A 66216-nucleotide genomic window follows, 5' to 3' on the forward strand; every position below is an offset into this window, starting at 1 on the left:
CGCGGTGAAGGAAGTACCTGTTTTCTCTTAGTTCCAAGCATTGAAATGAAAATGGAATGTATGGAATGTATGGAATGTGAAAAGGTGAGTTGTTGCTAGGAGACTAAAGCTCGTTCTGTCTGTTTCTGTCAGCCGTTGGTTCATTCCGTCTGTTTCTGTCAGCCGTTGATTCATTCCGTCTGTTTCTGTCAGCCGTTGGTTCATTCCGTCTGTTTCTGTCAGCCGTTGATTCATTCCGTCTGTTTCTGTCAGCCGTTGGTTCATTCCGTCTGTTTCTGTCAGCCGTTGATTCATTCCGTCTGTTTCTGTCAGCCGTTGGTTCATTCCGTCTGTTTCTGTCAGCCGTTGATTCATTCCGTCTGCTTCTGTCAGCCGTTGGTTCATTCCGTCTGTTTCTGTCAGCCGTTGATTCATTCCGTCTGTTTCTGTCAGCCGTTGGTTCATTCCGTCTGTTTCTGTCAGCCGTTGATTAATTCCGTCTGTTTCTGTCAGCCGTTGGTTCATTCCGTCTGTTTCTGTCAGCCGTTGGTTCATTCCGTCTGCTTCTGTCAGCCGTTGGTTCATTCCGTCTGTTTCTGTCAGCCGTTGGTTCATTCCGTCTGCTTCTGTCAGCCGTTGGTTCATTCCGTTTATTTCTGTCAGCCGTTGGTTCATTCCGTTCGTTTCTGTCAGCCGTTGGTTCATTCCGTTTGTCTCTGTCAGCCGTTCGTTCATTCCGTTTGTTTCTGTCAGCCGTTGGTTCATTCCGTCTGTTTCTGTCAGCCGTTGGTTCATTCCGTCTGTTTCTGCCAGCCGTTGGTTCATTCCGTCTGTTTCTGTCAGCCGTTGGTTCATTCCGTTTGTTTCTGTCATCCGTTGGTTCATTCCGTTTGTTTCTGTCAGCCCTTGTTTCATTCCGTCTGTTTCTGTCAGCCGTTGTTTCATTCCGTCTGTTTCTGTCAGAGGTTGGTTCATCCCGTTTGTTCCTTCTAGCTGTTGGTAACTCTCTATGGCTGGAACATTGTCGTTCCGTCTGTTCCTATCAGCTGTTGATAACTCCCTAGGAGACCTTCATTGCTCCTGTTCTTATCAGCTGTAAGTAATTCGCTGTAGCTGGGAGATCGGCATTTCACTTGCTTCTGTTGGTTGGCAACAGTCGTTATTCGCCTGTTTCAAAGAGAGCGTCATTGCGTCTGTTCCTTCGAGAAAATCAGTGGTAATCAATTGACAGAAGGCCTCTAATGCAGTAGCATAATTTCGTTATTGTATAAAACCTGCCCCACAACTACGGTCAATCTTTCATGGCCATGTAATTGAACATTTATTTAACCAATCTCGGGAAACCACTCGGTGACGACCATGGGGTTGGGGATTGAACTTAATACAATAATGAAGGAATGAACAAGAGCGTTGCAAGCTTTTAACACTGACACTGACACTACCGGTCATAAACACGAGCCACATTTCATCATTGCATTCATCTACCCACATCAGTGTATTTCAAAAGGTTGTTACATTACTAGTATGCCATCACTGATCGGTTGGTTTTTTATGTGTTGGAATGGAATTTCCATAGTAACCATCAAGTGTTCTTGGCAACGTTACACTTCGTTCGTGAGCGTCCTATGGGGTGTGTGGCCATGAGAGACCTGCAAAATTATTCTCCGTGTAACCTGATAACCAGAGTGAGAGGTAATAATTGCAAAAGTATACTTTTGTTATCTAAACATGGTATTATACAGCCGAGGTATAATATTATATTGTGTAGGCTCCAGTGGAGGAAGACCTATTCAGGGGCAGAATAACTACCCATTGCCTCATGTTGCATCCCCTTGGGAATATCAGGGCGAAATATCGCTGTTATGATTTTGTTGTCATATTGCGTCACCGACCATATGCCAGTACATCGTCTCTGTTTGCGTTCACCGAAATACACTGACTCAATTTTTTGGGAGATAAATGAAACATGTTTATTTGCCGAAGTCAGATATGTTAATACGAGTATGAGACATAACAGCGAGTGAGTGAGTGAGTTGGGTTTAACGCCGCTTTTAACAGTATTCCAGTTATATCACGGCGTGTCAGCTTAATGTGGGAGGAAAGCCCGAAGTGATGCAGGTCTCAGACGTTTACTACTTCGGTGAAACCCACGAGCACGGGTATGGTGCTGACAAACCTAGAAACATAATCGGGGCGAACAGGGAGACATAACAACTACTATGGAATAGTGATACAATAGCTACGCGTTCGTGCGTTATGATTGATATCACAACATAATATAAATTCAATTATGATAAAGGATCGCGATCTCGTTTTTAATGGAACAATTTCAAGTCGTGTTGTGGCTTTGTGATATTCACTTTGAATATTCGACATACGCCTAATCAGAAAACATCCAAGGTGCTTTATATTCAGAATGGCTATAAGACGTGTGTGTGTGTGTGTGGGGGGGGGGGGGGGGGGGGGGGGGGGTGTCGGTGGGAGGTATTTGGTGAATTAACGTCCACCCCGTAATATATACATTCAGTTATATATGCTTGTACATGAAGACATGTTAAAAGTTATACAAGGAAAGTAAACAGTTCTCACGGCTAGATGGACAATATTTTCTCTTTTCAAAGGGTTTTGGCAGTAAGAAGGCAACTATCTGGGTTGGATAATATATAACTTAACTTTTACAGGTCATTTATATTTTTGAAGGACCACGGACAAACAACTGGATTGACCATGATGCTAGATGTCCACTCTCACTATGGAACCATCTTGAAACTGAAGGAACACAAACAAACAAACAACTGGATTGACCATGATGCTAGATGTCCACTCTCACTATGGAACCATCTTGAAACTGAAGGAACACAAACAAACAAACAACTGGATTGACCATGATGCTAGATGTCCGCTCTCACTATGGAACCATCTTGAAACTGAAGGAACACAAACAAACAAACAACTGGATTGACCATGATGCTAGATGTCCGCTCTCACTATGGAACCATCTTGAAACTGAAGGAACACAAACAAACAAACAACTGGATTGACCATGATGCTAGATGTCCACTGTCACTATGGAACCATCTTGAAACTGAAGGAACACAAACAAACAAACAACTGGATTGACCATGATGCTAGATGTCCACTCTCACTATGGAACCATCTTGAAACTGAAGGACCACAAACAAACAAACAACTGGATTGACCATGATGCTAGATGTCCACTGTCACTATGGAACCATCTTGAAACTGAAGGAACACAAACAAACAAACAACTGGATTGACCATGATGCTAGATGTCCACTCTCACTATGGAACCATCTTGAAACTGAAGGACCACAAACAAACAAACAACTGGATTGACCATGATGCTAGATGTCCACTCTCACTATGGAACCATCTTGAAACTGAAGGACCACAAACAAACAAACAACTGGATTGACCATGATGCTAGATGTCCGCTCTCACTATGGAACCATCTCGAAACTGAAGGACCACAAACAAACAAACAACTGGATTGACCATGATGCTAGATGTCCGCTCTCACTATGGAACCATCTTGAAACTGAAGGACCACAAACAAACAACTGGATTGACCATGATGCTAGATGTCCGCTCTCACTATGGAACCATCGTGAAACTGAAGGACCACAAACAAACAAACAACTGGATTGACCATGATGCTAGATGTCCACTGTCACTATGGAACCATCTTGAAACTGAAGGAACACAAACAAACAAACAACTGGATTGACCATGATGCTAGATGTCCGCTCTCACTATGGAACCATCTTGAAACTGAAGGAACACAAACAAACAAACAACTGGATTGACCATGATGCTAGATGTCCACTGTCACTATGGAACCATCTTGAAACTGAAGGAACACAAACAAACAAACAACTGGATTGACCATGATGCTAGATGTCCACTCTCACTATGGAACCATCTTGAAACTGAAGGAACACAAACAAACAAACAACTGGATTGACCATGATGCTAGATGTCCACTCTCACTATGGAACCATCTTGAAACTGAAGGACCACAAACAAACAAACAACTGGATTGACCATGATGCTAGATGTCCGCTCTCACTATGGAACCATCTTGAAAACTGAAGGACCACAAACAAACAACTGGATTGACCATGATGCTAGATATCCACTCTCACTATGGAACCATATTGAAACTGAAGGACCACGGACAAACAACTGGATTGACCATGATGCTAGATGTCCACTCTCACTATGGAACCACCATGAAACTGTAGGACCACAAACAAACAACTGGATTGACCATGATGCTAAAAGAACTGCGTTAAGACAAAAACTGGGAAGGCTTCCCCATTAGCATCCAAACATTTACGGGGGCACGAGGGGCACGGGGGCACGGGGGCAGAATTGTGTCCCTTGGACACGCCAGAAACCTATGATTGTGGGTTCGAATCCCGCTTCAACCCAATTATGTTTCTAGGTTTGTCAACACCATACCCGTGCTCGTGGGTATCACCGAAGTGGTAAACGTCTGAGACCTGCATCACTCCGGGCTTTCCTCCCACATTGCGCCGACACGCCGTGATATAACTGGAATACTGTTTAAAGCGGCGTTAAACCCAATTCACCTACTCACACGCTCCAAACATTTACCGCTGAGGAAGTAATAAGAAAGATCGAAGGTGCTGAGCGTGCAAAACTTCTACAACACCTGGCTGGAAGAGGCTCCACAGGGAAACCGGGAAGGGACTAGTGGGACTCCAACCCCAGAGCAAGGAGGCAAGAAATCACCTCTGCTGTACCATGATGCTGTAGTTTGCTGAAGTTGGGTTGTGACAAGAAGGACATGAAAACTTGTGAAATGACCAATGAAATGTACATTCTATATTAATGAAATATTATCAAGTATGTGTATATTACATGTGCCAAATCACATTGTTATACCCCTAAATAGAATCTTGCAATTCCATTGGTTAATCCGTAGCACATGACGAAACAATACATTTCAATGTGCATTCGTGACCAACTCGTGTTATTCCGGGACAAGCCGAATAGCGACTCGTGCCCCTCTCGTGGCCATTTTTGCAACCGGGTTCCGTCTTAGCGCAAACGGCATACCTAAAACAATTGTCAACTCGATGCGTAATAGTTCACATATATTTCCCCATATATTTTATATATTTCAGATGCAATTTAAAGCACATCGGGACATGCGGAATTAAATAGTCAGTATGATTGGACACATTTAACTTTGTCTTGGGTATATGTTTAGATGCAAGACATATATAAAATCAAAAATTATTTCTGAGGGTTCTTTGACGAAGAACTTGAAATCCTACGCGCATTCTGATTGGTTTGTCGTATATTTGCACATAACATTCATCGATAGGGGGAAGAGTCTTCTTGCAGGTTACGGAAAGGGGCGAGTGGTGACGAATGTTCTTGAAGGTTACGGAAAGGGGCGAGTGTTGACGAATGTTCAATGTGAAGCCCGAAATGCTGAGGCTGACACTGACCTCAAATATTGACTCGTCACATTATCAGTATTGACCTGTCACGTGATGAATATTGACTCGTCTCTAGAAAACAAGATGGCGTCTGGTACGAACACTTCACGGTTCCCAGCTGAGTTTTGGTAATGAAACAGAGGGCAGTTTAAAGACTTCACACTTTAAAGTGAATTTCGGTATAACAAAACGCGTGAAATACTCTTGACGAGGTCAATATGCGAAAACAAGGTCCATCGGACCCGACCCCTGATGTGGTCTGCCTGGATCACCTCACGGGACGGGTCCCCGGGTCCGTGTTTTCGCATATTGGCCTCGTGAAGAGTAATTATTTGTATATTGTTTAATGTAGATATAAATGTGGAGGAATCAACCTCTTTCTGTTTTCCTGTCACCACCTGCTGAACCAAACCATTTTAATATAGGTAAAGGTTTGTGGATTAGCTGTGCAATCAGCCAGATAACTTGTCGATCAAAGCTGTCTGACTGATGGGGGACACCCTATCAACGTGAAGTCTTCGTCGTTGCAATGTAGGGGAGATAACACAGTACGCATGACGGTAGAGCTCACGCATGCAGCTGTTTCCCATTTCTGAGTGAGTGAGTGAGTATGGTTTTACGCCGCTTTTAGCAATATTCCAGCAATATCACGGCGGGGGACACCAGAAATGGGCTTCACATATTGTACCCATGTCGGGAATCGAACCCGGGTCTTCGGCGTGACGAGCGAACGCTTTGACCACTAGGCTACCCGACCGCCCCTTCCCATTTCTGAAGCAAAACTAAAGCCTGTTGTCCAAACATATCAACAGACTTATAGTATATCTGATACGCTATCTGTAAGCTATACTAACTTTAAAGGAACATTGGGTGCACTCGTACCACTGTGACACTATTCACTAATAAAAGAGTTAGAACAGCACCACTAACCGGCCATTATGATAATAGCGATAATATCATTCCTGATGATAATGATCATAGTGATACTATTGATGATACTCTAAAAAAAAAGAAACGCAATATGGATATTTTTGGACATAAAAGCAAAATTAGCGGCCCCAGAGGTGCAAAATGAAGAAGTTTAATGTGTTATAGTGTCAGTGACAAATTACCCGGATCAAAATGATCACAAGGAAATGCAAACCATTAGTCGGGAAACACATACGAGTCGGAAAAACGCACCCAGTGCATTAACAAAAGGGCCATAGAGCTGCACGCACTGCACGTGCAGCAGCAATATGAACGGTATTAAAATGCAGGCTTTTGCCTGGCATCTGCGTCAGTGGCAGTTAAACAACATGACAAGATTAACAGAAGTGCAAAGAAACAACGTCATAGTCCGCTTGCAGGTAGGGAATCCCGATCAGCTGAAGCCAGGGTTTTCAATTTAGCGCCCACAAGGCTATGGGATCGCTTTCAACAGCATGGGATGAGTAACCACCCCCGCCCAAGATCTCTACATCCGACCACAGCCACCTCAGCCGCATCCCAAATACTCGGACCGCGCAGAATCTCCGAGTCGACAACATCGTCAACAACGACTGCATTGGTGTCGTCAACACAGGGTATGGCCTCAACTGCGATGGGGAGATGGCTGGTTCAGGGAACAATCAAGATTTCTCCTCCGTCGAGGGGATGGAAGAGCACGGGTCTACAGACGTCGGGGAGAACGTTACGAAGGAAACTGCGTACAGTAAGTGGACAGGTTTGGTGGGGGTAGCGTTATGGTGTGGGCGGCTAACTCTCATCATGGCAGGACCGGTTTGGTCCATATCCAGGGCAATCTTACGGCTCAACGATACATCAACGAAATTCTCCTACCACACGTCCTCCCAGCTGCAGCTCGGCCGCATACAGCACGGATCACAAGAGCCTGTCTACACAACAACAACGGTAATGTTCTGCCCTGGCCCTCCAGATCCCCGGATTTGAACCCAATAGAGCATGAAATAGAAATGAATTGGATAAACGGCTACACCGACGACAACCACAATCCAAGACGTTGCAGCGTTGGCTTTTGCGTTGCAGACCGAGTGGACTACCATTCCCCAGGATGTGATTCGTATACTCGTCTCTTCCATGGGCAGGAGATGTCAGGCCGCTATCGATCCAAACGGGGGACATACACGTGATTGATGGTAGCTGACCTTCACCTTGGTCTTTTCCTATGTACCGATAACTGAGACGACTACAACCACCAAGTGTTCTCTCCACAACATTTTGGCTCATTACCTTCTAAGGTTCCTTGTATAACTGTATTTTCCTACCTCACACAAATCTGGCTTTGCGTTTCTTTTCTTTTTTGGAGTGTATAATTACAGATAAAAATTGCATCGGACACAAAAGGAATTTGGCACAAATAATAGATTTGGATACATATCCAGTAACATATAAAGGAAAACTTACCACGTTGTTTCAGAACTCTTAACCTTTCTCTAAATTCTTTTATAAAAGTGAGTGAGTGAGTTGGGGTTAACCCCGCTGTGAGTAGTCATATCCCGGCGTGTCAGCTGGATTTGGAAGGAAAGCCCGGAGTGATGCAGGATTTCTTGAAAGCCAAATCAGGGCGAACCGGATTCGAACCCATGGTTTTAAACTGACGGCCAAAAGAAACGTTACCACTTTAAAAATGAAATTGCAAAAATTTAAAAACATATATATAATTACTGCAAAAACACTTCGTCTAAACACAACAATGCTCGATGCATAAAGTTATGTGCACCCTTCAAAAAAAGAAACGCACAGGTGGATGTTTAGTAAATGGATTGTACCTAATAAAGTCGATATATTTTATTTAATATCATAGATACAAATATGAAATTTTGGAACTCGATAGTCACATGCTGTCGTTGAACCACAACCAAGTCAGATCTCGTGGTGTAGGATATGGCCACCACACAATGACACTACCGCCATCGAAATTGTCGATTTCACGTGCACAATGTGGGGCTTCAATCTTCCATCTCGCCGGTGAAGAAAAATTCGTGATTCATCGCTAAACCACACTCGTGTCCAGTTTCTCAAATTCCAAGGCTGTAAGGTATGGCACCAACGCAAGCGTCGCTTTCGATGGATCTGTTGCAAAACAGGGAAGATAACTGGTCTTCTGGGTCGGATTCCAGCCTCGCGAAGATGGTTCCTGACAGTCTGGTACGATATCCTCCTCAAACCAGGGATGAGTCCTGCAGTCTCCGTAGCTGTGGCATTGCGATGGCGTAGATGGAACAGTCGAATGTAGCGATCCTGTGCAGGGGTGGTAACTCTTGATCGGACGGTTATCGGACGGTCTTCAGTGGAATTGAACTGTGTGTATCGGTATGGTGCTGTGGTGGACGTTGTAGTGGCGTGCAGCAGAAGACTGCGATTCCCCTCTTTGGATAGTCCTATGGCGATGTTCCAATAGGCATTGAGTCTCGGCATTTTCGATCTTGAAAATGTTGACAATTGAATGACAAATTATTGGTTTATGCTTGCCTTTTTATAGCCACTACCACCAATTACGAATGCCATAACTTGCACGTGCATTTTGCTTTACTGTTTTCCTCCATGACATTTTTTAACAAGTGTGAAAACAATGCCGTTTAAGACATTGCAAATCGACAATGTCTGCGTTTTGACACACCGTTTGTCGAATATCAGGCCACCAACATTTCAAAAAACATATATCCAATTTATAAACCTGATTTTTTTTTTGTAGGCAGGTTCAATGAACTACATACTTCCTGTGCGTTTCCCTTTTTGAAGAGTTGTACGTCCACGGCACGCGGTTTTGGGTTTTTTGCTTTAGAAAATGCGAAAAAGTTAAAAACACGAGCTGCTTGGGCAGTCCAAACTACGAGTGAAATAAGGTCGTACAAAGTATACGGACGGCACTTCAGACACTCTCATTGATAAAAAACACCACAGAAATGCCACGACTTACACTTCTGTGTATGGTACAGATGGGAGCCACCCCTGACCACATTGCTGGAGCTTTTGGTTGCTCCCATGTTGCAAAACTGACGTTAAAGACAGGCCGGGCAGAGTAGACCAAGAACAGGCAGACAGAGGGTAACCACGCCCAATGAAGACCCTCCAAGATGAATAGCGACGTATCCCATGTGACGTCATCAGACGTCTGACTTTTCCTGTGCGCCGGAATGTTTTTGCGTGTTTGTAACAGGGATTGGTCATACATGCTATTAATGTGACGTGTCATTGAACTTGAGCGATTTTAGATGTGTGGGCCCATTGTCCATTACGTTGAAAGCTTCTTTTTGGTCGTCAGTGTAGGTTTGTGGCACGCGCGTACGGGGTGCAGCTGTGCCAAACGTGCACATAAACAGACTGTTGTAACACCTGGTGTCAGTGACGCACTGTGATGCCACACATCTGTCATCCGCATCACCGTCCATGCTAACTACTACCACATGTACACAGATAGTTAATGTTACTGGTGAAAGTTACCATGTGTTTGCATTCAAATAAAATAGGTCGATAAATTATATCAATCGCCATGTTATTATTTTGATATAAAAAAAATCACGAACACACAGTACCATTTAGAAAGTGGTCAAATGTAACAAATGTTATATTTGGGATAACGCTTTCTGAGTATAGTACAGATTCTCGTACTTTTTTTGGTTGAGTCCCGTCCGGGAGTCGAACTCACACTGCCAGAGTGAGGCACCTTATCGCCAGCACACAAATGTAGAATAAATCAGATTGGAAATTTAACATAGAATGCATGACCATGCGTGCTCAAAAGCTGCATAATTTCTTTGCAGGAGGGGGCACGGGTGGCCCAGTCGTATAAGGCGCCGCGATTCGCTATGCAGAGTTGCGTCCCTTGGTCACGCCAGAAACTTATGAATGTTGGTTCGAATCCCGGTTCGCCCCGATTATGTTTCTAGGCTTGTCAGCACCATACCCGTGCTCGTGGGTTATACCGAAGTGGTAAACATCTGAGACCTGCATCTCTTCGGGCTTTTCGTCCCACATTAAGCTGACACGCCGTGATATAACTGGAATACTGTTAAAAGCGGCGTTAAACCCAACTCACTCACTCACTCGTGAAGCCACGGGCACTCGTATGTGGCTTACACACCTTGGATTGGGATGTCAGACCAACCCTGACAACTACGGGACGAAACTCTGCACAGCGCTCTGCAGCGCGTCACTGTGAAGAGCGACCACGGCCCAACAATATTGACCTGTCGACAATATTGAGAAGTCGCTCCTTTTGACTCCACCTTACAGACACCTCAACAGCTGACCTAGATATCAAAGTCCGTTCTTAATGTCATCAGTATGTCAATGACATCAAGAAAAGAGCCTTGACCTACCAGGCCAGTAAACAGGTGATACAGTGTGAAGCCCCTCTCGTGCCCGGTTCTTGTGTATAGGCGCTCCGCGACCACCACTTGTCTTGTGTGTTCACTGCTGTGGCAGGTAGGGAGGGGCTTTGATTAAAGATGTATTTCAAAGTATTTATTGATGTGTTGTACCTGGTATGCGGTTAGTAGGGTCGATCGTTGGACGCAGACCTCTTGTACGGTGCATCGACACCAAAAGCCATTGTAACACAGAAAAACCACTGCAGCTTGAGTTCCGCCATATATTCCCACATATATTTCTACAGCAACGTTCTATTTGGTTTTTTTCAACAGCATTCCACAGCCGATCTATGTATGTATGCGGTTAGTAGGGCCGATCGTGGGACGCAGGTCTCTTGTACGGTGCATCAACACCAAAAGCCATTGTGACACAGAAACTCCAGTGTAGCTTGAGTTCCGCCATATGTTCCCACATATACTTCTACATCAACGTTTTATTATTTTTTTCAACCGCATTCAACAGCCGATCCATGTATGCATAGCCTGGTAAAAGCTGCTATAAAATCAAAAATTGGCTAGCTGCATCAGCTCAATTTCCCAGTACACGCATCTAAACACACTGACCTCTGCACTGATTTCTGCACGAACTTGAAAATATCTAAGTAAGGATAAGATTTATGGATTTAATTTAAGATTTAATACCTTTTGAAATAAAATATTATCACAGACTGAGTAAAGTATGGTTACAACGAACTCAAAAGGACCACTTTTTTTAGTTCGTAAAAACCGTAGTTCGTTATATTCAGCATATATATAGCAAATGGCCGGGACAAAAACAGTTCGTTATAACCGTCTATTCGTTATAAGCGTGTTCGTTATAAACGTTGTTTACTGTATTTGATATCAGGAATTCGAATTCGCGATATTTCTAATGATTTAAAACGCGTGCGAGCTTTAGTTATGCTGATATCATGTTTCAAGACATCAGGAAGTTTGTATAATCATCATTTGATGTCGCTGTCAATGAAAGGACAGCTCCTTCCAACTGCTTCTCACTTCATAATTTTCACTGAACCAAACTTTAGGGATCATGATATATATTTATACACCGTACACATTAAAAAAACACATTTTTCACTACAAGAAACTATCCCCAACAATATTCATGATATTTTCTTGTTCAGTGTACAGTAAGGATTTGAAGAAATCATCAGCAATATCCCGTCTAAAAGCACGCCGAATTTGAATACAGTGGCGTCTTGTTTTGATGTGTAATCGATTATTGAAGAGTGAAATATCAGTAATAGCGGCACTGTCTTTTTTATATCTTAAATAAATCATAATTGTTTATGATATCAAGAAATGAATTTGTGATTAGCATTATCATCTAAAAGACTAATCTGCAATATAAATTAATATCAGTGATCAATAACTTTTGGGGAATCAGATCCGATGTAAAAATCGATTTAGCCATAGGATAGTATATTTTAGAACACATTTATTAATCATTACGTATGCTATCACATTTAAATATTTTGGTATCAATCATTCATTTATCGATTAACCTGGGTTTTTAACTTTATATTACCTGGGTCATTTAGCATACTGTTTCAAATGCTTTATGTTCAAATACATGATTTCTAAAATCTCGAATAACTGTCTTCAAGAGAAACAAGAAAAAAAGGCTGTACACCCTCCAAATCCAAAATGGCTGAGGGAGTTTATGACGTCATAGTGATAGGTTCGGGAGTGATGGGGTCTTCCACAGCTTACAGTCTCGCTAAGAAGGGCAAGAAGACTCTCATCCTCGAGCAGGTACGTCTGTACAGCCCTTGACCCCTGTACTACCCTTGACCCCTGTACGGCTCTTGACCCCTGTACGGCTCTTGACCCTGGTACGACCCTTGACCCCTATACTACCCTTGATCCCTGTACTACCCTTGACCCCTGTACGGCTCTTGACCCTGGTACGACCCTTGACCCCTGCACTACCCTTGACCCCTGTACTACCCTTGACCCCTGTACTACCCTTGACCCCTGCACTACCCTTGACCCCTGTACTACCCTTGACCCCTGTACGGCGTAACACCAACTGTACTCTCTCCTCACGTCTGCACTACCCTTGACCCCTGTACTACCCTTGACCCCTGTACGGCCTAATACCAACTGTACACTCTCCTCACGCATGTAAACTCTCATCACATCCATACACTCTCGTCACATCCGTACACTCTCAACACATCGTACACTCTCATCACACCCGTACACTCTCATCACGTCCGTACATTCTCATCACATCCGTAAACTCTCGTCACATCCGTACACTCTCATCACATCAGTTCGTAAACTCTCATCACATCCGTACATTCTCATCACATCCGTACACTCTCGTCAAATCTGTACACTCTCATCACATCCGTAGTCTCATCACTTCCGTACACTCCCATCACATCCGTTCACCCATCACATCCATACACTCTCATCGCATCCGTACACTCTCATCACATCCGTACACTATCATCACATCCGTACACTCTCATCACATCCGTACACTATCATCACATCCGTACACTCTCATCACATCTGTACACTCTCATCACATCCGTATGCTCTCATCACATCCGTACACTCTCATCACATCCGTACACTCTCATCACATCCGTACACTCTCATCACATCCGTACACTCTCATAACATCCGTACACTCTCATCACATCCGTATTCTCTCATCACGTCCGTACACTCTCATAACATCCGTACACTCTCATCACATCCGTACACTCTCATCACATCCGTACACTCTCATCACATCCGTATTCTCTCATCACGTCCGTACACTCTCATAACATCCGTACACTCTCATCACATCCGTACACTCTCACCACATCCGTACACTCTCATCGCATCCGTACACTCTCATCGCATCCGTACACTCTCATCACATCTGTACACTCTCATCACATCCGTACACTCTCATCACATCCGTACACTCTCATCACATCCGTATTCTCTCATCACGTCCGTACACTCTCATAACATCCGTACACTCTCATCACATCCGTACACTCTCATCACATCCGTACACTCTCATCGCATCCGTACACTCTCATCACATCCGTACACTCTCATCACATCTGTACACTCTCATCACATCCGTACACTCTCATCACATCCGTACACTCTCACCACATCCGTACACTCTCACCACATCCGTACACTCTCATCACATCCGTACACTCTCACCACATCCGTACACTCTCATCGCATCCGTACACATTCATCACATCCGTACACTCTCATCGCATCCATACACTCTCATCACATCGTACACTCTAATCACATCGTACACTGTCATCACATCCTTACACTCTCATCACATCCGTACACTACCATCACATCCGTTCACTCATCGCGCCTCTACTCTCATCGTGAGCAAATATTCTCATCACGTGTGTTCTCTCTCATCACATTCGTTCACTTTCATCAGGCCGGTACACCTGCATAACACCCGTACACCTTCTTCACTTTCTAAACTCTCATCGCGCCTATTAGCTATTAGAATAGATATTCGTTAAACATGTGCTCTGCATACACGTCCATGGAGAGCCTGCAGCGTGTTGTATCTCTGTTGAGCAGTTTCCTGTCCTACACTCTCGGGGCAGCTCCCATGGCCTCAGTCGTATCACCAGACTCGCCTACGGGGTGCAGCACTACACCGACAAGATGGTGGACGCCTTCAAGATGTTAGCCGAACTGGAGAGAGAGACGGGGACAGAACTGTTGATGTAAGTGAGAGATGGGGTGAGAGTGAGAGAGAGAGAGAGAGACGGGGACAGAACTGTTGATGTAGGTGAGAGATGGGGTGAGAGTGAGAGAGAGAGAGAGAGAGAGAGAGAGACGGGGACAGAACTGTTGATGTAAGTGAGAGATGGGGTCAGAGTGAGAGAGAGAGAGAGAGACGGGGACAGAGCTGTTGATGTAAGTGAGAGATGGGGTCAGAGTGAGAGAGAGAGAGACGGGGACAGAACTGTTGATGTAAGTGAGAGATGGGGTCAGAGTGAGAGAGAGAGAGAGACGGGAACAGAACAGTTGATGTAAGTGAGAGATGGGGTCAGAGTGAGAGAGAGATACGGGGATAGAACAGTTGATGTAAGTGAGAGATGGGGTCAGAGTGAGAGAGAGAGACGGGGACAGAACTGTTGATGTAAGTGAGAGATGGGGTCAGAGTGAGAGAGAGAGAGAGAGACGGGGACAGAACTGTTGATGTAAGTGAGAGATGGGGTGAGAGTGAGAGAGAGAGAGAGAGACGGGGACAGAACAGTTAATGTAAGTGAGAGACGGGGTCAGAGTGAGAGAGAGAGAGACGGGGACAGAACTGTTGATGTAAGTGAGAGATGGGGTCACAGAGAGAGAGAGAGAGAGAGAGAGAGAGACGGGGACAGAACTGTTGATGTAAGTGAGAGATGGGGTGAGAGAGGCACGGGGAGACAGACAGACAGACAGACAGACAGACAGATAGACAGACAGACAGACAGACAATGAGAAGGAGTGAGCAACATTGGGTGAGAGAGGGTGAGTGAGTGAGTAAGAGAGAGAGTGAGAGGCAGTGAGAGATGGGGTCAGAGTGAGAGAGAGAGAGAGAGACGGGGACAGAGCTGTTGATGTAAGTGAGAGATGGGGTCAGAGTGAGAGAGAGAGAGACGGGGACAGAACTGTTGATGTAAGTGAGAGATGGGGTCAGAGTGAGAGAGAGAGAGAGACGGGGACAGAACAGTTGATGTAAGTGAGAGATGGGGTCAGAGTGAGAGAGAGATACGGGGATAGAACAGTTGATGTAAGTGAGAGATGGGGTCAGAGTGAGAGAGAGAGACGGGGACAGGACTGTTGATGTAAGTGAGAGATGGGGTCAGAGTGAGAGAGAGAGAGAGACGGGGACAGAACTGTTGATGTAAGTGAGAGATGGGGTGAGAGTGAGAGAGAGAGAGAGAGACGGGGACAGAACAGTTAATGTAAGTGAGAGACGGGGTCAGAGTGAGAGAGAGAGAGACGGGGACAGAACTGTTGATGTAAGTGAGAGATGGGGTCACAGAGAGAGAGAGAGAGAGAGAGAGAGAGAGAGAGAGAGACGGGGACAGAACTGTTGATGTAAGTGAGAGATGGGGTGAGAGAGGCACGGGGAGACAGACAGACAGACAGACAGACAGACAGATAGACAGACAGACAGACAGACAATGAGAAGGAGTGAGCAACATTGGGTGAGAGAGGGTGAGTGAGTGAGTAAGAGAGAGAGTGAGAGGCAGAGAGAGTGAGAGGCAGAGAGAGTCAGAGAGAGAGCAAAGAGAGAGATAAAGGGAGAGACAAAGAGAGACAAAGTGAGAGATGGGGTGAGAGAGAAAGAAGGGGGCACACACGGAGAGACAGACAGACAGACAGACTGAGAGACGCACAGACAGACAGTGAGGAGTGAGCAGCATAGAGTGAGATAGGGTGAGTGAGTGAGTTAGAGAGACAGTGAGAGTGAGAGGCAGAGAGAGTGAGTGAGAGAGAGAGAGAGGCAGAGAGTGAGAGAGAAAGAGCAAAGAGAGAGATAAAGGGAGAGACAAAGAGAGAGAGAGCAGTATACATGTACCTAGTATCATCACAAATTATTACTGATCTATTAACACATGATTATGCTATGGTCTGCTCTGTACAGCGAACTCTAGATCTTGTGATTATATTTTAATATTATTACATATTTGTGATTCAACGTCAACTAATATGAGTAAATGAGAATGGTCATAGTATACCTTGGCACTGACGATTCTTCAGAAACTGTGGTACTCTAAGTATTGGTCCTGAAAACGATGAATTCTTACGTGACGTTGAGAAGGCTCTGACCAATGTGGGTGCTGCCGTCGATGTCCTCACCCACGAACAGCTGAGGAGAAGGTACCCCATGTTGTCCTACCCACACAACTATGTCGGACTGCTAGACCACAAGGGGGGACTCCTGAAGGCTGACTGCATTCTGAGGGCTTTGCAGGTGAGTCTCTTTGTCAGGACATTGCTAGTGAGACGCTTTGTCTGCGTTGCTGGTGAGTCGCTTTGTCTGCATTGCGGGTGAGTCGCTTTGTCTGCGTTGCTAGTGAGACGCTTTGTCTGTATTGCTGGTGAGTCACTTTGTTTTTATTGCTGGTGAGTCGCTTTGTCTGCGTTGCTGGTGAGTCACTTTGTCTGTTTTGCTGGTGAGTCACTTAGTCTGCATTGCGGGTGAGTCGCTTTTGGTTCAACAGCCTGGTTAAGAATAATTACCAAAACATTAGATCTAAGGATACCATTATTAACCAGATACTGATTTCATTAGTCATGATGGTGTACGACAGGGTGAAAAAACCCTCTCCATCTTTCCTTATTCTTAAACGATCTTGAACAATATCTGCTGAACAAAGAACATATACGTGTTAACCTCACCCAAGTACCTCAAGCTTGTCTCCCTGCAAATATCCCCGGACAGAATAGATCCCCCGAACCTCATGCTTGTCTCCCTGCAGATATCCCCGGACAGAATAGATCCCCAGTACCTCATGCTTGTCTCCCTGTTGTGATCCCCGGACAGAATAGATCCCCAGTACCTTATGCTTGTCTCCCCGCAGATATCTCCGGACAGAATAGATCCCCAGTACCTCATGCTTGTCTCCCTGCAGATATCCCCGGGCAGAATAGATCCCAAAGTACCTCATGCTTGTCTCCCTGTAGATATTCCCGGACTGAATAGATCCTCAGTACCTCATGCTTGTCTCCCTGTTGTGATCCCCGGACAGAATAGATCCCCAGTACCTTATGCTTGTCTCCCCGCAGATATCCCCGGACAGAATAGATCCCCAGTACCTCATGCTTGTCTCCATGTAGATATTCCCGGACAGAATAGATCCCCAGTACCTCATGCTTGACTCCCTGCAGATATCGCCGGGCAGAATAGATCCCCAGTACCTCATGCTTGTCTCCCTGTAGATATCCCCGGGCGGAATAGATCCCCAGTACCTCAGGCTTGTCTCCCTGTTGTGATCCCCGGACGGAATAGATCCCCAGTACCTCATGCTTGTCTCCATGTAGATATCCCCGGACAGAATAGATCCCCAGTACCTCAGGCTTGTCTCCCTGTTGTGATCCCCGGGCGGAATAGATCCCCAGTACCTCAGGCTTGTCTCCCTGTTGTGATCCCCGGACGGAATAGATCCCCAGTACCTCATGCTTGTCTCCCTGTAGATATCCCCGGGCGGAATAGATCCCCAGTACCTCAGGCTTGTCTCCCTGTTGTGATCCCCGGACGGAATAGATCCCCAGTACCTCATGCTTGTCTCCATGTAGATATCCCCGGACAGAATAGATCCCCAGTACCTCAGGCTTGTCTCCCTGTTGTGATCCCCGGACGGAATAGATCCCATGTACCTCATGCTTGTCTCCATGTAGATATCCCCGGACGGAATAGATCCCCAGTACCTCATGCTTGTCTCCCTGCAGATATCCCCGGACAGAATAGATCCCCAGTACCCCATGCTTGTCTTCTTGTGGGGATTCCTCAGGCTTGTCTTCCTGTAGGGATTCCCGGTCAGAAAAGATCCAAGGATTATGAACACCTTCCATTTTGTTTGCATTCAGACGGTGTTCAGACAGCGAGGCGGTGAAATACGTGACTGTGAGCCTGTCACGGCCATCCACCCGGGATCAACAGTGACGGTGACGACGTCCAAGGGGACGTACCGGGCTGCTAGTGTCGTAGTTGCTGTCGGTTCCTGGGCAGACAAGATGCTCCGCCCACTTGGGCTCAGTCTGCCCGTCAAGGTATAATCTGTGGGACGTAATATGGTTAATGTATTGGTGCGTGCGTGCCGGTTGGGTGTCGGTCGGGTGTGCGGTAGGCGTGGATCGGATGCAGGTAAGGTGTGGGTTGGGTTTAATATGAGTTGGTGTTGGTCAACTGAAGGTCAGTTGTGGGTCAGGTGTAGGTCGGATGTGGTTCAGGTGTAGGTCGGATGTGGGTCTGGTGAAGGTCGGATCTGGGTCAGGTGTAGGTCGGATGTGGGTCAGGTGTAGGTCGGATGTGGGTCAGGTGTAGGTCGGATGTGGGTCTGTTGTAGGTCGAATGTGGGTCTGGTGTAGGTCGGATGTGGGTCAGGTGTAGGTCGGATGTGGGTCTGGTGTAGTTCGGATGTGGGTCTGGTGTAGGTCGGATGTGGGTCTGGTGTAGTTCGGATGTGGGTCTGGTGTAGGTCGGATGTGGGTCAGGTTTAGGGCAGATGTGGGTCAGGTGTAGGTCGGATGTGGGTCAGGTGCAGTTTGGGTGTGGGTCAGGTGTAGGGTGGGTGATAGCGAAAGAAAGCCTCAACAAGTAAAAGCTCTGATTGTCGTTAAGGGTCGACAGGCGTCCAGGAGAATGTTTTAGCGACATTTACATCACTTTATATGAAGCCTTGTTACTTTTGGCGTTAGTATAATTACTCAAACAAAGACAGCAAAGCGAGCCGAGCACTGTCGAACATTGTTATTTAATTGCGCGGCTACTTTTAGCGGCGTGTCATTCGAACTCGTCTCAAATCAAAGCTGTGATGTGGATTAGGCCTGTGGTAATAATCAGAACTGTATGGAGGTACACATGGACCCGACCTGTGATGTGGATTAGGCCTAGGGTAATAATCAGAACTGTATGGAGGTACACATGGACCCGACCTGTGATGTGGATTAGGCCTAGGGTAATAATCAGAACTGTATGGAGGTACACATGGACCTGACCTGTGATGTGGATTAGGCCTAGGGTATTAATCAGAACAGCATGGAGGTACACATGGACCTGACCTGTGATGTGGATTAGGCCTAGGGTATTAATCAGAACAGCATGGAGGTACACATGGACCTGACCTGTGATGTGGATTAGGCCTAGGGTATTAATCAGCACAGCATGGAGGTACACATGGACCTGACCTGGGATGTGGATTAGGCCTAGGGTATTAATCAGAACAGCATGGATGTACACATGGACCTGACCTGTGATGTGGATTAGGCCTAGGGTATTAATCAGAACAGCATGGAGGTACACATGGACCTGACCTGGGATGTGGATTAGGCCTAGGGTAATAATCAGAACTGTATGGAGGTACACATGGACCTGACCTGTGCTGTGGATTAGGCCTAGGGTATTAATCAGAACAGCATGGAGGTACACATGGACCTGACCTGTGATGTGGATTAGGCCTAGGGTATTAATCAGAACAGCATGGAGGTACACATGGACCCGACCTGTGATGTGGATTAGGCCTAGGGTATTAATCAGAACAGCATGGAGGTACACATGGACCTGACCTGTGATGTGGATTAGGCCTAGGGTATTAATCAGAACAGCATGGAGGTACACATGGACCTGACCTGTGATGTGGATTAGGCCTAGGGTATTAATCAGAACAGCATGGAGGTACACATGGACCTGACCTGTGATGTGGATTAGGCCTAGGGTATTAATCAGAACAGCATGGAGGTACACATGGACCTGACCTGTGATGTGGATTAGGCCTAGGGTATTAATCAGAACAGCATGGAGGTACACATGGACCTGACCTGTGATGTGGATTAGGCCTAGGGTATTAATCAGAACAGCATGGAGGTACACATGGACCTGACCTGTGATGTGGATTAGGCCTAGGGTATTAATCAGAACAGCATGGAGGTACACATGGACCTGACCTGTGATGTGGATTAGGCCTAGGGTATTAATCAGAACAGCATGGAGGTACACATGGACCTGACCTGTGATGTGGATTAGGCCTAGGGTATTAATCAGAACAGCATGGAGGTACACATGGACCTGACCTGTGATGTGGATTAGGCCTAGGGTATTAATCAGAACAGCATGGAGGTACACATGGACCTGACCTGTGATGTGGATTAGGCCTAGGGTATTAATCAGAACAGCATGGAGGTACACATGGACCTGACCTGTGATGTGGATTAGGCCTAGGGTATTAATCAGAACAGCATGGAGGTACACATGGACCTGACCTGTGATGTGGATTAGGCCTAGGGTATTAATCAGAACAGCATGGAGGTACACATGGACCTGACCTGTGATGTTTCAGATACAGAGAGTGACCGTGTGTTACTGCAAGGAACTACATCCGGGTAGCCACTCCGCCCAACAGCTTCCCTGCTTCATTGAACACAGTGGCAGTCCGCCTTATGACATTTGGGGGCTGCCTAGCTACGAGTATCCTGGTTACGCCAAGGTAGACTACCCTTCTTCAATTTAACAAGTTCATTTATCACATATAAATGTATATTTAAATGCCAAGAACCTATTTCTGACATGTTTCCTTCGGATTCAGACAGGTAGTATGATACATAACTGCTTAGATATCGACCTTTTAATATTCTATTGCCTTGTGAGCGACTCACTCACTCACTCACTCACCCTCCAAACCACTCACTCACTCACTCACTAATTTATTTTTCCTAGACCCCTCGCCCCAACTCACAATATTAAATGGTCGGCTCCTTAGTAAATCGCACGCATATTCAATATTAAGATAATATTTATGCAACAATAACTAGGTATCCAAATAATACCTTCACTGCGCGGTCCAGATTGCTCTGCACACGGGCCCCGAGATCTCGCCTGATACACGAGACCAGCCAGACGGGAAGTGGGTGACAGATCGAGTGACGGCGTATGTGAAGGAACATTTCCCTGGCTTGGAGTCGACACCATCTATCACAGAACAGTGTATTTACACGGTAAGAAAACCACAGTAATATCCTGGTTACAATATGTCCTGTCCGGACGATGATTTCTAATATTTCTTTGTCTGAAATACTTTGTTTGAACAGAGCCTGGACCAGACAATCCAGTGATCGAATTTTTAACCTTAGTCCTAAGATCCACGCCGGGGTACGCTGACACGCAATCAAGTCACCGAGCCTAACAGCCCCTATCCATTTGGTCACCTCATACAACCAGTATAATAACATGGGGACCTATTCTAACCCGAAAACCCAAGGGGGTCCCATTCTTGTGTTCCCCGTGTGATACCGCTCACTCACCCAAGCGAGCCTCCATTTGCTTGGGAACATCCCATTGGACACAGGGCACCGGTGATCGATAGTGTTAACAACTACCTACGCCGTCGGCGTACGATGATACACAATTAACCAAGTCACCACGTGACCGCCTGATCCGTTTGGCCGCCTCTTTAAGACCAGCATGGATTGCTGGGGACAGACAGACTTTAAACTTATTGACCTCAGTCCTGACCTCGCTTTGTGGAACGGGGTACTGGACATACTGATTCATAGGATTAAATCCAGTCGATCAATCTCACTGTAACATGTCTAATGAAAGTCTAGATTGATTCCATAACTCCATCGGAGTTCTTCTTGAGCGTCATGTCTACCATTTCTCTGGCAGATGACACCTGATGAAGACTTCATCATCGACTACCACCCGCAGCACCACAACATCATCGTCGCAGCTGGGTTCTCAGGTAGTCATGGGAATGGTTCTCATTATAAAGCATTCGTGACCAACTCGTGTTATTCCGGGACAAGCCGAATAGCGACTCGTGCCCCTCTCGTGGCCATTTTTGCAACCGGGTTCCGTCTTAGCGCAAACGGGCATACATAAAACAATTGTCAACTCGTTGCGCAATGGTTCACATATATTTCCCCACATATCATTTATATTTCAGTTGTAATTAAAAGCACATCAGGACATCCAAAATTTTACAGTATGATTGAACACATTTAACTGTGTCTTGGGTATAATTTTAGATGCAAGACATATGTAAAAGCAGAAATTATTTCTGAGGGATTCTTTGACGAAGAACTTGAAATCATACGCGCATTCTGATTGGTTTGTCGTATTTTCGCACATAACATTCATCGATAGGGGGACGAGTCTTCTTGCAGGTTACGGAAAGGGGCGAGTGGTGACGAATGATTATAAAGATATTATTAACCGAGTGTGTTTCCGTATTATATATGTGTGTTAGAAATAAACACTCTCAAATGCGGGCCATTGGTGATAAGAAATTTCCCATACGGAAACAAATTAGATTAATCATCTCTTGATCATATGTCATTCTGAAAATAATCGATGTTTAAGATGTATTTACAATCAAAGAAGTAACTTTAGAAAGCGCGTATGAATACAATGTTTGAGTTTTCCCATTTTCCATATAGTGCCACATGATCTGCAGCCGTGGTTGTCCGCAGAAACACAGTTTAACTAGAAACCCCAACCTGGACGTATTTGGAACGTTGGTCAATAATTTATCGATTAAGCAGACATTGTGTCGGTGTATGGGGCTTAAAGTAGTTCCTGGTCGGTGACCTCATTTGCATATTTATCGGATTGGTTTATCGCGTCGATAACACTATCCATTGCATCGGTAGAAACTAACAGTTTAGTCCACTGGTTCTTATAATGATAACATATAACAAAACCCTTACAAAGGCAAATGTATACCAATACTTATGATACCTTACCTGTTGGGCAGTTTGGCAAGGACTATTCTACAAGTACCAATTTCTAACGCTGCTTTATATGAAGAAAAGAGTCATCAATGGCTCCATTGAGGGCACCCTGGCCAACTTCGAGATTTCAAATTCCCTGTCGGTTTCGAGAATTGAGGACGTCAAATCATTCTTCAACTTCATCATTTTTTCTAATCTTAGTTTCATATTCTAACAGATTCTAGTTCCAGTTGAAGGGTGCCGTTGCCACGAAATACTAAGGTAGCGCTGTCGGCTTGATTGACTGCAAAACAATGCGGAAACGTCGATGAATATACTAATATTTAGACACAAATATGAAAATAAACGGTCACTTAATATTGTCTAACTTCTCGGTTACTGAAGTTTTGTATTTAATTGCATATTTACCGTTTTATAACCTCTTCGGTCCCCCGCTCACAGCACAGTCTCTTGCACATAGCGATACCAACAACAACAAATAAGTTACTTCCCTTTACAACTTAAATGAAGACCGCTTAAATATAAAATTAATTCAAACGATTAATCAGAATCCAACATACCCAAATATCCATAATAGACCCTAACTTGTGCGACTGTATTGTGCACGTGGAACTGACAACTCTTAGTGTGAGTGCATCAGTCCTGTTAAAACGCATCACTTTCAAACATTCACCATAACTTCTTTAGCAGGTGAACACTGACTGACATTGACGACACTACTTTCCCTCCATTTAGTCATCAAGTTATTTCTCCTATGTTATACTGAAGCAAAGCAAAGTCTCTTTGAAACCGAAACTGGTTTACCTCTTTTTTTTGTGAAACAATAATTGTAAAAGATTATCATATTCTTTGTATTAGTCAACATATGTTTAAAATGTCCAGCATTAAACAGGATTGGCTACTTTCATATTTATTGTTGATATGAATGATTAATTGGTTGGTTGGTTGGTTTCTTGGTTGGTTGGTTGGTTAAGTATGGTTTTACGCCGCTGTAAACATTATTCCAGTTAAAGGGGCGGTCGGGTAGCCTAGTGGTTAAAGCGTTCGCTCGTCACGCTGAAGACCCGGGTTCGATTCCCGACATGGGTACAATGTGTGAAGCCCATTTCTGGTGTCCCCCGCCGTGTTGTTGCTGGAATATTGCTAAAAGCGGCGTAAAACCATACTCACTCACTCACTCACTCACTATTCCAGTTAAACACGCTGGGTCAGATTAATGTGGAAGGAGAGTCTGGAATGAGGCAGTACCATGAGTACTGGTATGGTGCTCACAAACCTAGAAACAAATCAGCGCGAACCGGGATACGAACCCGATATCATAGGCTCCTGGCACGCCGAAGGGTCGTAACTCTGCCTTAGATGACTTGACCACTTGTACCCGTGCTGTGTTTTAAAGCAGAGATTGAGATAGTTGTATGATGATTTAAATATGATGTGTTTCGTTACAGGCCACGGATTCAAACTGGCACCAGTCGTGGGAGAGGCAGTCAGCGACATGGCGACAGGCCGGGTTCCGAAATATGACATGAAGCCCTTCATGATGGCCAGGTTCAAGACAACGGCCAAACTATAGTCGTGTGGTCCATAGAGATGTCGGCCTACAAAGTCATAAAAAGACAACTGTAGACCTGCTTTTGCGTGCTTCGTCGACTCTGATATGTGATAAGGCTGCATTACGTTGTTCAGTACATATGTAGCTACAGTCATACCACATTGGGGAATTATTTGATCTGATTCCAAATGGTACCCGTGTATTTTATGAAGTATTCTTACTTCTTCAACATTATTGATGTGTACAGCTGATCCCTTCTTATTTTGTTATTTTGTTTCAGGGCTTTATGAGAACCTTTTTGAATCATAGATGGCTGACAGCTTTAGATGCAGAACGTATTTCCTGCCTGATAATACTAATTTGAGTTGCCTATATTATATGACCAAATTTTAAGTATATGTATACATACTAGAATTTACTACTAGACCCTGTGTTTAATTATTATTTTTATATACAGTCGAACCTCTGGTGTCGAACTCGTGGACACCTGAAAAAAAGTTCAAGTTATCCGGGGTTCGAGACATCAGGAGAAATGTCTCTTTAATGTGGATACTTGGGACTCTCAAATAAGTTCGAGACAACCAGGAGCTCGACATATCCAAGTTCGACTCAACGAGGTTCGACTGTATTTATACCAAACTGTGATTGATTTTAATGAATATAGTATCATTAAATTCCAACAAGACAAGTATATATAATATTTTAGTTGTTATGACTGATTTAATGGTACCGCATGAAAGCTACGCTAATACATAACTATACATCACAGTATGTTTTTGTCAATTGTATCTTACGCGTAATTGGATTTAGATTGATAAAAACATTCTGCATGATAGCTATGCTAATACGTCACTGTTTAGAATATTCAGGAACAATAAATAACTTCTCCATTCGGGAGTTCTCTATGAATTTACAATCCAGAAGATAATGTTTCAGGATTATACATTATATCTCATATTAAAAATCAATCGAATTTACGTAGGTATCAAATTCTATCCTTCATCAGCAAACTGCAATATATGACAACGATATATATATCAGTTAACCAAATTAAAAACTTCACAATTCTAAAATTTAAACATTTTGACCAGTTATCATTGTTGGCCCTTATTGTGTATTTAAACAGTAATGGCCACGTATTGTCTTCAGATATAGTGGCAAAAGTGGTTTTTCACGTGCAACTGGTCACGTGGCCATAATACCGCACGTGTTTTCAGCCATACTTGTTAGCAGTCATTAACAAAAAAAGAAAAACACAAGAAAACAAAAGTCTTTACGGCCATTTGTCATGCCACGCCTTTCAAATGTGCAACGTGAACGTGCCATTGGCATATGGCAGACGGGAACGTCCGTAGCTGAAGTCGCAAGGACGATGGGGTGTAGTGGACGGACTGTTTATGATTTACAAACGCGTCTACAGCAAACGGGTTCCAGCGCTGATCGCCCTCGTCAAGGTCGACAACGTGTGACGTCACATGCAGAGGATCGTCAGATTGTCTTACGTCACCTCCGTAACCGATTTTTGACGGCTACATCAACCAGAAATGAACTGTTTAGGGATAGACTGTTCGAAACCGTCTGAGAACTGCTCACCTTCAAGCACGACGGCCAAACTGCGGGCCGATTCTGACTCAATTACACAGGCGTCAACGTCAGTTGTGGGCACAGCGACACTTACGATGGACCCAGAGGAATTGGAATCAAGTCGTCTTCAGTGATGAATCCCGATTTAATCTTCGATTTGCTGATGGTAGGGCGAGGGTGTGGAGGCGCCGTCATGAACGTTACGCCCAGTGTTGTGTACAGGAAGTTGACAGATTTCGAGGCGGAAGTGTCATGGTGTGGGGTGTTTTCTGTGGCAATGCACGTTCCAGTCTTCTTGTCATCCGTGGCATCCTCAACGCTGCTGCTTACCGCGACCAGGTAATGACACCAGAACTTCTGCCTTTTATGGCAGCACATGGACCCGGTTTGATCTTCCAACACGACAATGCCAGACCCCACACAGCAATTTTGACAAGGAATTTCCTTCATAATGTGGGAGTCAACGTCATGGACTGGCCGTCAAGGTCTCCCGACCTCAATCCCATCGAACACGTCTGGGATGCTCTTGGCAGAAGTCTGCACACTCTCCAGAACCAACCACAGAATTTGCAAGATCTTGGCACCATTTTGCAGCAACAAGGGCGTCGTCTTCCCAATCATGTGTTCACAAGCATCACAAGGTCTATGCGGAGGCGTTTTGTGGCAGTTGTCAACGCACATGGTGGCCATACACGCTACTGAACTTGTGTGCCATCAAATTCTCGTGCTTGGGACTTGATTTAAACTGTTGATGTTATTACCGAATACCGTAGGTGCTTGGAACAAATTATGGTTACCACCGACCTTTGGAATACCACCTTCTTTGGACATTAATGATTAAAAATTGCCTTCTCTGATACATGTTACCGTTGTATATCATACATGGGATTACTTTGATAAATGTGAAGTTTTTAATTTGACTCAGTATATATATATATATATATATATATATATATATATATGATGTATATAATGTATGATTATATCAGTCTAAATCCAATTACGCGTAAGTGTCAGTGTCGCTGTGCAGAAAACCTATGATTGTGGGTTCGAATCCCGGTTCGCCCCGATTATGTTTCTAGGTTTGCCAGCACCATACCCGTGCTCGTGGGTTTCACCGAAGCGGTAAACGTCTGAGACCTGCATCACTTCGGGCTTTCCTCCTACATTAAACTGACACGCCGAGATATAACTGAAATACTGTTACAAGCGGCGTTAAACCCAATCACTCACTTACTATTAGCGTAGCTTCAATGCGATATGATTAAACATTCAAGTACCGCGAGCTCTTTATTGGTGGAAAGAGAGAACTCGTGTTGTGATTTGCGACATCCACGTTTCACATGCGACTTGTAAGTCGATATCCACATTGCTTTATATTCATAGAGAGTGACTAAATATAAAAATCTGCATCGTTCGCGTAAGCATTGCGTAAGTGCAAATAAGGAGATAGAAGAACCAGAGGTGAGGTGAGGTGAAATTGGGTTTAACGTCGCGTCCAAGATTATTGCACTTATATAGCGACGTGCATGCACGTGTATGTGTGTGTGTGGCTGCTTGTACTAGTCCGGACTGATGCCGATTTATAGTGCTATCACACTGAGATACCATGCCGCAGTTTAACATGAATACCCCACTCATACACAGTATACTGACTCCGAGCCGACCAGTCCTTGTTTTAGCCCCTTAATGCCGAGCGCCAGACAGGGCAACAACAAGGACCATCTTTTAACGTCTTTTGGTATGACGCGACCGGGGGTCGAACCCCGGACCTTCCGCTCTCTGGGCGGACGCTCTACCATTAGACCACGGAGGCGGTCAGAAGAACCAGAGACCATATACCTTACCGTGCCCCCGTGGGGACTCTTGGTGAAAAACGCCCCATGCTGCCGTAAGAAGCATCTTAATTGGATCGAATGGTCAGGCTCAGTGACTCGGTTGATAAGCTATTTAATTGTCATCGTGCCAAGAAAGCGTAGGACGGTGCTCATGATATCGATCCCTCCTACACGTGACGATACGAGTTAGAATTGGTCTTCAGCAAGCAATGCTTTTCGTAAAAGGCGACCAACGGGATCGGGTGGTCGGGCACGCTGACTTGGTTGATGCATGTCATCATATTCCAATTGCGTGGATTGATGCTCATAATGTCAATCACTGGCTTGTCAGGTCAAGACCCACTATTTACAGACCGCCGTCATATAGTTAAAATATTGCTGAGTGCGGCGTTAAATAACAAACAAACAAACAATCACTGCTTCTTCGGGTACAGACTTGATTATATGCATGTCATCTTCACGGGCAGTAGCATTGCTGACAAAGATGACGAAAAAACGAACGAATGAACACAAACAGAGAACAGTGTTAAAGTACAGTCTAATTGCTCGAGAAGATCTAAGTTATTAAGCAAGAGAGGAAATCAGTGCTAACATAGACTCATCTGCTTATTTGAAGTTTCTATTTAGAATAGATAAGATAGTGCTAAGTTCAGCTTCGAAACATCATGCTGACGCGTTCGGTTTTCACATGTTCCCGAGGCAAGGGAGGTAACTGACATCAACAGACTGTTAGTGAGTGAGTGAGTGAGTTGGGTTTGACGCTGCTTTTAACAGTATTCCAGTCATATCACGGCGTGTCAGCTTAATGTGGGAGGAAAGCCCGAAGTGATGCAGGACTCAGACGTTTACCACTTCGGTGAAACCCACGACCACGGGTATGGTGCTAACAAACCTAGAAACATAATCGGGGCGAACCGGGATTCGAACCCACAATCATAGGTTTCTGGCGTGTCCAAGGTACGCAACTCTGCACAGCGAATTGTGGCGCCTCAGACGACTGGGCCACCCGTGCCCCCTAAGCCATTGTAACCTTTAAAGGAACATTGAGTGTACTCGTACACTATTCACAAACAAATGGGTTACAAGGAAAGCGGTCTTTAAAATAATGGCGATGATATTAATCCTAATGATGATAATAATGATAGTAATACTATTAATGATAATGATAACGTAATTACTGCTAAGCATAACATCGGACACACAAGGAGTTTGGCACGAATAATGGGCATATGGTATTCGCATTTCTTTTGGCGGTGAGTATATATATAACTCGATATAAGATTGGTTCGTTGCACAAACGAACGTACTGGTTTGTTGTGTGATCCGATGCTCATGAACGCATAATCAAAGATCCATGTCTCGAGACGCACCATTTGTCACGTGCAGGATTAGCGTGTAAAAATGTTGAAATCACGTGCAGCATATCATGATAAGAGTAAAGAAACTCTGTGGTAACACTTGACTGATTGCTAGTTTTGTCATTACTTGGTTCACAGTGGAAACATCTCTTCTTAACGTACATACTTCTGTATGTGTTTCTATGCTTCGCGTTTCTTTTGGCGGTGAGTATATAAACGAAACCTTGTCGGGTTGTTTTTCGAAGCCTAAACCTTGCTCCAAATTCTTTTTTCAAAGTGGAGGAATGAGTTAGAGTTAAACGCTGCTTTGAACAGTATTTCATTATATCACGGCGAGTCAGCTTGATGTGGGCGGAAAGCCCGAAGTGATGCAGGTCTTAGACGTTTACCACTTGGTGAAACCCACGAGCACGGGAATGATGCTGACAAAACCAAACCGGGGCCAACCAGATTCGAACCCATGATCATATATTATCATCATATATTATCATATATTATGGCCCACCTAAGGGTCGCAACTCTGCAAAACTGAATCTTCTAATATCGGGTTGTCAGGCTCGCATTGTAATGCGCACATATATCCACTCAAAAGGATACCATAGTGCTCGGCATCCAGCGTTCTGCTCTACAGCATCCTGAATACCATAGTTCTCGGCATCCAGCGTTCTTCTCTACAGCATCCTGAATACCATAGTGCTCGGCATCCAGCGTTCTGCTCTACAGCATCCAGAATACCATAGTGCTCGGCATCCAGCGTTCTCCTCTACAGCATCCTGAATACCATAGTGCTCGGCATCCAGCGTTCTGCTCTACAGCATCCAGAATACCATAGTGCTCGGCATCCAGCGTTCTGCTCTACAGCATCCTGAATACCATAGTGCTCGGCATCCGGCGTTCTGCTCTACAGCATCCAGAATACCATAGTGCTCGGCATCCAGCGTTCTGCTCTACAGCATCCTGAATACCATAGTGCTCGGCATCCAGCGTTCTGCTCTACAGCATCCAGAATACCATAGTGCTCGGCATCCAGCGTTCTGCTCTACAGCATCCTGAATACCATAGTGCTCGGCATCCGCCGTTCTGCTCTACAGCATCGCTTATACCATAGTGCTCGGCATCCAGCGTTCTGCTCTACAGCATCCTGAATACCATAGTGCTCGGCATCCAGCGTTCTGCTCTACAGCATCCTGAATACCATAGTGCTCGGCATCCAGCGTTCTGCTCTACAGCATCCAGAATACCATAGTGCTCGGCATCCAGCGTTCTGCTCTACAGCATCCAGGACCATAGTGCTCGGCATCCGGCGTTCTGCTCTCCAGCATCCAGAATACCATAGTGCTCGGCATCCAGCATTCTTCTCTACAACATCCAGAATACCATAGTGCTCGGCATCCAGCGTTCTTCTCTACAGCATCCAGAATACCATAGTGCTCGGCATCCAGCGTTCTTCTCTACAGCATCCAGAATACCATAGTGCTCGGCATCCAGCATTCTTCTCTACAGCATCCAGAATACCATAGTGCTCGGCATCCAGCGTTCTTCTCTACAGCATCCAGAATACCATAGTGCTCGGCATCCAGCGTTCTGCTCTACAGCATCCTGAATACCATAGTGCTCGGCATCCGGCGTTCTGCTCTACAGCATCCTGAATACCATAGTGCTCGGCATCCAGCGTTCTGCTCTACAGCGTCCTGAATACCATAGTGCTCGGCATCCGGCGTTCTGCTCTACAGCATCCAGAATACGATAGTCCTCGGCATCCAGCGTTCTGCCCTACAGCATCCAGAATACCATAGTGCTCAGCATCCGGCGTTCTGCTCTACAGCATCCTGAATACCATAGTGCTCGTCATCCAGCGTTCTGCTCTACAGCATCCAGAATACCATAGTGCTCGGCATCCGGCGTTCTGCTCTACAGCATCCAGAATACGATAGTCCTCGGCATCCAGCGTTCTGCCCTACAGCATCCAGAATACCATAGTGCTCGGCATCCGGCGTTCTGCCCTACAGCATCCAGAATACCATAGTGCTCGGCATCCAGCGTTCTGCTCTACAGCATCCTGAATACCATAGTGCTCGGCATCCAGCGTTCTGCTCTACAGCATCCAGAATACCATAGTGCTCGGCATCCAGCGTTCTGCTCTACAGCATCCAGAATACCATAGTGCTCAGCATCCAGCGTTCTGCTCTACAGCATCCTGAATACCATAGTGCTCGGCATCCGGCGTTCTGCTCTACAGCATCCAGAATACCATAGTGCTCGGCATCCAGCGTTCTGCTCTACAGCATCCTGAATACCATAGTGCTCGGCATCCAGCGTTCTGCTCTACAGCATCCAGAATACCATAGTGCTCGGCATCCAGCGTTCTGCTCTACAGCATCCTGAATACCATAGTGCTCGGCATCCGCCGTTCTGCTCTACAGCATCGCTTATACCATAGTGCTCGGCATCCAGCGTTCAGCTCTACAGCATCCAGAATACCATAGTGCTCGGCATCCAGCGTTCTGCTCTACAGCATCCTGAATACCATAGTGCTCGGCATCCAGCGTTCTGCTCTACAGCATCCAGAATACCATAGTGCTCGGCATCCAGCGTTCTGCTCTACAGCATCCAGGACCATAGTGCTCGGCATCCGGCGTTCTGCTCTCCAGCATCCAGAATACCATAGTGCTCGGCATCCAGCATTCTTCTCTACAACATCCAGAATACCATAGTGCTCGGCATCCAGCGTTCTTCTCTACAGCATCCAGAATACCATAGTGCTCGGCATCCAGCGTTCTTCTCTACAGCATCCAGAATACCATAGTGCTCGGCATCCAGCATTCTTCTCTACAGCATCCAGAATACCATAGTGCTCAGCATCCAGCGTTCTTCTCTACAGCATCCAGAATACCATAGTGCTCGGCATCCAGCGTTCTGCTCTACAGCATCCTGAATACCATAGTGCTCGGCATCCGGCGTTCTGCTCTACAGCATCCTGAATACCATAGTGCTCGGCATCCAGCGTTCTGCTCTACAGCATCCTGAATACCATAGTGCTCGGCATCCGGCGTTCTGCTCTACAGCATCCAGAATACGATAGTCCTCGGCATCCAGCGTTCTGCCCTACAGCATCCAGAATACCATAGTGCTCAGCATCCGGCGTTCTGCTCTACAGCATCCTGAATACCATAGTGCTCGTCATCCAGCGTTCTGCTCTACAGCATCCAGAATACCATAGTGCTCGGCATCCGGCGTTCTGCTCTACAGCATCCAGAATACGATAGTCCTCGGCATCCAGCGTTCTGCCCTACAGCATCCAGAATACCATAGTGCTCGGCATCCGGCGTTCTGCCCTACAGCATCCAGAATACCATAGTGCTCGGCATCCAGCGTTCTGCTCTACAGCATCCTGAATACCATAGTGCTCGGCATCCAGCGTTCTGCTCTACAGCATCCTGAATACCATAGTGCTCGGCATCTGGCGTTCTGCTCTACAGCATCCTGAATACCATAGTGCTCGGCATCCGGCGTTCTGCCCTACAGCATCCAGAATACCATAGTGCTCGGCATCCGGCGTTCTGCTCTACAGCATCCTGAATACCATAGTGCTCGGCATCCAGCGTTCTGCTCTACAGCATCCAGAATACCATAGTGCTCGGCATCCGGCGTTCTGCTCTACAGCATCCATTATACCATAGTGCTCGGCATCCAGCGTTCTGCTATACAGCATCCTGAATACCATAGTGCTCGGCATCCGGCGTTCTGCTCTACAGCATCCAGAATACCATAGTGCTCAGCATCCAGAATACCATAGTGCTCAGCATCCAGCGTTCTACTCTACAGCATCCAGAATACCATAGTGCTCGGCATCCAGCATTCTTCTCTACAGCATCCTGAATACCATAGTGCTCGGCATCCAGCGTTCTGCTCTACAGCATCCAGGACCATAGTGCTCGGCATCCAGCATTCTTCTCTACAGCATCCAGAATACCATAGTGCTCGACATCCAGCGTTCTTCTCTACAGCATCCATTATACCATAGTGCTCAGCATCCGGCGTTCTGCTATACAGCATCCATTATACCATAGTGCTCGGCATCCGGCGTTCTGCTCTACAGCATCCAGAATACCATAGTGCTCGGCATCCGGCGTTCTGCTCTACAGCATCCAGAATACCATAGTGCTCAGCATCCAGCGTTCTGCTCTACAGCATCCAGAATACCATAGTGCTCGGCATCCAGCGTTCTGCTCTACAGCATCTAGAATACCATAGTGCTCGGCATCCGGCGTTCTGCTCTACAGCATCCTGAATACCATAGTGCTCGGCATCCGGCGTTCTTCTCTACAGCATCCAGAATACCATAGTGCTCGGCATCCAGCGTTCTGCTCTACAGCATCCAGAATACCATAGTGCTCAGCATCCGGCGTTCTGCTCTACAGCATCCAGAATACTATAGTGCTCGGCATCCGGCGTTCTGCTCTACAGCATCCAGAATACCATAGTGCTCGGCATCCAGCGTTCTGCTCTACAGCATCCATTATACCATAGTGCTCGGCATCCAGCGTTCTGCTCTACAGCATCCAGAATACCATAGTGCTCGGCATCCGGCGTTCTGCTCTACAGCATCCAGAATACCATAGTGCTCGGCATCCAGCGAACCAAAAGGGGGTTGGCACCCAAAATAAATATCAAATGATTAATTATGATGTAATTCTGACAGATTGTCTGACATTGTTTAGATTGTAAGGCAGTTTACCTGGGCTGTCACAGCTTGTGATTCAGGTCGTAGATGTTTATGTGGCGAAGCACATGGCCACGTATGAAATACTGTTAGGGATATTCTCGCGATCTCAACCTTTGGAAACGAGCTAAATATGCCCAAAACAAGAGAATGCTAGATCGCGAGAACGCGAGAACGCGAGAACGCGAGATTTGGACAAAATATCGAGTTCTCGCGATCTCGCGTTCTCGTTTTATTGACGCGGTCCGTGCGCATGCGTAATATCATAAGGTCAAGGGGCATGCGCACGTTAGTAGTCCCATGGTCATGCTTCTTTCATGCTCTTCATTCTCCAAGTAGCATTTAGCAAACTCGAGCTTGAAAATGCTATCATGTAATTTATATACTCAAAGTCCCATGAAGCGTAGAGTCCTTTTCCCTTTGGTACAGTTTCCTATGTACTTTAAATTAAAACCCTCAACATGCTCAATATAATTTAACAACAGAAATTGTGTACATGAATGTCCAGTGATAGTGAAAACATTAAAGTGTGAGGAAGCTGGAAACAATATATATCACTGTCAGTGAGAGAGTAAATATTGCTTAAAGCCACATCAGCAGTATTGCAGCTATTAGGGGCTGCACTGTCAATTACAGGAAAAATCACGGGCCAGTGATTTTCTCCATGAGGCAATATTATACACGGCTAGCGTATTCATCAAAACAAAATTCTCAAAGACCAATTTGTAGCATTCGGCTAAAATGAGATTGTCCGATGTTTTTACAAGACACCATAGTGGTTACATTAGGCCATACAAAATTAAATAATAGATTATCATTGTCTCCCACCTAACTACAAAACATCCCGCCTTACATTATTCTATTGCCTCAAAGTTCCTAGAAATAGAAATATCGCTAATATGTGTGATCCTACTCCGTGCACGTAGCCCTATTGAACACGCATAATGCATGTGAATCGCACCCTTCGACAGCAATTGTACACAGATGCCCTAAACAGTTCGATAAGAAAACATTAAAATGTTAAAAATAAAATGCGTTCCGTCGTATTTTAAAATTCAATCAAACTCTAACTAATAATTCACTGCGGCCTTGACATCCACATGATAGGCATGCTTATACTGGAAAAGTACCCCCAATATCCAGGGACCAGCAAGGCTCTGAATAAGTGAGTGAGTTTGGCTTAACACCGCTTTGAGCAGTATTCATATTTCAGTTATACTCGGGTTTGTCAGCTTGAAATGGGACGAAACCCACTATCATAGGTTTCTGGAACGCCGAAGGAATGCAACTCTACACAACGAATTGCGACCCCTCGGACGACATTGGTCAAGTGTCGCAATCTCCCTTTCTCGCGTTTTTGCAAATAGTTGCACATAACTGTATGGGCAATTGACACAAAAGCACGAGAACGTGAGATCCCGACATTGGTCAAGGGTCGCAAGACAGTCACATATCATTCTGTGGCTGTCTTATAAACTGACTGTTTATTCACTCAGGTCTTGTGTTGTTGTGTGGGTTGGTCGTGTACAGTGGTACGTCTGCTAAGCGAGCTGATTCCCCAACTCTCGTGTTAATAGTACCGTCATGTTTCCGTGGATTGACATGTCTTTGCATGTGTTTGTGACGGGTGCCATCGGTTTGAATCCTGTGACTTGATGAAGTCGATATATCAAATTGAATATCATAGATACAAATATGAAATTTTGGACCTCAATAGTCACATGTTGTCGTTGTACAAAGGCATTGAAAACTGTTCGTTGTCATGTCACATAAGGCCACAAGGTTGCACTAAACTCAGTATCCCGTGTGACCGCCAAGGGCAGCAATCACGGTTCTGCATCTCCTCTGCACTGACTGGTTAAGCGTACGAATTCTGTCCTGCGGAATTCGGCGCCATTTTGCTTGAGAGTTGTTCCATTGGGTTGAGATTTGGAGATTTGGTCCTGTTGAAACAGCTCCCTCTGGCGGTCAATGATTGGAAGAAGGTGAGGTTGAAGAATTTGATTAATGTAGCGATCTGCTGTCAAATTTCCCTGAACCACAACCAAGTCAGTCAGATCTCGTGGTGTAGGATATGCGCCCCCCCCCCCCCCCCCCCCCCGCCACACACTCACACCATGACACTACCGCCACCGAAAGTGACGAATTTTAGAACACAATATGGCGCAAAACGCTCATTTTGTTGACGATAAACACATCGTCTTCATCGTGATTCATCGCTAAACCACACTGGTTTCTCAAAATCCAAGGCTGTAAGGTATGGTGTGAAGCCCATTTCAGGTGTCCCCCGCCGTGATATTGCTGGAATATTGCTAAAAGCGGCGTAAAACCATACTCACTCACTGTAAGGTATGGCACCAACGCAAGCCTTGCTGTCGATGGATCTGTTGCAAAACAGGGACGATAACTGGTCTTCGGGGTCGGATTCCAGCCTCTTGAAGATGGTTCCTGACAGTCTGGTCCGATATCATCCTGAAACCAGGGATCCGTCCTGCAGTCTCAATAGCTGTGGTATTGCGATGACATAGGTAGGACAGTCGAATGTAGCGATCCTGTGCAGGGGTGGTGACTCTTGGTCTGCGTTTTATCGGACGGTCTGCAGTGGAATTGAACTGTGTGTATCGGTCGTTGAACGCATTGACAGAGAGTATTATTATCTTGAACGGTTTCTGCAAACGAAGTAGACATTTGGGATTCCATTTATGCACATGAAGATGTTTCAGTTATCAAAATATGCCTGTGTTTGTTTGAAGGGAACATATTCTTCACCAACTTTGCTACAGGCTTCAATGCAGGGTTGGAGTACACAAAACTATTCAGAGACAATCAATTCAATTAATTAATCAGTGTAACTACCAGTGCAAATAAAGAATGTTTATTATAACATGTTAATGTCATTGTGTGTATATATAACACATAAATAAAGTACAAGTTTACTTTTCTACAGTTTTATAATTATACATAAAGACCAAGATTCCTTTTAACTTTTTTGGATCACTCCATTCTAATACTTAGGTAAAATAGGGTAGACCAGTCAGTGCCTGTCGCCATGACCTGTGTTGTTTTAAGTTGTGTGTGACAAACGGGACGCGAAACTAATGGGAGGATACCGACTACACTGGCCCAGTCTGACCCAAGCGGGATTCTCTCTACTGGTCAGTTCTCCATGCGATACTCACAGTGTTGTGTGTCTCCCAGACCCAAGAGAATACATATGAAAAGGACTCCAACTCAAGTCAAGAATGATTTGGCAAGTCAAGATTGCCTCAGGTTTGGCCCTGAAAAGAAGATTACAGAAAGAAGCAAACATTTCTCAAAGTCTGGAGAGTGTTTAATGATCTGCCACCCAAACTGATTTCTGTAGGTGATATAGAAACGGACAATGTACGCCCATCACTTTTTTTAGGTATTTACCCTATACACCATTCAATAATCTCTTCATTAAACTTTAAACACATTAGACATGCACTGGACTGACACCTTTGGGTGCCAAGGGAGTTTTCAGGGATTTATTTTCATATTGCCTTTCCAGGCATATGAAGGTAGGGACGATCGTTTCTGGAGCATACCGCATAAACTTTTTACGAAAGGCAAATTACCATGGAATCACTTATGTCTTTGATTGGCATTTGGAAGTTGGAAGAACATTAATGATGGAAGCTGGAAGGACAAGACGTAGTCCTGAAACTTCGTTATCAAAGTACTTGATAAAAGTTTTGTTTTCATTGAAACCCGTAATAGCCTTTACTTATAAGACGTTGTTATTCCTCATCACCAGTGTAGTGTACTTTACTGTCAGTCAGCCTAGTGTCGGCCCGGGAGCGACAAATTTATAAACTAGTGTCCAAAAGAAACGATACCAACTTATTTTCAAAATTGTTTTTTACTAAGTGAATTGTCTAGTATGAAAACATGTCAATTCGTATTGCACATCCCAAACACAGCATAGTCGATAAAAAAATACCGGGAACACGTGATCACTTCCGAGAAAAAACGTAAATTTCGTGAAAGTGACATTTCCCTCTCTAGCATGTTCTGCACGTGCATAAAAACTGTATAAATCAGCTGATCAGACACGTTGATATCACAGCAACAAAAAGAACACAAGATATGCCACGTTTGACAGCCATCGAGAGAGAGAGAGCCGTTGGAATGGTCCAACAAGGAGCGTCACACGTCGACGTCGCCAGAAGGTTGGGCTGCGCACGCATCACTATCACCAGGTTGATGCAGCGGTTACGTCAGACAGGCCCAGGAGTGGAAGACCACGAGTAACCACGCCCTGTGAAGATCGTTACATCCGGGTATTACACCTGAGGAACCGCATCGTAACAGCGACGTCCACGGCGGCTACAGCACTGGGACACAGGATCAGTCGACAGACCGTCTACAGGAGACTACGGCAGTATGGTATCCGGCCACGTCATCCCTACCGCGGACCGCTCCTGACGCCTTGACACCGGAACAACAGACTGATCTGGGCCAGGCGAGTTCGACGTTGGCAACGGCGGGACTGGGCACGTGTTATGTTCTCTGATGAGAGCAGATTCCTCATCTTCAGAAACGATGGACGGCAGCTTGTATACCGACGATTTGGTGAACGTTTGGCGCCTAACTGTATGCAACAGGTCCGGACGTTTGGAGGTGGAGGGTTAATGGTTTGGGGTGGCATATGTGGTGACGTCAAAACGATGCTTGTCGTAATTCGTGGAAACTTGAATGCACAGCGTTATCTTGATGACATCCTACGGCCTGTTGTGGTGCCCTTTATTCAGCAACAGCCTCGTGGACTCCTTTTCCAACATGACAATGCAAGGCCACACACAGCAAGATTGACACAGAACTTCCTTGCCAACGCCAACGTACAGGTTTTGCCATGGCCCGCATGTTCACCGGATATGAATCCCATCGAGCACTTATGGGACCACCTCGATCGGCAAATCCGACGTCGCCGTGTGCCTCCAGTCAACGTCCAGGACTTGGAACGATGTCTCCTCGAGGAATGGCAACGCATCACTCCCAACGTCATCAGACGTTTGACGTCATCAGTCCGTAGGCATGTTCTGGCATGTATTAATGCTAACGGTGGACATACCCGCTACTGACTTGACTTTGAGACGTGTGGTGTGACATTTCCCGTTGTTTCTGTGATCAGGGCTCTAACGAAATGTTCATTTTTCGACCCCACCCATATTTAAAGGCTTGTCATATTGGTTGTACAGATTTTATTGAAATGAAATTTTTGTACAGATGTTGTGAAAGGATTTCTCAAAAGCATAACACCAATCCTAAACTTCTGCATTTTTAGTTTTTCTTTTATGTCGTTGCAAACAGTCGGTATCGTTTCTTTTGGACACTAGTTTATTTAGGAGAAAAACTCCCCGTGGCGTTCCCGGGACTAGGAAGGGCTCAGACACGGTTCACTGTCACGGGGTATAGGAGTACCGCTGATCAATCGTGTTTAAATCCTAAACGGAATACACATTTGGTGTCTAAACACGTTTAGTGTCTAAATACACGAAATAAAGTGCATACCATCAGGGTATAATGTCGGCAGACGGCTACACAAAATTCGAGTCAATTCTAAAATCCCAATAGATAGTATGTGTACCAAATTCACACACATGAGTTCCAAAGAACCGACAGATCAACCGGAATTGCTGAGGCAGAACGCGACCTCCCATACACATAAAACAACAACAGGAAGTGAGGTGGTCTCTGTCTTAGAAAAGTGCCGATTATGGCTTACGTTTGAGATCACGAAAAGTGAGACAGTCGGATTACTATCCTCAGTGATCTGGAATGTCCTTTCATTGTCTGAACGGAGTCGTATACGTTCGCAACAGAGTCCTGCGGATTGGGAAAGGTCCAGAGAGGTCGGCCAAGCACTCCGACAGTATGGTGCGTCCCAAAACATTCGGGAAACTCAGCCGATTTTGTCTAGTCGGATTACAATCGTGACTATGTCGTGACAGATTCTGCTGTATCGGATCAAAATCGTAACAATGTGTCTGTGTTGCCTGGACGGTGTCCTGTGGATCGGGACGGTGTCCTGTTGAAGGCAGTAAAAATCCTGAATGTGTGACAGCCCTGAGGCAAGGTACTCCGGGGCACCAACACCATCACTACTACCAGTATGTGCTGACATGGCGCACAGTGCCTCTTGTATATATGTGGTGAAAGTGCCCCAGGAATAAGGCCGTGTTCAGTGTTGGTAACGGGTTAGATTTATAACACAGACAGAGATTTGGCGAGGCTCACCCTGATCCCATCGCGCGCATGTTGGTTTGGTTGGTTGGTTGCTTTGTTGTTTAACGCCGCAGTCAGCAATATTCCAGCTATATGACGGCGGTCTGTAAATATTCGAGTCTGGACCAGACAATCCAGTGATTGATATCATGAGCATCAATCCACGCAATTGGGATCGATGACATGCATCAACCAAGTCAGCGAGCCTGACCACCCGATCCCGTAGTTGCCTCTTACGACAAGCATAGTCGACTTTCACGGCAAGCATGGGTTGCTGAAGACCTATTCTACCCCGGATCCGAATGTCGTTTCATAAGTGTCAGGTCTAGGCCTTGCTTATTTGTGTTACGTGTGAGGGTTGTTGGGTCGATGGATGGGGTCTGCGCTCTCACTATGCCATGCTATGTTTCGTTTTCAGCTCAGTCACACGTGTTGTCATTAGAAGTGTGGCTGATACAATACAATAATCATTCATTTGGATCTTGACTGGAGTGTATGAAATTCCAAATATATATTTCAAAGTCTATGTATTTCTTATTCTTTGACCTTTTCTAAGTCTGAACGTTTTGTAATGATTTTAGCTAAAGTTAATGCAAATGTGGTACCCCAGTATCTTATGTGTAAGGAAAATATTCAATAATTGAATTTGACATTACGCCTTTTTGCTGACTTGAAAATTTACGTTGAAACAGGACTGTGCGGGATAATATGTAGTATTCTGTTACACTGCCATCTGACTATTTATCATACAATTAGCCTCCCTGCCTCTATAATTGCAAGGAATATCAGAGACTAATTATCGGTATATAGTCTCTGGCAATATCTACCAACGGTCACCACCTACAAAGTCGTGACAGCCAGCAAGTTATTCGGTTGCAGTTTACAGATTTCTGTTTACGTATTCGTTGGTTATATTTGACCACGAAACGGGAAGTACTGTGGCTGTTTCTTCAACATTATCTTTTCTAATAATTTTGACAGGATGCGACAGTTGCGTTGTCGTGGATCGATTACGACTGGAAACAATCCGCGAAGTCACGTGGAATAGCAAATTAAAGCAAGTTGAAAACAATCTGCGTAGAACTCTACCGGTAGAATTCATTGCTTCCACTAGGAGTCACATAAACAGCGCCAAACTCTAACACGCGAGATTTGGCCAATGAAAGCTCGACAAATAGAAATTTCAGAGCACGCTTAAGCTCGATTGACAATGTCAGTCAAGCAAAGGGATGAGCTTGATGAAATCATTCTCTCGCAGTAAATTCCGATGCCAAATAACGACAGGTTCTAGACGGTAAAACGATGGTTAGAAAGCGTAAAAACCGTCGTTTTTTCGTCCATTGCCATACACGGGAAAAAACGACGTTTTCGTGTTTGCAGTGACTAGTACTGGTCTTCACAAGCGGCTGGAACAGGCTACCTCACTCATTTACTGTGGAAAGCGATGGTTTATCAAATTCAGTATGTAAGGTTATCCCATAGTAGTCAAAAACTTAGTGTAATATGTAAAACGGAATGATCTGAAACAAATATTGTTCATATTGTCTTAAACATGCCCGTGTTGCTTAAACATTTTGGGAATATATTATATTGTAAATTAAATTTGACGAACATAAAGTTTGCCGCCGTATTGATGCATCGCATCGAAGGTTTCTTGTTTTCATATGCATGTACTGTACATGTACTGGTTTTGTGTCTTCCGCAGTCATAGTGCAGATTCGCCTGTCAGGCCGAAGTCCCGGGTTCGATTCCCCCGTATTGGTACAATGTGTGAAGCCCATTTTCTGGTGTCCCCCGCCGTGATATTGCTGAAATATTGCTAAAAACGGTGTGAAACTATACTCACTCGCATTGCAGAAGTATTGCTATAAGCGGCGTAATACCATACACATGCACTCACTGAGTGATATTTTCAACATTTTCACAATCTCTGTTATAACATTAATTGATGTGTAACATCAACACACACAAATGAAATCACGTGGTTATTTTCACATATTAAATGGTATTTGAGGTTCTGGTATAATAGTTTAAGCAGCATACTGAGTTCATCCACACAGTTTTCATTTATAACCCGTTCATCATTTAATATCGCGTTAATGGGGGTCTCGGAATATTAGTGATGCTCATTTTACGGGTAACGACTGTACAGTAATGACATATGCGTTGCTGGTGAGTCGCTTTGTCTGCATTGCTGGTGAGTCGCTTTGTCTGTATTGCTGGTGAGTCACATTGTCTGCGTTGCTGGTGAGTCGCTTTGTCTGCATTGCTTGTAAGTCGCTTTGTCTGTATTGCTGGTGAGTCGCGTTGTCTGCGTTGTCAGCGTTGCCAGTGATACGCTTTGTCTATGTTGCTGGTGAGTCACTTTGTCTGTATTGCTGGTGAGTCGCTTTGTCTGCGTTGCTAGTGAGACGCTTTGTCTGCGTGGCTGGTGAGTCGCTTTGTCAGGACATTGTTAGTGAGACGCTTTGTCTGTGCTGCTGGTGAGTCACTTTGTCTGTATTGCTGGTGAGTCGCTTTGTCAGGACATTGTTAGTGAGACGCTTTGTCTGCGTTGCTAGTGAGACGCTTTGTCTGCGTTGCAGGTGAGTCGCTTTGTCTGTATTGCTGGTGAGTCACTTTGTCTGCGTTGCTGGTGAGTCGCTTTGTCCGCGATGCCTGTAAGTCGCTTTGTCTGTATTGCTGGTGAGTCGATTTGTCAGGACATTGCTAGTGAGACGCTTTGTCTGCGCTGCTGGTGAGTCACTTTGTCTGCGTTGCTGGTGAATGACTTTGTCTGCGTTGCTGGTGATTCGCATTGTCTGTATTGCTGGTGATTCGCTTTGTCTGCGTTGCTAGTTAGACGCTTTCTCTGCGTTGCTTTTTAATCACTTTGTCTGCGTTGCTGGTGAGTCACTTTGTCTGCATTCCTGGTGAGTCGCTTTGTCTGCGTTGCTAGTGAGACGCTTTGTCTGCGTTGCTGGTGAGTCACTTTGTCTGTATTGCTGGTGAGTCGCTTTGTCTGCGTTGCTGGTGAGACACTTTGTCTATGTTGCTGGTGAGTCACTTTGTCTGTATTGCTGGTGAGACGCTTTGTCTACGTTGCTGGTGAGTCACTTTGTCTGCGTTGCTTGTGCGTCACTTTGTCTGCATTGCTGGTGAGTCATATAAGTGAGTCGCTTTCTCAGGGGATTTGCATTTGGGTACCTTTGTCAGGGATTTGCAGATGGGTCCCCGGACAGAATAGATCCTCAGTACTTCATGCTTGTCTCCCTGTTGTGATCCCTAGACAGAATAGGCTCCCAGTACTTCATGCTTGTCTCCCTGCAGATATCCCCGGACAGAATAGATCCCCAGTACCTCATGCTTGTCTCCCTGTTGTGATCCCCGGACAGAATAGATCCCCAGTACCTCATGCTTGTCTCCCTGTTGTGATCCCCGGACAGAATAGATCCCCAGTACCTCATGCTTGTCTCCCTGTTGTGATCCCCGGACAGAATAGATCCCCAGTACCTCATGCTTGTCTCCCTGTTGTGATCCCCTGACAGAATTGATCCCCAGTACCTCATGCTTGTCTCCCTGTTGTGATCCCCGGACAGAATAGATCCCCAGTACCTCATGCTTGTCTCCCTGTTGTGATCCCCGGACAGAATAGATCCCCAGTACCTCATGCTTGTCTCCCTGTTGTGATCCCCGGACAGAATGGATCCCCAGTACCTCATGCTTGTCTCCCTGTTGTGATCCCCGGACAGAATAGATCCCCAGTACCTCATGCTTGTCTCCCTGTTGTGATCCCCGGACAGAATTGATCCCCAGTACCTCATGCTTGTCTCCCTGTTGTGATCCCCGGACAGAATAGATCCCCAGTACCTCATGCTTGTCTCCCTGTTGTGATCCCCGGACAGAATAGGTCCTCAGTGCCTCATGCTTGTCTCCCTGTTGTGATCCCCGGACAGAATAGATCCCCAGTACCTCATGCTTGTCTCCCTGTTGTGATCCCCGGACAGAATAGATCCTCAGTACCTCATGCGTGTCTCCCTGTTGTGATGCCCGGACAGAATAGATCCTCAGTACCTCATGCTTGCCTCCCTGTTGTGATCCCCGGACAGAATAGATCCCCAGTACCTCATGCTTGTCTCCCTGTTGTGATCCCCGGACAGAAAAGATCCTCAGTACCTCATGCGTGTCTCCCTGTTGTGATCCCTGGACAGAAAAGATCCAAGGATTATGAACACCTTCCATTTTGTTTGCATTCAGACGGTGTTCAGACAGCGAGGCGGTGAAATACGTGACTGTGAGCCTGTCACGGCCATCCACCCGGGATCAACAGTGACGGTGACGACGTCCAAGGGGACGTACCGGGCTGCTAGTGTCGTAGTTGCTGTCGGTTCCTGGGCAGACAAGATGCTCCGCCCACTTGGGCTCAGTCTGCCCCCCACGGTCAGTATCAGTTGGTATAAGCTGTGTGACGTCACATGTGTGATATGTCGGGATACGAAGGGATGGGGTGGTGTTAGGTGCGGGTGCCAAGTGTTGGTCGGGTGTCGGGTGGATTTGGGTCGGATATGAGCCGAGTGTAAGCTCTGTGTCGGTCGTGTGTGCGTTAGGTGTAGGTCGTGTCTGCTATCCAAATCACCAGCTCCAGTCATCGAAGGCGCCGCAATTCGCTGTGCAGATTACGTTTGTAGGTTTGTCAGCCCCACACCATGCTCTTGGGTTTCACTAATATAAAGTGGTAAGCGTCTTAGATCTGCATCACTTCGGACTTTCCTCCCACATTAAGCTGACACGCCGTGATATAACTGAAATTCTTGTTAAAAACTTACTCACTCACACTTACTCTTACTTGTCATAGAATTCCTCTCGCGCATGACCTTGAAATCAACAACCAATCAAAATGTCTCCTGAACGAGAGTTCGGAATGCGTCTAATTTCAAAACCCTCGATACATTTAATCGCCTTTTATCAGATTAATGCCCTTAATATAACTGAAACCGTCCTTTTTAGGGGACCGTTTATACCTAGAATTGTTACGGGGAATTAACTCCGGGATCTCCACGCCTTCAAAAACAGACAGAGAGGTTTTCAGGCGAAATGCAGGAATCTTTATTATATGTGACGTCACAATGCAACAACATACATTCAAAACAATTCAGTATTATATTTCATAGTTTAGACATCATAATAAGTAATTAAATAGTACAGCATTAAGATATTGAAATCAATAATTAAGAATGATAATGAGTTACATCATTACAACATAGTAAAATATTTTCTGGTGCCTTGTTGGAAATATGACAATGATTACATAGTTGTAACCAGGGTAACTGTGGCACGGATACCTGGGGCTTAAGCCGGGCGTCACGGTACGTGCACCACGTGAACAATGGCCGGCGGCCAAGCGTGCGTCGAACCGTAGCCTTAACTCTAACGAGGTAACTGCCGACCTTACTTCAAGATAATGATGATTAAACACTTTAACACTAATCAAAAACTTCTGACGTTAACAATTATAAGTAAATAACTTATGACATGAGAAACAGTTTATATAATAAATGCTGGATATTGTATTGTAACTCTTATCTACTAGACTGCCACTGAATTGCCTGTATCTTTATAGACTATTCTACGATATGAAACACAAAATCAATCGGCGCTTCACGATAGTGCGGATGCACTTATGTGGTAAATAGTTAAAAGACATTGCTGAATCTGTGCGTATTTAGCTACGGAAACAGTGTTACTTTTCGTGTATTGTGTTCTAGACATATACGGTCACAGACTGGTTATCTTTAAATACATACATTTAGCTGCCGATGCTATGCTACTCATTATATTGAAACAAGAAATGTTTCCCGTAAAAATACAAACAGTGAGACGAATAACATGACCAGAAATATAAATGCAGATAATAGAACATGTTGACCACCAAGTCACTTGATACAGAAACGTTATACACGTTGAACATATTGTTTAATAAGCATCCACGACTTCCATAACTAAAATGGCGTAATATGTTAGATTGATATTTAAACGACTAGAATACTAATGCTCGTATTTTATCAGCTGTGTCTGAATCTGGTCAGCCGGGTCTAGAATTTCTATAGCGCTAGCTGATTAGCATCTGCCAGCTCGTTTGACTGGTTTCGACAGCTTGCATCTCCAAGCGTTACGTATTATGATAGGCGTTCTGTAAACTATGTAGCGTTTACTGGCTTGGGAATGTGAAACTTAAAGTAGAAGAATATATTTGATTTTGATAAAACTTGAAGAAAAATATGAGGATTTTCGCACTGTTATATAACGAAGGGGAGGAAACGTTTAAACGCTATCAGGCGTTCCTATTTGTATTTGAGATTGCAGGCAACAACGACAGACTCCAGTGATGGCGACATCCCCTCTTGCATTGATCTTGAAAGAACAGTGTTATCCTGGCGCGCCTAAGGGACACAACTCTGCTTCAAATAATTGGGCCACTCGAGCCCCCGCCTGTATTTCAAGCAGATCACCTTGTGGTTGAGATTTTTGTCTGATATTTTAAATATGGTGTTGTGTTTCATTACAGGCCACGGATTTAAACTGGCACCAGTCGTGGGAGAGGCAGTCAGCGACATGGCGACAGGCCGTGTTCCGAAATATGACATGAAACCCTTCATGATCACCAGGTTCAAGACAGAGGCCAGTCAATAGTCTTATGCATCCAAGAGATGAGGTGTCAACGTACAAAATCATAAAAGGACAAATGTGGACTCGCTATAACGTGCTTTGTCAGGTCGCGATTATCGATACGGCAACATAACACTATTCAGTACATGTGTAGCTACAATCATACCACATTGGGAGATTATTTGATCTGATCACAAATAGTACCCGTGTATTGAACAAATGATTATGACTCTACTTGAACATCACAGTTAGATGATAGAGCAGTACCTGTACACCATCATGCAAAAAAGAGTATGTGGACCAATAGGACTCCTAATCTGTCTCATAGTCCGTCAACCCTACTATTTCCCGCCCAGTCCTCGCCGTAGCCCTTAATGAATGATTTTCCACATATGTGAGTGAGTGAGTTGGGTTTAACGCCGCTTTTAACAGTATTCCAGTTATATCTCGGCGTGTCAGCTTAATGTAGGAGAAAAGCCCGAAGTGATGCAGGACTCAGACGTTTACCACGTCCACTGCAAAAAAATCCATCTATACAAGCTTGTATATGCTTTGGAATGATGATATTTTCAAAGCATATACAAGATTGGAATGATGATATATACAAAAATATACAAGTTTGTATATACGACATATACAAAAATATACAAATTTGTATATATGATGTATCCAAATTTATTTTCTTTGTATATATTGGTAAAGGGAGATAATTGTTATGTATTTGTGTATAATTATTATATATGTGCAAATTGAGGTGTTTTAAGTTGAGCACTGTGTTTCTTTGTATATGTTGGTAAAGGAGGATAATTGCTATGTATTGTTCTATAATTGTTTTGTATGTGCAAAATAGTATCAACAAGTTACAAAAAACTGATCTGGTGGCGTGTAACATTACTGGAATGTTTAATTAGTACTCCACACTGTTAGCGGGAGTACATACTCTCCTTGCAATGATATTGACGGGTAAGCGATTGAGGCGTCTGGTACTTTTCCTGGCGCGGTGCTTGGTATGTGAGTAGACTTTACGGTCAAAAGCACAGAGAGGATAAGCTGTCGGGGGTGATTGCATTGGCGGTGACTTCTGTTTTGAAAGTGTTGAAATCAATTTGTGCTGAGCTTGGATTCGTTTGTACGGGGAGGCTGCGATGTGATTTGTAACATGCTTTCGTGCACATGGCAGATTAGCCAACAGAGTGGATTGCACAGAGGATGAAAACTATTTTATTATTCATTTTAAGTGTTGAATTTGGTTTGTTCTGAGGTGTCGGTTTAATTGTAGGGTATACATTGTTATAATGTCAAATCTAGGCGGAACGCGGAAAATCGCGTTTTTTTAAAACGGCAGTCCTTGGAAAAATCCTCTTCAAAATATAATCAAAGATTTTTTTAAAAATACTCCGAAAATATCGTGTTGCCGGACAACCGTGGCGGATTCTCCTGTTTTCGTTTAGAGTTTTCAGCATCAAACATGCCTTTATTATTATTCGTCACACAATCATTGGATCATTTCCGGACATCATACGTTTTCTATCCTGAATACTTGCACTATAACTATAACTATATTTATTTAACTTTTGCCACTGTTTAATTTGTTGGTATGAATATTGTCCAAACGGCACAAAATTGCTTAAAATGCAATCAAATGTTCAAAACATTTCTTGGGGCTCAGCCTAATATCGTTAGCAAAGTCAACAAACTACGACCATAAATGTAATGTACAACAGGCGCAAGAAAATTTTAAAAATTTCTAACAAATACAAATGATAAGAAGTCGAATATGAATACTTATACCTGTACTTTTTAGAACAAGAAATTGACACATTGACGTATTCAGATTAAATTGATATGTTCTTTACTTATGTAAATGCAAATGATAAAAAACTAATTAACAGTGAGATACTCTGGCTATTGTGCAAAGCATCCAGTCCCAATGAAAGTGATCTTAGGAAAATGTGCGCCAGAAAAATAACCTCGTCATCCAGAGGGTTAAAGCGGGAAAACTAAAAATGTTGCCGCTTCCACATGTATCTAAATGTTCACTGAGTGGAATCGTGCGGTTTTGTGGCTGCTTTATTTGTGAACGGTGACGATTCATTCTTCTTTTTAATTTATGTTCTGTCTTCCCGATATACTTTTCATTGCATCCACTACAAACAATCAAGTAAATATCATTTCTAGTATCACAAGTCATATTTTGTTTTACAGTAAATTTAGTGTCCTTTGTAATTTGGACTGAACAGCCTTCAATTATAGTGCTGCAAGTAAGGCAACGTTTGTCACCGCACTCAGAAACCTGTGGAGTGATGACAATAGATTCAAAATTTGAACTTGTCAAAATCTTCAGATTCACCTCAGTGAGCTAGCACTATAAATCGGCATCGGTCCGGGCTAGTACAAGCTGACACACACACACAAACACACACACACGTACAAACACGTCGCTATAGAAGTGCAACGTTACACCCCAATTAACCTCACTGATTCTGAAACGTCATCTAAAATCTTTGACATGAATTGTGAACATGAACAAAGGCGTTTCCCAAATTGAACAGCTGCTGTATACATAAACGTATATTGTATTGCATGGCTTCTTGCATGCAGTGACATATGCGAGCTTCGCGTCATCAATATACCAATAATGTGGCTCCTATCTTTTCCCCAGTCAATTTACACCCAAGTGCATCTTTAGAATTCAGCACTTCTGGTGAGGACGATGTTTGCCAAAGGACACATGTCAAGGTCAATGCCGTACTAATAACCTAGTGACGCACGTAACAACGACTGTCAATCTGTCTGCTACAGCTACCATACCATCATCCCTGTCACAACTGTCTTATTAACGGCTTATTCAAAATATTAATTGTAGAAAGTTCGTTAAGACTAACGTATGTCGTATACAGTCCTCTTATTTTATAACAAAGTTGGTTGGTTGGTTGGTTGTTTTACGCCGCACTCATTAATATTCCCATCATCCCTGTCACAACTGGCTTATTAAACGCTTATTCAAAATATTAATTGTAGAAAGTTCGTTAAGACTAACGTATGTCGTATACAGTCCTCTTATTTGATAAAAAAGTTGGTTGGTTGGTTGGTTGTTTAACGCCGGACTCAGCAATATTCAAACTATATGACGACAGTCTGTAAATAATCGAGTCTGGACCAGACAATCCAGTGATTAATATCATGAGCATCGATCCACGCAATTGGGATCGATGACATGCATCAACCAAGTCATCGAGCCTGACCACCCGATCCCGTTAGTCGCCTTTTACGACAAGCATAGTCGCCTTTTACGGCAAGCAATGGTTGCTGAAGACCTATTCTACCCCGGATCTTCACGTCAACTGGGAATTCAACTGGATGTTACATTCCTTATATCAGCTAACAGCCCTGTTTGTGAAAATATGTACTAGACATAAGATAAATATGATCCTCAATGCTGTTCAACTTTGCTTCGGCGAGTATCCGAATACTATCGTGTTTTAATGCTTTCTTTTGTAACCTACGAGAAATGAATTTTATCGCTATTCCTGCCAGTCCCGAGACTCCAGCGGTTATTTCCATGCCGAGCACGATAGGCGCGGCGATTATAGTTGATAGTAAACCGATACCCGCTACACCGAGTCCCATGCCAGATACTACAAGCGCGGTGTCAACTCCGTCCAGAGCATTCACGGCTCTGCGATACTTTTTATACAATCCAAGTCTCAACTCCCTATCCTTCTCTATTCGATGTTTTATGTCGCTTATTTGATGTAATCGAAATCCATCAACAGTATCCATCTTTTCAAATGCTTCATCGAGCGCCGGATATAAACTCATAGTGTATATTACGATCATATAATAGTCTTTAATTGGTCTTGCTTAATTGTTTTTAGACTATACATCAATCTTATCAAATGTATATTATACGGCAAGAATATCTTAGTAAGAGAAATGCTGTCACTTTTAATAATTTGGACCCCCTCGAGGGTTGCAACGGGTGATGCTCCGATATGAATAATACTGCAACGTTGACGCTTGTGTTTCTTGAGCCATTTAATCGATAGACCTGGTAATATTTCGAAGGCATCTTCCGGTACATCTCTGAACAAGACTTCAATAATAAGCGTGGAAATATTAGGTATTGCACTCAAGTTATCTTTAATATCTTCGAATTCAGTAATCAAATTTAAAGTAACATTTTTTAAGGCCGGACGACTATATAACATATGACCTGGGTTTTCTGGCAGGGGAGTGACTAACACACTTTTTCGTTTTGACGGGATATAAGCCGCGAGTACGATGCCACTATTTATTATCTTAGTTAAATTATGTCCCTTACCCATCATCACATAAGGTGGGGTAATGACGATATTCAGTAGCCACTCGATGTTTGCCTGACCATAGTCCATTTATTATCGTCGTTGCGAATAATATTGTACGAAGTGTTTTTAATGAGTCTACTAACGTCGACATCGCTTAAATCTTCTAGATTACCTGTGAATGTGACTTCTTTCCGCTTGTATACATTATCGTGTAAGTGTAAAGCGTATAACTTACCATTGTAACCGGGTTTATCGAATCCTTCTGTGTCTCCGAGATCGGAAAGCGCAATTGTATTACATTGTCTGAGCGTTCCAGGGCCTGATGCATCAACCATTATTTATAATATGGAGTGTTACACTTAAGTATCCTATATGTACAGGTTGGTGTTTTACATCTAATACAGACATTTTGAGGTCTGAAATAATACCACGCTTTAATTTTTTATATTGTAATGACGAGAAAGATTCCGTTCTGCAACTATTATATTTTTCATTTTTCACTGGAATAGATCTGAGCAGAGTTGAAGGACTTTCTAGTTGAATATTATTTGTCGTACTGATTTGATCAAGATGGATACACAACTCTTTATAGGGAACTAAATCGGATAATGTCTCTCCATCAAATGTTGCCTTGAATATTGATAAAATTCCACGTGTAAATCCAAGTGTAGCTCATAAGTTCCCTACAATCCGTACACCTTTTTCTCCAGTGACTAATTTCAGCATCCCAGTCGCCTCATTTTGTGTGAGATTAATTCCATTAGGCTTAAAAATTTCATCATTGAGTGAGCATACGCTGTAATACCCATCAGGTGTATTAAAGTATTTGTCAATTGTATTTTCGTTTATCAATGTAAACATCTCATTATCATATTTTGTAGCATTTATATTGATCCACCGTGGGTAATACGTTACATCGCATAGGGCGACTTCCAGTTGTCCATTCGAGTTATCGATAGTATGAAGCAGTTCAATAGACTGACCATTTGTTATTCCCGGGAGTGTAACATACATATTAAATATACAATGATACTATATCATAACTTAAATATGAAATCGAGATACATTACTAATCAATCGATTATAGTAACTGCCTCCGGTGCTGAGTTTACCGTTAAATTCCACGATATCTTTGAAAAATACAGTTTCACAGCAACTAACGATACAATGGTGGACGATTGGTTTAACCGTCTGATGCAATTTTGGCAGAATCAGTTAAACTTTGCCGTATGGTGTGCCACAACGGGATGTGGCGTATCTGTTAATGCCCCAGGATTTATGCTAAATAAGTCTGTTTTATTATTTCACGTGTATTATCAGATTAGACGTATACTTAAAGAAATTAATGCTCCATTACCGCAGGATCGAGCGTGGAATTCCACAAATAATAATTATGATAGGTCCGCGTATGAGCGTATTTGTCAGGAATTTAATGTTTCTACGAGTAAAGATTGGCGTATTAAAGGAGCAAACCATGGTCTAGGAGTTCCTTACACAGAGGAAAATAAATCCGTCAAAGAAGAAAGCGATTATGTATATAAAACACTTAATAAACTTCCAGTTAATTTTGGTAAGTTGCGGCAGGACAGCAAACTTTACTCAAGAATATATGATCATTGGCATAAAACCGGTCATTGGTATAAAGGCTGGGAACTTTATAGTAACGATTGGAGAGGGGATATTATGAGTTTTAAGAGTGGGTCTATTTATATTGTTAAAAAATTTGTACAACTAAACGATGACGCATGGAATGAATTTCTTAATGATAAAACGGAAAATAATTTTACTAACCCAGGATTTGTAAGAGTTAATGAATCGATAAGAACTTATGTATGGGCAATTCTCGGAGCGCAATCGCAAACACGAACATCCATTATCGGTTCTGGGACGCCGCTCGATGCGCGAAAACAGTTTGTCGCAAACGTGGAGGACGCCATTAATTCACCAGTTGACATACCATCGTCTATAAAGCGTTTTCAAGATGCATTACAGTACGCTCAATCCAAAGTGGACTACGTTTATGCCCCGGGACTATACATGTCTCCGAGTAATATGGAACTTAAGATCGGTCAAGTTATAGGCTATAATAATAAAATTGTTATCGCTACCGATCAACAAAAACCAGGTATAAATTCAGATATGAACGTCGAATTAATAACGTAAACAATCACGGGCGAAAAGGGAATAGTCAAGCCGCAAACACCACATGTTTCACAACCATCTACTAATGCACAAGTGCCACCGCATATTGAGGCTAATAATCAACAACATATCGATGAAAAAACAGCGCTTGTAGTGGGTGGAGTCGCGGCTGGTTTACTCATGATTTGGTGGTTAAATAGTTCTTAGCGAACTGATTTGGTTAAATAGTTCTTAGCGAACACGTACAACAGCCCTGCGATTGCTACGATCAGCGCCCACAAGTTTTGACTAAGCCAAGTGGTGGTCTTAGCTAATAAATTCAATAGCCAGGAAACAATACTCCCTATTATACCAGGAAGTGCGGCCGCGGCTTTTTCAGTGAGCTTTCCCAGTGCTGAACCTAATGCTTTTAAATGCTTTTTTATCCACTCTTTTATACCATTTTTATCGTTAGGCGGTTATCCGCCTCCACCTGTACTGCCACCTTTTAACGAGAGAGTCAAAGTCGATATAATAAATCCCAACGCGGTTAAAATACTGGCAATGGTTATTCCCTGTTCTCTGAACAATGTTTTAATTTTATCGGCCAGTGTAGTATCATCGTTGAGGACTTGATCGATAGTTTCTCGAATTCGACTGATTTGCGAACGAAGTGCCTTTCTATTACTGGAAGCTGCTTCGAGGCGGGCCGATCTTTTGTCTTCTAAGTTACGCAATCTTTCCGCTACGCGGCGTCTACTGAACTCATCGCCAGCCTGTTCAAGTTTTGTTTTCTCTTGAGCTATATGCTTGTCGATTTCGGATATCTTGGCCATATTATTTATCAGTTCTCCCCGCATTGTTTGCATTGCCTTGTCAAGACCTCATAATTCCCTAATACTAAACTCCGATACCTGTAACGTTGAATTATCGTAGTAGGTATCTAAGATTTCTTCGAGTCCGTCCAAGGCCACCTTCGAGGAAGCTTCCAAATTATCTGTGTTACTGAGTATTTCCCGCACAGTCCTAAGAACCTTAGTAGTCTTCGCGGGAAGTTTTGCTCGTCCGTATTCTACAAAACCTAATTTATCACGAACAAACTCGCGGCTATGTTTACCAGCTATCGTAGACAAGGCTAGGGGCTTACGAGTACTATAATGCATAAGATCAATATGCGGAGAATCACGCAGTCGCAATATTCCTTTACTATCTAGCATAAACTTTGAATATTCACGACCTATTGGGATAACATAATTTTATCTTCTTTTAATGTATCGTAATAATCATCAACAGCTGATTGTAAAAGGGCATCATTTACGGTTGGGTTCATAAAGCTGGTTTCATCAGTATCTTCTATTGGATTCTGGTTATCAAAGTCATCAAAGGTATCTAGATCTAAGTCATTGTGTTCAAAATTAGTCATTTTTATATTAAACATAGGGTACATGTTTTCAATATAACAATGTCTTCGCAATACGGATGCAAGTTAAACCTACAACGTAGACTTCGAGATCCATTAGGGGTCAAAGCAATTCGTCAGTCTGTAACTATAACTAATAACCCTAGTACCATCCATCAGAATCAAACGCTTCTGGTTCGCTTTCCTAATCTCGGCGCACACGATGTGTTAGTTCCGGGAACTGTCCGACTAGCATTTACGATTAGTTTGACTTCTACAGACGTTAACAGGGAGCTTGTTCAGAACATAGGTCGTGCTATCGTTAAGAAAATCGCCATTAAAATTAGCGGTAATGAGGTTTTGAGTATCGACGATAGCGATGTATACTATTGTTACATGGATCTCTGGAGAACGGATAAAGAGCGGGAAAACTTACAGTACCAAGGTATTTGTAATAAGAACACATTGAGACTGTGTGTGGGCGCTGAAAATGGTGTTGATACCAACGAAAAAGATAAGGCCGTTGCCGACGCATTAGGTAACCGATTCTATATTCCCCTAGACTTTGAATTACTAGATTCCCACATGCCCTTTTATCAAGCATCCCTAGGCGATAGGTTAGAATACGAACTCACTTTTAATGACTACGGCAGAGTAATCAGAGCTGCTGATGATGCTAGCTATTCCATTGACAATATCTCGCTCGAGTACGATATGATAACATGACAAATTCGTAACCATTATTCAGGAAGTTTAGCCATTTTGTACGATCGCGTGCTGCGACACCGAAAGATCACGAGGGACAAAAAAGATACGATGTGGAATATCAATCTAAACGTCCCCACAAGGTCGCTGAAGGGTATTTTAATGTTGTTCGAGGACCCCTCCAATGCGTTTAAAAGAAATACCGAGAAGTTTTACAATCCCAAGATTTCAAAAGTAGAATTAACTATCGAAGGCGTTCCTAATCAACTATATAGCCAAGGAATGCTAGCGTATCACCAGTGGGATGAGATTAAAAAACTTCCTTCTATAAAACGCTCCCCGGAAGTTAACGCGGTCGTGAAAGATCTGTCTCTCGGGAGTGTATCGATGGGTGAATACCTCACCACGAAGTACGCGCTATGGCTCGACATGCGAACAACGGACGATGACCAACTACACGGCAGTGGGAGGAGAATAGAAAATGCTAGCGAGGGTGCCACCATACAGATAACGAAGCTCCAGGAATCGGCTGGTAAATTAAACATATATTTGTACGTGATTATGGATGCGCAACTTAATATACAGACTGGGAGATTCGTGCAAGCAATCTATTAATAATCTTTTACCTAAAGATCTGCACTGCGCTATATATGCGGGCAAACGGGCTGCGGAAAAACAGCTTTTATTCTAGATATTTTAGAAAGTCATTATCGGGACGTTTTCGACCATATTATTATTCTGTGCCCGACTATAAGCGTAAATAAAACATACTTATCGAGAGATTGGGTAATGAATGACGACGGGGTACACAGAGTCGATCCGGGCGATCGTTTACAAGACTGTTTCCGAGTATGTCATGAAAAATACAAAGGAGAATCGACCCTTTTCGTAATAGACGATTGCAGCGCGAGTAAAGAACTCACCAAAAAGAAAGATATGCTTTCGTATTTAGCATTCTCCGGTCGGCATACTCAACATAGCGTTTGGGTACTTACTCAAAAATACAACTCCGTCCTGAAAGATCTCAGAGAGCAAACCAAATGGGTAGCACTCTTTCATTGCAAAGACAGAGATTCATTCGAGGAATGTTTACGCGAAAATGATGTCATTTATACCAAGGGTGAACGAGATAAAGTCAGAAAACTGTTATCAGCAACGAAGCACTGTAAACTCGTATTAAAAACCGATCAACCAGCTGCTTACGCAATTGCTTAGCAAATTATAGCAAAAATGTAGCAAAATTATAGCAAAATGTAGCTAAATGTAGCAAAAATTTAGCAAAATGTAGCAAATTGAACATTAGCGGTTAATATTACATAAAATGTGGTTCGAAATCCTCATTCTTTCGCAACAGTTTATTATTACAGGATGTATTGGATATGCTATATTATATTATGTTAGACTTAAATATCTCCTTAGGTATTACATTATGGAATGCGACGAACTCATCGAACAAATGCTCAAAGAATCTGAGCCTGATGTTGATAAATCTTTAGATAAACATAGAGAAAGACTCGCCGCTTTGGTAGCTGGTGGAAAATGTTCCCAATATTTGGGAGAAAATTATACCATCGAAAAAATTGATAACATGACCGACGAAGAGATTAAAAAACTGTACGCACGTTACGAGTCTAGACTGGGAGCTACCATGACTAAAACGATAGGGTCTTCTATATTACAACTATACACAGTCGTAGCTAGTACGTTTCTCCCCATCCCGGCAGAACATCGCAAGTATTTATGCGAATCTCTCGAGAAAGACCCATTCATCGAACACGCTATAAGCTCAGTGAGCTGTGAGTTTTATCATAGATTCGGAATGTTCTTAGCTCCGTTCACCACAGATTTAATAACGGCTAGGTATTGTCAATTTAAACATACATGCCCACTTAATAATATAAAGAACAAAGTTCAAATAAATAATGGAGACTCAACAGATTGCGGAAACACAGGTGACACAACAGATTGTGAACGAGGAACAAGAGATTGTGAACACACAACAACAAGTGAACGAGGAACAACAAGTGAATGAGAAAATACAACATGTGAATGCACCACATGTGAATGAGAAAACAAAAAAACAACCCAGAGTGACAAAGAATCCTTTGAAAATAGCTGCAGGAAGAAAGGGTGGGCTGGCGCGCAAAGCAAAATTAATAAATAATTCAAATATTAATCCGATTAAAACATGGGCACTAGTAGGAGTTGCTGGTATAGTGGCTGTATGGTTCTTTTATAAGACCGGAGAAGAGAAAACATCCCCCCCGCCGCAACAACAAGTTCAATTAGAGGTTAGTCCTCATATAATGCTATAAGGACATGACTACTCCAGCTACAGACAGTAAAATGTTGGTAAACGCGACGTATCATTCAGCGGTGGTCACCGGCTTGGCCATTGGCTATGCCCGTATGGCTAAAATGATTACTAAAGCCACACCTCCCAAGCTAGATTTTAATGGATTTGACATTGGTATGGCCATTCTTGATATTGGATTAGCAATGGCAACGAAGGATATGCTCATCAAACAAGGGCTTATTCCGGAAGACATAATGAAGTAATTAAACATTTGAATATATTATATTATCGAACATTTGAACATTTTATATTTTTATAAATATGACAACAATTGCGATGATGGTCGGTGGAGCTATTGTTAATGCTCTAGCTTTTTCGGGGAGTAATTTTTTATTTTCTAGTATGAGGGAATCAAATGCTAAAGAAGTTGAAGAGGAACGTAAACGACATAACAATGCTTTAGAACAACTCCAAGCAGCCCAGTTACAATATACGCAGCAGAGAATGAAGAGATTAGACTTTATTCATGAAAAACTGCTTAAGAAAGGACATTCAATTCAAACGTTTAAGGATGTCGAATCTGCCATGCACGAATACTACCTTGTTTATGGGAAAAAACTCGACCCAATACCTAGACCAACAATGAGTCAGTTTTATACACCGTCAGAGGCTCAGAAAGACCGAGAGGTCACATTTGTGATTATGGGGTTATCTGCTCTATTGATTTTCAGCTATTCACTAGTGTAGATGTGATTTGCATTTAGACAAATGATATGATAGATGTATATACCATGAATAACTGCAAGTTTACACTCATGGGGAAGACGACTCTATGTAATAGACGCTGTGTTGATGATATATACTGTGGCATACACAATTATTACATCAGGCGCGGAAACATAAACTATAAGTGTTCTGAATGCAGGATAGGGGTCAAAGGTCGTTATTGTTTATGTAAGAAACACGGTGCTGATAGGGTCAGGAACCAGATTATTTATGCTAGGAAGAGAGATTACATCAATGAGAGGAATAGGTTGGGTAGAATACGTATTTAAATATATGAAAAACAACCAATTAGACATTTGTCTCATTTTGCATATACCATTCAACCACAATGGTTTTTGTCAGAGAGTTAAAAGCTATGGCAAAGCAACGTGGTCTACGTGGATATTCTCGAATGAGAAAAGCTGAATTGATTACCTTACTCGGTTTGGAATACAACAAACCACAGACTGTTAGAGAACTCAAAGCTCTAGCGAGAAACAGTGGGCTGAGAGGTTATTCTCGAATGAGAAGAGCTGAATTGATCGCTTTACTAGATATTAATGATGTTCAACCTAATGATGATGAACAACAAGAATTAATATTTGTACCCACATCCACCGGCGTTGGTAAATATCTAAGAGGTTGGAAGATGGATATTAATTCCAACATGGATGTTAACGATATTAAGCCCATCATATGGAGTAAAATTAACGAGGAGTTAGATGATTTACAAAGTATAAAATACCAGCTGACGATTAAAATGTTATTGAGTAAAAGTAGTGCAGACGATAGCGTCGAATATACCGAACCATATTTCCGAAGCAATCAAGAAGTTATAACCGAATCCGATACTATAAACGCATCATTAGATACATCAATTCAGAGGATACAGGAAACTTTAGAACGCTGGACTAATAGAGGTTCTGGTTGGGGTGTGGATAAAATCGATAGTTTATATTTAGATATAGCGAATTATATGCCTTTCAAAGGTGGATCTTATATAGATTTACCCCCGTATTATAAGAAGAAAAAAGCCATAATTAACGTAAAAAATAAATCCGATGACTGTTTAAGAAAGATGATAAGATCTGCATTGTTCCCCGTAGACAAAAATCCGGATAGACCTTCTAGCTATCCCTAAAACGATGGACTCAACTTCGATGGTATAGAACCTACACCAATATCACAAATTGATAAGGTGGAAAAGCAAAATAATTTAGCTATAAATGTTTTCGGACATTCTAAAGGAATTGTTGTACACAGGATAAGCTCCGCTCCGGAACATATTCCCAGAATCAATTCATTTTTTATCGAAAAAGATGGTAAATATCATTATACGTGGATAAAGAGTTTAAACAGGCTACTATACGATCAAACAAAACATAAGGAAAAGAAATATTTCTGCGAAAGATGCCTACATGGGTACAGCAGACAAGATCTATTAGAAGCGCATAAAGAAGACTGTAGAGGTGTTGGACAGAATGCTATCAGGATCGATATGCCTAAAGAGGGAAAAAATATATTAAAATTTGAACATTATTGTAATCAAATGCCAGTACCGTACGTAATTTACGCCGACTTCGAAGCCCTTATCAAACCCATAGAAAATACCAACCGTAGCAATCAAGATAGTTTTACGTACAAAACTCAAGAACATATTCCTTGTGGGTTTGGATATATAGTTGTAAGGTATGATGGGAAAACAAACACTCCTGTGATTTACAGAGGACCCGATGCAGCGGGAAAGTTCCTAGAATATCTACAAAATGAAGAGAGAATAATCAGGGAAAAATTATCGTGTAAGAAACACATGCGAATGACGAGCAATAATTGGAGGGCCCATAAGAAGTCAACGAGTTGTCATGTTTGTAATAAACCCCTGGATGGGGATTCCGTAAGAGATCATTGTCATGTCAAGGTTAATTATCGGGGGGCCGCTCATAACGAGTGTAACTTGAAACTAAAAATGAATTCTCAAACAATACCCATCCCCGTTGTGTTTCATAACCTTAGGGGATACGAGTCACATCTCATTATGCAAGCTATCTCAAAGACCGACGGCGGTTTAACGTGCATTCCTAATAATATTGAAAAATACATATCGTTCTCGTTGACTAAACCTATACATTATAGGCACAAGGATGGGAAATCTAGAATAAAGCAAAGTAATGGGCTTAGATTCATAGACTCCGTACAGTTTCTGTTATCTTCCCTGGACAATTTAGCTAATGCGAACAATCCCGATGACTTTGCGATAACAAATAAATATACCGATAAGATAACTCGTCATTTGTTGCTGAGAAAAGGTGTATATCCTTACGAATATATGGATGATTGGTCTAGATTCGAAGAAACTGAATTACCACCCCTCGAATCATTCTATAGTGACTTAACAGAATCTAGAATAACAGATGCCGATTATGAAAACGCTCTGACGGTCTGGGATAAATTAGGTTGTAAGAATTTAGGCGATTATCACGATCTGTACTTAAAAACCGATGTACTGTTACTCACCGATATATTCGAGATATTTAGAAAGACATGTTTAAAACAATACAGCTTGGACCCGGCATGGTACTATTCCAGTCCCGGACTATCGTGGGATGCATTGCTGAAGAAGACCGGCGTAGAACTAAAATTACTCACAGATTACGATATGCACTTGTTTATTGAGAAAGGATTAAGAGGTGGTATATCGATGGCAGCGAAAAGGTATTCTAAGGATAACAATAAATTAGTGGAAGGATACGATCCCCGTAAACCCGACACGCACATATTATATCTCGACGCTAACAATTTGTACGGATGGGCCAAGAGTCAACCTTTACCCACGGGTGGTTTTGAGTGGGTCAATGATATCGATAATATCAATGTTATTAATATCCATAATAATGATGAGAATAAAGGGTACATACTAGAAGTTGACTTGGAATATCCAAGTTCGTTACATAAAGATCATAACAGTTATCTGCTAGCTCCCGAAAGATTAATGGTTAATAAAGATTGGATGTCGGAATATCAACGCTCCTTGATGGGTAATAGTAGGTTAGCTAACGTAGAAAAACTCGTACCAAATTTGATGGATAAAACAAAATATATAGTTCACTACAGAAATCTCCAGTTGTATCTATCGTTAGGTATGAAACTTAAGAAAATACACAGAGTTCTAAAGTTTGATCAAAGCCCTTGGATGGAGCCCTATATAAGGTTGAACACAGATTTAAGAAAGATAGCTACCAGCGATTTCGAAAAGAATCTATATAAGCTCATGAATAACTCAGTATTTGGTAAAACTATGGAGAATCTAAGGAAGCGTGTTGATGTTAAATTAGTCAGATCTAATGAGGAAGAAAGACTCAGGAAACTTATAGCCAGTCCGGCTTTTAACAGAAGCAAGATATTCGATACCGACTTAGCCGCGTTGCATATGCAGAAGAGTAATATAAAATTCAACAGACCGGTGTACGTCGGTATGAGTATTCTCGACTTGTCAAAACACTTAATGTATGACTTTTATTACAACGAACTTAAGAAGCAATACGGCGATAGATGCGAGGTGTAATATACCGACACAGATTCTTTGTTGATGGAAATACAAACCGAGGATGTGTATAAAGATATGGCAGAAAAAATAGATATGTACGACACGAGCGATTACCCTAAAGATAATCCACTGCACAGTGTTGTAAATAAAAAGGTGTTAGGTAAGAGGAAGGATGAATGTGCTGGGACCCCTATAGCGGAGTATGTAGGATTAAGACCTAAGATGTATTCTATAAAGAAGTCCGATAATGGAGAGATAAGAAAAGCTAAGGGCGTTAAAAAGTATGTGGTAAAAAAGCATATCAAACACGAACAGTATAAAGAATCATTATTCAATGGTAGAACGTTCAAACACGAAATGAACTCTTTAAGAAGTTACAATCATAGGATATATGGATTAAGAATGAACAAGACATCATTATCCCCCTTAGATACAAAGAGATGGATTGATAATGATGGTGTAACTACCTATGCTTATGGTTATGGTGGTAATACCGTACCGTCGGGAACTATGAACAACTCTTCTCGTACAAATGCCCTACCCGGTCCATCTTGAAGATAATAAAGAATAGGCTCTCCTTCTTTCGTAACCAATCCACTAATGTTATACGTCTTAAGGGACCAAATCGGATCGGTTGCGCGAGGTAGGCCTCCTTCGAGTTCACCGGGCTGGTATAAATATCTTACCCTTACTCTATCCGGAAGTTTTCGTTCTTTGCCTCTCCTCGGTGCTGAAGATTCGGAAGTCACGGATTTCATTTTAACAGCATCGGATGGTTTCTTCCCTATTAATCTCGTTACTTCATTATTCAGCGCTGATACAACGGCTGATAATCGTGTCACCCATTCGGTTGATCTCAATCGTTCCGATTTCATTTCAATCCCATACTGATAGCCAAACAAACGTTCCGCTAATATCCGGTTAAATCTTTCGACGATAGCTTGACTGCGGTGGGCCTCTCTTTCACCACGGACGATTTCGACATCGTGCTTTGTTCACAGTTTAGTAACCAATCCCATAAACTCGCGACCGGGATCTACTTGAAATAGCTTGGGCCATTTTAGTGGTCTGCGTTTATATATGCGACTCAGTGCATTAGCTACCTCTGTTGATTCTTTCGAGGTTAATGGCTCAGTCTCTTTGTATCGACTAGCCACATCCACTACGGTTAAAGCGTATTTATACGTTTTGCGTTTTACCTTATCGTGGGGAAGAAACAAGAGGTCAGCATAATGAACTTCATTCGTTGTAAAAATATCAAACTTCTTCCTCGGTATATAACGCGGTGCCGGTAAATATATCTGCCACATCGCTTGTTTCTTTAACCAATCCTTGGCCACATCTTTAGATACCTTAGCCGCGGTTGCTAATTTTTTTATTGCTCCTACACCTTTCCAATATCCTCGTGGGCTATAGTAAATTTTATCCATTATTAATTAATATTGATGTTTCGTTTAATACATCTCATGACTATCGTTAAATCGCATAATCATTTTGACATAAAAAATGCCACCTGTAGTAGCAGTATAGGTAATAAATCCGGCTCCAGTGGAAGTGAGCCAGAACCATCATTACCTATAAAAAATTTATATCATAGACTCCAGGTGGTGGTCAATTTAACTTAATCTCATGACTATCGTTAAATCGCATAATCATTTTGGCATAAAAAATTCCCTCTGTAGTGGTGGTATAGGTATATGAATCCTGCTCCAGTGGAAGTGAGCCAGAACCATCATTACCTATACTACTCCAGTCACGCTTGTCCGTTTTCACCTTGGTCGTCACTTGGTCTTCAGACAGGTTAAAGCATTAAAATTAAAATAAATGTAGATATTTTCCTGCGCTAATTCTATTAGGTGTTTACCAGGAACAGTAGGTTGGTTGGTACGACCACTTTATGTTACTAATTTGACAATATAGCCACGAGTTCGGAGTAACATGCGGAGCTCCGACCAACACGTCCACTCGCCTCGGCTAACAGCTAACAGCGGTAGCCTTTCGTTATACAAACAGTGTTTTTCTAACCCCGACCTAGTTAAAACAGCGGCAGCCTTTCGTTATACAAACAGTGCTTTTCTAACCCCGACCTAGTTAAAACAGCGGCAGCCTTCGTTATACAAACAGTGCTTTTTCAAACCGCGATCTAATTAAGACAGCAGTATTATTTACATTATCTGTTACTAAAATCTGTACAAATGTTCTATTTCTTATGTAAAATGCTGTCAACATAAAGAAATACAAATTATTTCATAACATTCCAAATATAGTTGCCATAATGAAAATAGTATTAACGTATTATTGTCACGTGCAATAATACTGTTCAGTAACATTAGTAATATTTTCAAACCCCAAGAATACCTCTTACGGGCTCAAAAAATTCAATGAAGCAGAGGTAAAATCTATCCATATATACAAAATTGTATAGTTTTGGATATACCAACTATACAAAATTGTATATTTTGGAAATACCAAATATACAAAATTGTATATTTTGTATATTTTGGAATTTTCCCTTGTGTTCGGTGAAACCCACGAGCACGGGTATGGTGCTGACAAACTTAGAAACGTAAATGGGGCGAACCGGATAATGTAATGGACCGGATGATTGACACGTGGACATACAGCACTGAAACACACAGTGGACAACCATGCTATATCACACATATACATATAGCCTCCGTTATGGACTGTATGATTGACACGTGGACATACAGTAGTGAAACAAACAGTGGACAACCATGCTATATGACACAAATGCACGTAGCGTCTGTTATGGACTAGATGATTGACACGCGGACATACAGTACTAAAACACACAGTGGACAACCATACTATAACACACATATACATGTAGCGTATGTTATGGACTGTATGATTGACACATGGACATACAATACTGAAACACACAGTCGACAACCATGCTATAACACACATATACATGTAGCGTATGTTTATGGACTGGATGATTGACACGTTGTTATAAAGTACTAAAACACAGTGGCCAACCATGCTATAACACACATATACACGTAGCGTATGTTTATTGACTGGATGATTGACACGTTGTTATAACGTACTAAAACACAGTGACCAACCATGCTATAACACACATATACACGTAGCGTATGTTATGGACTAGATGATTGACACGAGGACATACAGTACTGAAACAAAGTGGACAACCATGCTATAACACACATATACACGTAGCGTCTGTTATGGACCGGATGGTTGACACATGGACATACAATACTAAAACACACATTGGCCAACCATGCTACAACACACATACTATGTGGCATGGGTTACGGCAGACACGCGGACACGCGGACAAACAACATTGCCCTATATTTCCCTATTTCACCTCACAAGCTGGGTGGTTCCCAACCACCCACACCACCTCATACAATGTACAACCCCAACGAAGAGCCGAGACAAAGGTAAATCCAAGCTATTGCGGACAGCCATCAACGATATATGCAAATGAAACTATCTAACATACATAGAATTAATCTGCTTTCAAATGCATAATGACATGGTAAAAAAAGAAAAATAATAATTTAAAAAATATCGGGTTTCAAAATAACGTCATCCTGTCCGAAATGTGAACTTAAGCTTGTGTTCTAGTGAATTATTAAGATGTTTGGTATAACGAGAAATAATAGAAAGTTTGGTAGAGCAAAAAAAATAAACTAGGTTGGTGTAGCAAGAAGTACTACGATGTTTGATATAATGAGAAATACTGAGATGTTTGGTACAGTAAAAAAAATAGGATGTTTGGTATCTTGAGAAACACACACTGCCATTTAGAAAGTGGTCAAATGTAACAAATGTTATATT

General features: G+C 43.2%; 1 protein-coding gene across 2 annotated transcripts; it reads left to right on the forward strand.

The window, feature by feature from the left end:
- The first annotated feature begins 10641 nt into the window (after positions 1–10641).
- LOC124138736 (peroxisomal sarcosine oxidase-like) lies at positions 10642–47711 on the forward strand. 2 transcript variants are annotated; one of them, XM_048396178.1, is made up of 9 exons: positions 10642–10904; positions 12457–12604; positions 14426–14574; positions 16601–16814; positions 18431–18613; positions 20899–21045; positions 21404–21553; positions 22224–22299; positions 47139–47711. In XM_048396178.1, the coding sequence occupies exons 2-9, from the start codon at positions 12497–12499 to the stop codon at positions 47261–47263; spliced, it is 1152 nt and encodes a 383-aa protein (XP_048252135.1). In that variant the 5' UTR covers positions 10642–10904; positions 12457–12496; the 3' UTR covers positions 47264–47711. The 2 variants fall into 2 exon arrangements, with proteins under 2 accessions (XP_048252135.1, XP_046361539.2); XM_046505583.2 differs by lacking the exon at positions 47139–47711 and adding an exon at positions 24739–26010 and having other exon boundaries at positions 10644–10904.
- Positions 47712–66216: the final 18505 nt, after the last annotated feature.

Source organism: Haliotis rufescens, unplaced genomic scaffold, assembly GCF_023055435.1.
Source record: "Haliotis rufescens isolate VD_foot unplaced genomic scaffold, xgHalRufe1.0.p SCAF_15, whole genome shotgun sequence".
NCBI classification, from domain to species: domain Eukaryota; kingdom Metazoa; phylum Mollusca; class Gastropoda; order Lepetellida; family Haliotidae; genus Haliotis; species Haliotis rufescens.

What these genes read in the sequence shown, in the direction of transcription:
- LOC124138736 (XM_048396178.1), top strand. Translation starts at nt 12,497, where the DNA reads ATGGCTGAGGGAGTTTATGACGTCATAGTGATAGGTTCGGGAGTGATG. An exon ending in AGTATCCTGGTTACGCCAAG is followed by an intron (nt 21,046 to 21,403) that starts GTAGACTACCCT and finishes TGCGCGGTCCAG; the next exon opens with ATTGCTCTGCACACGGGCCC. An exon ending in CGTCGCAGCTGGGTTCTCAG is followed by an intron (nt 22,300 to 47,138) that starts GTAGTCATGGGA and finishes GTTTCATTACAG; the next exon opens with GCCACGGATTTAAACTGGCA.